Here is a 72089-nt window from a genome sequence, read left to right as displayed (position 1 = left end):
ATCTTTGCAGCAATTAAATGAATGTTTCATAGCATAAACAAATGTAACACATCTTCAACTAGTATTCCACAACAATGTTTGTCTTTCTGTGTCTGAGATACCTCACTCAGGATAAATATTTTTCTAATTCTATCCATTCACCAGCAAATTTCCTGTTGTCATTGTTTTTAAAAGCCGAGTAATACTTCACTGTGTAAATGTACCATTTTTTATCCATTCTTCAGTTGAGAGACATCTAGATTGTCTCCAGTTCCTAGCTACTATGAATAAAGCTGCTATGACCATAGTTGAGCAAGTGTCCTTGTGATGTGGTGGAGCGTCCTTTTGCCCAGGAGTTGTGTGGGTAGGTCTTGAGGTAGATAGATTCCTAACGTTGTGAGAAAACTCCAGGTTGATTTCTAAAGTAGCTGTATGAGTTTGCACTCCCACCAGAAGTAGAGGAGTGTTCCTCTTGCTCTACATCCTCTTCAACATGAGCTGTCACTTGTTTTTTTTATCTTAGCCATTCTGACAAGTGTAAGATGGAATCTCAGTGTCATTTTGATTTGCATTTCATGATAGCTAAGGATACTGAACATTGCTTCAATTCTCAGCCATTTGAGTTTCTTCTGTTGAGAATTCTGTTTAGATCTATACATCATTTTTAATTTGGTTATTTGTTGGGTTTTATGTCTAGTTTATTGAGTTTTTTATATATTTTGGATACTAGTCCTCTGTCAGATGTGGGTTTGGTGAAGATCTTTTTCATTCTGTGGGATGCCATTTTGTCCTTTTGACAGTGTCCATTGCCTTAAAGAAGCCTTTCAGTTTTATGAAGTCCTCCCATTTGCTAATTGATGATCTTAGTGCCTGCATGATTGGTGTTATGTTCAGGAAGTTGTCTTCTGTAACACTGTGTTCAAGTCTATTCCCCACTTTCTCATCTTTCAGGTTCATTGTACCTGGTTTAATATTAAGGTCTTTGATCCACATGGACTTGAGTTTTGTGCAGGGTAATAGATATGGATCTACTTGTGTTCTTCTACATGCTGACGTCCAGTTAGACCAGCACCATTTGTTGAAGATTCTTTCTTTTTTTCTGTTGTATAATTTTAGCTTCCATATCAAAGTATCCAATGGTGAGTAGATTTACTTCTGTGTCTTTGATTTGATTATATTTATCAACCTGTCTGTTTTTGTGTGCCAATATCATGCATTAATTTATTACTATTTCTCTGTATTACAGTTTGAAATCAGGGATGGTGATACTTCCAGAAGTTCTTTGATTGTACAGTATTGTTTTAGTTATCCTGGGACTTTTGTTTTTCCATATGAAGTTAAGTATTGTTCTTTCAAGTTCTCTAAAGAATTGTGATAGAATTTTGATAGGCATTGCATTAAATCTGTCAATTGCTTTTGGTAAGATTGCCATTTTTACTATGTTGATCCTACTCATCCATGAGCATGGAAGATCTTTCATTTTCTGATATCTCCTCTAATTTCTTTCTCCAAACACTTGAAGTTCTTGTCATTCAGGTCTTTCACTTTCTTGGTTAGAGTTACACCAAGATATTTTATATTATTTGTGGCTATTCTGAAGGATGTTGTTTCCCTGATTTCTTTCTCAACCCACTTATCATTTGTATATTGAAGGACAACTGATTTTTTTTTTTTGGTTTATTTTGTGTCCAGCCACATCGCTGAAGGTGTTTATCAGCTGTAGGAGTTCTCTGGCAGAATTTTTGTGGTTGCATATATATATATATATATATATATATATATATATATATATATATATATATATATATATTATCATCTGCAAATAGTGATCATTTGACTTCTCCAATTTGTATCCCATTGATTTCATTCAGCTGTCTTATATCTGTAGCTAAAACTTGAGTACAATATTAAATAAATATGGAAAGAGTGGATAGTCTTGTCTTTTCCCTGATTTTAGTAGAATTGTCTTAAGTTTCTTTCCATTTAATTTGATATTGGCTATAGGATTGCTGCATATTACCTTTATTATGTTTAGGTATGTCCCTTGTATCCCTGATCTCTCCAAGACTTTGATCATGAGGAGATGTTGTATTTTGTCAAAGACTTTTTTCAGCATATAGACAGAGGATCATGTGCTTTTTTTTTCTTTCAGTTTGTTTATATGATGGATCACTATTGTTGGTATTTTTTTACTCTTTTGGATCTTTGGGGAGGGGCTGCCACCCAGGTCCCAAATAAATCACACACAGAGGCTTATTCTTGGTTGTGAATGCCTGGCATTAGCTTGACTTGGTTTCTTGCCAGCTTTTCTTAACTTTAAATTATCTTGTCTATCTTTTGCCTCTGGGCTTTTCCTTTTCTATTCCTGCATAGCTTTCTTTTTTTTTTCTCCATGGCTTGCTGTGTAGCTGGGTGGATGGCCCCTGGAGTCCTCCTCCTCCCTCCTTCCAGTTTTCTCCTTCTGTATATACTCTCTGCCTGTCAATCCCAACTATCCTTTCTGCTGCCTTGCTTGGCCTTTCAGTTCTTTTTATACCATCAGGTGTATAAGACAAGCAAAATAACACAAGTTTACAGAGTTTAGCACATGTAACATAAAGAAAAGTAACACATTAAAATGATATTCTACTAGAGATTACATTAAGAGTTTTTGTTTTTTTAACTATCCCTGCATCTCTTGGATGAAGCCTACTTGATCATGGTGGTCTTTTTGATGTGCTCTTGGATTTGGTTTTTGAGTATTTTACTGAATATTTTTGTATCAATGTTTATGAGGGAAATTGGTCTGTAATTTTCTTTCTTTGTTGAGTCTGTGTGGTAGGCATATCAGGGTACCTGTAACCTCATAAAATGAATTTAGCAATCTTCCTTCTGTTTCTGGTTTGTGGAAGGGTTTAAGAAGTGTTGGTATTCACTCTACTTTGAAGATCTGGTAGAATTCTGTACTGAAACCGTCTGGCCCTGGGCTTTTATTGGTTGGGAGGCTTTTAATGACTGATTCTATTTCCTTAGCAGTTATAGGTCTATTTATATCATTTATATTATCTTCATTTAACTTTGATAAGTGGTATCTATGGAGAAAATTGCCCATTTCTTTTAGATTTTCTAGGTTTGTAGTGTACTGGTTGTTGAAGTGTTACCTAATAATTCTTTGTATTTCCTCAGTGTCTTTTTTTTAATCTTCCTGTTTGTTTCTGATTTTGTTACTTTTGATATCCACTCTCTGCCTTTTATTTGGTTTGAATAAGGGCTTATCTAAATTGTTTATTTTTTCCAAGAAACAACACTTTGTTGCATTGATTCTTTGTATTGTCTTTATTTGATTCTATTTTATTGATTTCAGCTATCAGTTTGATTGTTTCATGCCATCTAATCCTCTTGGTTGTGCTTGCTTCTTTTTGTTCTAGAGTTTCAGGTGTGCTGTTAGGTCACTGCTATGAAATCTCTCCACATTCTTTTATTATTATTATTATTATTATTATTATTATTATATTTGTGTTTTAATTTTACATATCAGCCATGGGTTCTGCTGTCCTTCCACCTCCTGCCACCACCCCCACATTGCCCCATCACCTCCCCTCCATTCCCATCTCCTCCAGGGCCAAGACCCCCCTGGGGATTCATTTAAACCTGGTGGATTCAGTACAGGCAGGTCCAGTCCCCTCCTTCCAGGCTGAGCAAAGTGTCCCTGTGTAAGCACAAGGTTACAAACAGCCAGCTCATGCACTAAGGACAGGTCCAGGTCCCACAGACTGGATGCCTCCCAAACAGTCCAAGCCACTCAGAAGGAATGCTAGAAATAGAAAATCTGAGTAAACAAACAGGAACTTCAGATGCAAGTATAACCAACAGAATGCAAGAGATGGAAGAGAGGATCGCTGGTGTTGAAGATACGGTAGAAGAAATAGATTCATCAGTCAAAGGAAACACTAAAACCAACAAAGTCATGACCCAAAATATCCAAGAAATTTGGGACACCATGAAAAGGCCAAACCTACAAATAATAGGGATAGAGGAAGGAGAAGAATAACAACTCAAAGGCATAGGAAATGTATTTAACAAGATCATAGAAGAAAACTTTCCCAACTTAAAGAACGAAATGCCTATGAAGATACAAGAAGACAATAGAACACCAAACAGACTAGACCCCCCAAAAAAGTCCCCTTGCCACATAATAATTAAACAACTAAACATACAGAATAAAGAAAGAATATTAAGGGCAGCTAAGGAAAAAGGCCAAGTGACTTATAAAGGCAAACCCATCAGAATAACACCTGATTTCTCAATGGAGACTTTGAAAGCCAGAAGGACCTAGATAGATATAACGCAGACACTAAGAGACAATGGATGCCAGCCTAGACTAATATACCCAGAAAAACTTTCCACCATCATAGATGGAGGGAACAAGACCTTCCAAGACAAAACCAGATTTAAACAATAGTTATCCACAAACCCAGCCATACAGAAAGCACTAGAAGGAAGGAAGGCAGATACACCCATGAAAACACAGGCAATAGATAACACCACAGCAGTACACCCGAAAGAAGAGAAGTACACACACATTACCACCAAAACATAAAAATAATAACAGGAACGAACAATCACTGGTCATTAATATTCCTTATTATCAATGGACTTAATTCACCTATAAAAAGACACAGACGAACAGAATGGATACGAAAACAGGATCCATCTTTCTGCTGCATACAAGAAACACACCTCAAATTCAAAGACAGACACCTCCTAAGAATAAAAGGCTGGGAAAAGACTTTCCAATCAAATGGTCTTAAGAAGCAAGCTGGTGTAACCATCCTAATATCCAGCAAAATAGACTTCAAACTAAAATCAATCAAAAGAGATGATGAAGGACATTACATACTCAAGGCAGGAAAGATCCACCAAAATGAAGTCTCACTTCTGAACATTTATGTCCTAAACACAAGGGCACCCACATATGTAAAAGAAACATTACTAAAGCTTAAATCACATATAAAACCCCACACGTTAATAGTGGGAGACTTCAACACCCCACTTTCACCTCTGGACAGATCAGCCAAATTGAAACTTAACAGAGACATAATGGACTTAACTGATGTTATGGCACAAATGGACTTAATCGATATCTACAGAACATTCCACCCAAACAAAAAAGAATATACCTTCTTCTCAGCACCCCATGGAACCTTCTCTAAAATCAACCACATACTTGGCCACAAAGCAATCTCAACAGATACAAAACAATTTGAATAACCTCCTGTATTCTGTTGGACCACCATGGTTTAAAGTTAGATTTCAACAACATAAAAAACTATAGAAATCCTACAATCTCATGGAAACTGAATAATGCTCAACTGAATCACCAATGGGTTAAGGAAGAAACAAAGAAAAAAATTAAAGACTTCCTAGAGATCAATGAAAATGAATACACCACATACCCAAACTTATGGGACACTATGAAAGGAGTGCTAAGAGGGAAATTCATAGCACTGAATGCACACATAAAGAAGCTGGAGAAATCTCACGCTAGTGACTTGACAGCACACCTGAAAGGCCTTGAACAGGAAGAAGCAAAGTCTCCCAGGAGGAACAGACACCAGGAAATTATCAAATTGGGAGCTGAAATCAATAAAATAGAAATAAAGAGAACAATACAAAGAATTAATAAAACAAAGAGTTGGTTCTTTGAGAAGATCAACAAGATAGACAAGCCCTTATCCAAACTAACCAAAAGACAAAGAGGGAGCATCCCAATTAACAAAATCAGAAATGAAAAGGAGGACATAAAAACAGACAATGAGGAAATCCAGAGGATCATCAGGTCATACTTCAAAAACCTCTACTCCACAAAACTGGAAAATCTAAAAGAAATGGATACTTTTCTGGATAGGTACCACATACCTAAGTTAAATCAAGACCAGATTAACTATTTACATAGTCCAATAACCCCTAAGGAAATAGAATCAGTCATTAAAAGTCTCCCAACCAAAAAAAAGCCCAGGACCAGATGGTTTCACTGCAGAATTCTACCAGATCTTCAGAAACTTAATACCAATACTCTTTAAATTGTTCCACACAATAGAAGCAGAAGGAATATTACCTAACTCCTTCTATGAGGTTACAATTACCCTGATTCCTAAACCAAACAAAGATACAACAAAGAAAGAGAACTACAGACCGATCTCCCTCATGAACATTGATGTAAAAATACTCAATAAAATACTGGCAAACAGACTCCAAGAACACATCAAAACAATTCACCATGATCAAATAGGCTTCATCCCAGGGATGCAAGGGTGGTTCAACATACGAAAGTCCGTCAAGGTAATACACCATATAAACAAACTCAAAGAAAAAAACCACATGATCATCTCACTAGATGCAGAAAAGGCATTTGACAAAATCCAACACCCCTTCATGATAAAGGTCTTGGAGCGATCAGGAATACAGGGAACATACCTAATCATAATCAAGGCAATCTACAGCAAGCCAACAGCCAACATCAAATTAAATGGAGAGAAACTCAAAGCAATACCACTAAAATCAGGAACAAGGCAAGGCTGTGCCCTATCCCCCTACTTATTCAATATAGTATTTGAAGTTCTAGCCAGAGCTATAAGACAACATAAAGAGATTAAGGGGATACAAATTGGAAAGGAACAAGTCAAGCTTTCCCTATTTGCAGATGACATGATAGTATATTAGTGACCCCAAAAATTCAACTGATACAGCTAATAAAAACCTTCAGCAACATAGCAGGATACAAGATCAACTCAAACAAATCAGTAGCCCTCCTATATACAATAGACAAACAGGCTGAGAAGGAAATCAGAGATACATCACCCTTTACAATAGCCACAAATGATATAAAATACCTTGGGGTTACTCTAACTAAGCATGTGAAGGACCTATATGACAAGAACTTTAAGTCCCTGAAAAAAGAAATCGAAGAAGATGTCAGAAAATGGAAAGACCTCCCATGCTCATGGATAGGCAGGATTAACATAGTAAAAACAGCGATTTTACCAAAAGCAATCTACAGATTCAAAACAATCCCCATCAAATTACCAACACAATTCTTCACAGATATGGAAAGAATAATACTCCATATGGAAAAACAAAAAACCCAGGATAGCCAAAAGAATCCTGTACAATAAAACAACCTCTAGAGGCATCATGATCCCTAACTTCAAGCTCTACTATAGAGCTACAGTAATAAAAACAGCTTGGTACTGGCATTAAAAACCAACATGTGGACCAATGGAATCGAATTGAAGACCCTGACATTAACCCACATACCTATGAACATATAATTTTTGACAAAAAAGCCAAAAATGTACAATGGAAAAAAAGAAAGCATCTTCAACAAATGGTGCTGGTATAACTGGATGTCAATGTGTAGAAGGCTGCAAATAGATCCATATCTGTCACCGTGCACAAAACTTAAGTTCAAGTGGATCAAAGACCTCAACATAAATCTAGTTACTCTGAACCTGAAAGAAGAGAAATTAGGAAGTAGTCTTGAATGCATTGGCACCAGAGATCACTTTCTAAATAAAACACCAGTACCACAGACACTGAGAGAAACAATCAATCAATGGGACCTGTTGAAACTGAGAAGCTTTTGTAGAACAAAGGACACCGTCAACAAAACAAAGCCACGGCCTACAGAATGGGAAAAGGTCTTTACCAACCCCGCATCTGACAGAGGGCTGATATCCAGAATATATAAAGAACTCAAGAAATTAGACATCAAAATGCCCAACTGAGAAATGGGCTATAGAACGAAATGGAGAATTCTCAACAGAGGAAGTTCAAATGGCTGAAAGACATTTAAGGAATTGCTTAACATCCCTAATTATCTGGGAAATGCAAATCAAAATGACTCTGACATACCACCTGTCAGAATGGCTAAGATCAAAAACACAGAAGACAGCTTATGCTGGAGAAGATGTGGAGCAAGGAGAACTCTCCTCCACTGCTGGTGGGAATTCAAGCTTGTACAGACACTTTGGAAATCAATATGGCACTTCCTTAGAAAATTGGGAATCCATCTCCCCCAAGACCCAGCTATAGCACTCTTGGGCATATACCCAAGGAATGCTCAATCATACCACAAGGGCATTTGCTCAGCTATGTTCATATCAGCATTGTTTGTAATAACCAGAACCTGGAAACAACCTAGATGCCCTTCCACTGAAGAATGGATAAAGAAAATATGGTACATATACACAATGGAGTACTACTCAGCAGAGAAAAACAATCACATCATGAGGTTTGCAGGCAAATGGATGGATCTAGAAAAAAATCATCCTGAGTGAGGTAACCCAGACTCAAAAGGAAAAACACAGTATGTACTCACTCATAGGAGGATACTAGATGTAAAACAAAGATGACTAGACTGCTACACAACTCTAGGGAGGCTACCTAGAAAACAGGACCCTAGGAAAGACACAGGGATCACCCAATGACAGAGAAATGGATGAGATCTACATGAACAACCTGGACGAGAGTGGGAGAAATGAAGGACAAGGTTTGAGGGAAAGAAAGCTTAGGGGAGCAGGAGATCCCAGCTGGATCAGAAACAGAAAGGGAGAACGAGGAATGGTAGACCATGATGGATGAGGACCACATGAGAATAGGAGTGGGCAGAGTGCTGGAGAGGTCCCCTGAGGTCCACAGTGATTCATCCTCTGTAGACTGCTGGCAATGGTCGAGAGAAAGCCTGATCTGACCTACTCTGGTGATCAGATGGCCAAACACCCTGTAGGTCGGGCCAGAACTCTCATCCAGTGATTGATGGAAGTGGATGCAGAAATCCTCAGCCAAGCTCCAGGTGGAGCTCTGTGTGTCCAATTTTAGAGAAGGAGGAGGTACAGTGGGAGCATGAATTGTTGAGCCCAGGATTGGAATAATCACGGGGACGAAAGGCCAGACGAATGGAAGTACATGAATGATGAACCAAAGGCTGTGGAGCCCCCAGCTGGATCAGGCCCTCTGGATAAGTGAGACAATTGAATAGCTTGAACTGCTTGGGAGGCATCCAGGCTGTGGGACCTGGACCTGTCCTTAGTGCATGAGCTGGCTGTTTGGAACCTTGGCCTTATGCAGGGACACTTTGCTCAGCCTGGAAGGAGGGGACTGGACCTGCCTGTACTGAATCCACCAAGTTTAAATGAATCCCCAGGGGAGTCTTGGCCCTGGAGAAGATGGGAATGGAAGGGATGGGATGGGGGGAAGGTGGGGGTGGGGGCAGGAGGGTGGAGGACAGGGGAACCCATGGCTGATGTGTAAAATTAAAACACAAATATAATTTAAAATAATAGTTTTTAAAAATATGTAAGGTAGGTTGGCAGGAATCAAAAGACAGTTGCCTAAATGAAGCAGATTCACTCTGAAAAAAAACAAAAACAAAAACAAAAACAAAAACTGGACACCATGGCACATGCTTGTGATCCCAGTATTCCTATAAAGACTGGGAGGTAGAGACATGAGAAGCCCATAAACCTTAGAGGCTAGGTAGTCTGCAATAGGAAGGAAGCATGGCAAAACAAGAGAGATCCTACCTTAACAACATAGAAAAAGAGGACCAACTCCCAGAAGCTGTCCTCTGACCTATACATGGATACTGTGGCACAGAACATGTAACATTGTATGTACATATACACAAAAATAAGTGAACACATTTTTTAAATCAACAATAAATAACAAACATGATCAAACATTTCACCAAAAACACAAAGATAAGTACTTGTTTAATCCCTAGAGAGCTGCCCTTAGCCTGCTTTAACTGTTTAACCAGACTGATCACTTCCCTGACACCATCCCCAATGCCTTCACATTCCTTTTCCCCTCCCCCAGTCCTGTCCTCCTACACACATTAGCCTAGCAAAGTACTCCCAACCCCTGTGCAAAGTCAGGCAACCTGATTTGGTCCTCATAGACTATTCCCATCTACTCCATGCTGTGAACCTCATCATAGTATCCAGAGGAAGCCAATCCTGGACACTTAAATTGTCCCAAGTCAGGCAGCAGCTGAGAAATGAGGCAAGGTGGTAAAGAAAAGAAGGGCTTTCAGCCCTACAAAGAGGGCTGAACACAGCTGGGTACAGCAGGGTTCTTTCCACTACTGCCTTCATCAAGCTACAGAGGCCACAGGCTTCTTCCCCTCTCTTGTTCTTAAATCAGCAAGAAATGGACTAATCTGGGGTTTTCTATTCCGTAAGCAGCAAAAGGCTTTCAAATCAGTGTTAAATGTGCTGCTTAATGGCCAGCAAACTAACCTCTAGTTACTTCACTATGGAATTTGGTAAAAGTCAGGGAGTATGGCTGGTTAAGTGCAGAACAAATTATCCACTTCAGAGAAGGGAAAAGTTAGTGTGGGGGGGGGTGGTGGTGGTGGTGGTGGTGGTGGTGGTGGTGGTGGTGGTGTGTGTGTGTGTGTGTGTGTTAAACTCTGTGTATGTATGTGTTACGAAGTTTGTGTTGTGGGGTGTATGTATATGTGGTATGAAGTTATGAGGGGGTTATGTATGAGGGGGGAGAGATGTGGGGTTGTGTGTGTATGTATGTGTGTTGTGAAGGATGGAAGTAGGGGTGTGGTGTGTGTGCTAAACTCTGTGTGCATGTTATGGAGTTTGTTGTGAAGTATATGTGCTGTGAGACATGTATGTGTGTTTGATGTGGGTGGTATCTGTATGAGAATTGGGAAAAGGAGTGTGATGTGTATGTATCTGTGTGTGTGTGTGTGTGTGTGTGTGTGTGTGTGTTGTTGAGTGTTTGTTGTGTGTGTGTTCTGTGGTTATATGTATATGTGATGTAAGGTGTGTGTGAGATGGGGAGTGGTGTACATGTATGTGTTGTGGGGGTTGTGGGATAGGGATTTGGGATACAATGAGTGTGTTTATGTGTGTGTAGTTAGAGTTTTCCTGCCTGGCCCACAGTCAGGACAAATCTCTCTTACCTGCCAGTTCCACAGTCGCTCAGACCCAATCAAGAAAGCACACAGAAACTTACATTGCTTAGAAACTGTATGGCCATGGCAGGCTTCTTGTTATCTGCTTCTTCTATCTTAAATTAACCCATTTCTGTTAATCTATTCTTTGCCACGTGGCTTGTGGCTTACCAGTGTCTTTACACGTTGCTTCTCATGGCGGTGGCTGGCAGTGTCTCCCCCAGCCTTCTACTTCCCAGAATTCTCTTCTCTCTTGTCCCGCCTATACTTCCTGCCTGGCCACTGGCCAATCAGAACTTTATTTACACAGAGCGATATCCACAGCACTTCCCCTTTTCTTTTTTTTTTTTTTAAGGAAGGTTTTAACTTTTACATAGTACAATTACATATAAAAAAACAATTATCAAGCAAGAATTACAGTTACAATATTAACTATCTATTATATTTGTGAGTCTAAGGTTTTTATATCTAACTTATTTTTATCATAACTGAGGAAATTATAACTATCTATTCTTCAACCACATCAAAGACCTCAGAAGGATATAATATTACCTAAGAACCGGGAGAAGGATGTAAGCATTTTTCAGGAGTTTTGCAAGAGTAGACAGAGACAGCTGGCAGCCTGGACAGTCACCTAATGTTCCTTTGTAAAGTTGGGGCATTTGTCTTCAGCCCACAGGGATAGAGTCTCTCGGTCACTTCTCTCAGTGTCCTGTAGAATGTCTGGCAGTTTCCTCTGCGAAGCAGGAACCTGAGGGACCATTTTGTCAAGCAAAGTTTAGTGGTCACCTTTCTATGGGTCCTGCATGTCCAGGTGATCGAGCAGTCCAGGCAAGAACAGTTTCTTGCCAAAATGGCTATTTTTGCCAAGGTGAAGATAAACTCCATATGAAGTGTCTTCAATGCCCATCCTCCTCTCTGAAGTAAATCAGTGCTGCCAGGAGCAGACATGTCTCACTGTCCAGAAAGTCTAAATTTTAAAAGTATTTTAAATGCCATATTCTGTAGGTCTTTGAAGTATTTGAAGATTACCTATCTATCTGAAATATGTCTATGTATATCTAGAAGACTTAACTAACATGGCTATGAGTATGATTATCATAGATGACTAATTATTAATCTATTTTTAGTTATCCATTACAATTTAAATGAGCTATACAAACATAATACCTTAAACATGAGTAGAAATATGCACACAGTATAACAAAATTAATTTTAAGTTTGTATCAATAGACTAAAGTCTATACCAATGTAAAACATTTTAAACAAGTTGTTGCTCTTTAGAAGTAAGTTCCCTAATCTACCCTTTCATCCTATTATATCTATATCATATTCCCCTTTCTTCTTTAGAAAGAGATCTCATTTATAATCAACTTGCTTTAAAGAAAAATATTGGTTTTTCTCTGTCCCACACCAGAGGGCTCTTCTGATTTGGGACACAAGAATCTCTTAACCTTTTCTTTTAGCAATATGTCTGGGTTTAGAGAAGGAGTGAGCCAATTCCATCTCCAAAGCCAGCTTGATAATTTTGGGAATGTGGGCGTAGTTTCTCTTACTACTTCCTGCTGGAGGGGGGCGCTGTATCTTATGGAGACATAAAGAAAATTTTAGGATTATGGAGTAGTCCATTAGGGTGAACCTCTGAGACAGTTGCCTTGAAACCATTCTGGATGTTGAATCATCTGGGCCATGGTGTCATTGGAGACCTTTCAGGTGGTCTTGGCTGATCAAACCTGATATATCTTAATCTGGAACAAATCCACAGCCTCTGGCTTTCTGTGGAAACAAAAGCAGAGACTCTTTTCCAAAGCAACATATCCTTATATCCAAACTTTGAAGTCAAGGTGTCTTTAAAATTTACATATTTGTTTAACTCAACAGCTTCTATGCTCAAATCTTTTTTTGTAGTTAAAAATCCCAAAGACAATATAAACCAGATTCTCTGTGTAATATCCATCTTTGTAAGACTGAAATGCTGCTGTGGCTGCTGGCTCCGCCCACCTCAGCTTCCCAACATGGCGGTGGTACAGTTTACCAACAGCTCTGGGTTTTGAGCCATGTGTACCATCAACTATCAGAAGCAGTTCTATCAAAGCAGTGCATAGCCCAGAAACTTTTTTTTTTTTTTAACTAGCAAAGGCTAAATCCACCACACAGCAGAGTAAAGTGCTGCTTGTAGATTCCTCATTCCCGCCACACTGCAGGTCAGATGAACCCGCCAGGAACCCGCCATAGTAGCTCAAACTGGCAGGCTGCCGCTAACTTCAGAGAGACAACTAGGAAGCTGTTTTTAGCTCCATCTTAGAATCTTTCTTTCAGGTTTTAGGTGGAAAGTCTTGCCAACACGTTGGACGCCATTTGTAGTTAGAGTTTTCCTGCCTGGCCCACAGTCAGGACAAATCTCTCTTACCTGCCAGTCCCACATGTGTGTGTGGCATTTATTTTGTAAGATGTTATATGTGTGTGTTGAGTGCATATATATGTGGTATGAAGTATGTATGTATGATTGTGATGGAGTAGGGTGGAATGGAATATATGTGTGTGTATGTTGATGGCGGTATGTAAGGGGTGTGTGTGTGTGTGTGTGTGTGTGTGTGTGTGTGTGTGTGTGTGTTTCACAGGGACAGATGTACCCAGAATGAAAACTGGAGGGTGGAGGCCTTCAGGATTCTTTGAAACTCCCAGGTGGAACCTAGGTCCTACACACATCCTGCATGGACTTTTCCTGCCCAGCTGGGATATCCTGTGTTTGTTGAAAGGACTACACAGGGAAGCCATAATCATTGTCCTTCCTGAAATCTGCTAGTGTACACCTCCCCAGACTGAGGCAGCCGCCCCAAGCAGAGGAAGAGTGACTTTGGAAATGCGTTATCAGCATCCTCCATGGATTTCCTCATCTCCTGCCCAGCCCCATTAGCTGCTAGCTCCTCAGCATCCTCAGACAGAAACCTCAGAGACTGGGATAGGGTCAGCATCCTGAGGCCAGTTGCTTTTGACAGTTTCCTTTCTATTCAGGCCTGGCCTCTTTCTGTGCGCTCTGAGTGTACCGCTGCACACTACAGCTGCAGCACAGAGAGCAGGATGGAGTTCTTAGCTGGAGTGGAGACTGCCGCCCTCCACCAGCGCTGTCCAGTCCAGCTGCTGCTGTGGGTCTCAACCCTAAGCTGTTCTTTCTCCTCGCCAGCTTCTCTCCCTCCTTCTCTGGTACCCCGAGTCGGAAGCAGCTACACTCTGGGAAGGACGTTCCTCGGTCTTGATAAATGCAATGCCTGCATCGGGACATCCATTTGTAAGAAGTTCTTTAAAGAAGAAATAAGGTCAGAATTGCCATCAAGTAACTCGGAGGAGCAAATTGAGCTTCTCTTAGTGTGAAGATATCTAATTTATGGGTTGGAACTAGGGGAAGGCATTTGCAGTGGCAATGGCTTGATATAGGAGGGTAAGGGTGAAAGCCAAATTCCAGCCTTTAAATGCTAAAGTCGAAGTTTCCTTTTGAAATTAAAAGCTGAACATTCTTTTCTATGACTGGAGTAGCCTGAGACTGTTGAGTTTTCCTACTCAATCTTGATGATGGGAAGAATGAAATATATAGAAAGGAGACATTTTTTTTCCAATAAGCACTTTTCGTTTTATTTTTTCTTTTTCTTTTTTTCTTTATTATTATGTGTTTTAATTTTATACATCAGCCATTGGTTCCCCTGTCCTCCCCTCTCCCGTCCCTGCCCTCACCTTCCCCCCAGCCCCTCCCCTCCATTCCCATGTCCTCCAGGACCAAGACACTCTTGGGGATTCATTTAAACCTGGTGGATTCAGTACAGGCCGGTCCTGTCACCTCCTTCCAGACTGAGCAAAGTGTCCCTGTGTAAGCCCAAGGTTCCAAACAGCCAGCTCATGCACTAAGGACAGGTACTGGTCCCACAGCCTGGATGCCTCCCAAACAGATCAAGCTATTCAATTGTCTCACTTATCCAAAGGGCCTGATACAGCTGGGGGCTCCACAGCCTTTGATTCATAATTCATGTGCTTCCATTCGTTTGGCTATTTGTCCCTGTGGAAAGCAGACATTTTAAACCATCTCAATCCCGGGTGTTGATAGTTTGTACCCATTATTCAGATATTAAGCAGATATGGCAGAATTAAGGGACTTACCCCAAGGCAAACCTGGGATACAAACAAAGACAGTTCACTCCAACATTTCAGAGCCTGTTTTCTGTTGTGTGATACTGATTTGAGGAAAATCAGTTTAGTTCACTGTGATGAATGTGGCTCTCACCAAAAAAAATGGCATTCATGCCTATCAGCACATAGTCGTGGAGCATTTAACAAGGCTAGGAACCAGCAGAGAGCAAGTAGGAACAGCCAGCACAACTTTGCTCTTTTCTTCTAGGTGGTCAGAAGAAAGGACATTACAAATAATAGTGAGGTTTGGTCTGATGCAGACCAGAGTATAGGAGTGCCAGACAAGGGACACTGATTACAGAGAGAGATTTTCTGGAGAGAGGATTCTGAGCAAGGTCTGACAGGATAAACTGGAGGTTTGGGGAAGGGGAAGGCAGAAGAAGCTTTGTAAACAAAGGTGGAAGTGTGGGAAGAAATGAAAGGTGCTGTGACTGAAACCCTGGGTATAGGTGGATATGAACAGAGGTGCCTGGAATGACATGTGAGGTACAGTCCCTTGAACACTAGGCCAAGAAATGGGGAACTTAGCCTGGGAAGCAGTGGCTCCCAGTATTATCAGCACCAAAGACCTTTTGTCCTACACTCTTTCTGCCCCCCCCCCAAACCTGAACTTCTGCCTGTAAGATTCTGTGACCAAGCAAAAGACATAAGCAAGGATGCAAGGATATGCAACCTCTCTATTAGCCAAATATATCTGCAATTGTTACACTGAATTACAAAAAGAGACAGTAAACAGAAAAGTCCAATCAAAAATATTTAATTTCTTTTTTCTATTTTTTGTTTTTTTATTACTACATATTTATTGTACAAAATTATGGGCTTCCTTTATTATGTGCCTTGATGGTGTTTACCCCATTACTTTTTCTTGCTCCCCCTTTTCCCAATACCTTTCCTCTTCTCAAATAGTCCCTCTTTATTTTCATTTTATATATTCAAAATAATGTAGCTTCTACATATGAGAAAAATGTGACATTTGTTTTCTGAGTCTACATTATTTCATTTAATATGATGATCTTCAATTCTATCCATTTTCCTAAAGATGATATCATTTTGTTATTCTTTATGGATGAATAAATGATAAAACTCTGTGTGTGTGTGTGTGTGTGTGTGTGTGTGTGTGTGTGTGTGTGTGTATGAAACAGAAAACATTAAACTTCATTTTTATTTTATTTTGTTTCATGTATATGAATGTTTTGCCTGCATGTGTGTCTGTGCATCAAATGCATGGCTGGTACTTGAGGAAGCCAAAGCATGGTGTCAGATGCCCTGGGACTGGAGTTACAAACAGTTGTGAGCCACCATTTAGCTGTTGGACTCTAACCTGGGTCTGCTGGCAAAGTGTTCTTAAGCCCTGAGATATTAAAATCTCTAGATCTATTAAACTTCTTTTTAAGATTTTAGAAGTTTTAGGGAGTTTATGTGAACATTTGCTATTAAGAATTTTTGGTTTCTCTTTTGTTCTTCCTGGTGATTAAATCCCAGGGCCTTTCAAATGTCAGCCAAGTACTCTACCACTAAATTATTTTTCCAGCCCTCTCTATCAAGCCTTTTGTAAACACTTTGTGAAGGTTGCAAACTTGAATGATCCCTAATTAAGACTTCTCTGTTGCAGACAACAGGGAAGATATTGAGCTGGGAGATAAAAACCCATGTTTCAGGGGGATCTCACAGGAAGCCACAGGCAGGGTGGCCTGGGGTTGCTCTGGGGGACTAAAGAACCAGAAGAGAGGTCACTTCAGACAAAAGAGGGAGGAAAGGAGACATTTGGATTCAGCTCTGTGTTCATTTTGCTAACTGATACAATGTGAAAGGAAGTAATATAAATATGGAGATGTTGAATTTGAACCTAGAAATTCTCACCTAGGAAGCGGGGTGCAGAGAACCAGGAATATAGTTAAGTATGCTGATTACTCAGAGAAAGGAACGGCGAGGACATGGATCTAGTTTAAGCTGGAAAAGAAAGAAACTGCAGCATTCCAATAAAGAGCTCTAGGCTCCCATCCCCCTTCATCAAGTTCAAGATGTTTTTCTTGCAATGCGGTTTCACACAGGAAAACATCAAACAGGGCAGGTCTGTGGGGTTACAGAACTCTATGCTGAGAATGCTTAACCTCAACATAAAGGGGCAGAGAGGACCTAAGGTTATAGACCTGCTTTTCATCTGTCTCACTACCTTAGAAATAATTTTCTTTTATTATAAGCACAGTAGTTACTTATTTCAGAAATATTAAGAAAAATTCAAAATAAAAATCATATAGAATTCATTCTCAAGTAGGTTAGAGAGATGGATCCATGGGTAAAGTGCTTGCTGTGAACTTGGATCCCCAGCATCCACACAAAAACTGGACATGGTTATGTGGGCTTGTAACTCCAGAACTGGGAAGTGGTAACAGATGGATCCCTAGAGGCCCTATTAAAAAATAAATAAAATTAAAGAAAAAAAACGTAATCTTAGTATTGGGAAGGCAGAGACAGGCAGGATCCTGAAGCTCATTGACCAGCTAGCCTAGCTGAACCAGAAAGCTCCAGGTTCTGTGAGAGATGCTGTCTCAAAAAACAAAATGAGGAGTGATTAAAAAAGGCACCTGACATCAACCTCTGACCTTTACACATACATATAAACAGGAGCATCTGCACCCAAATATGCATTTGCACACACACACACATACACACACATACACACACACATACACACATACACACACACACACACACACACACACACACACACACACACATCCAATCATTTTTATATATTCTTTAGGGACTTTAATAGTATGTGAAGAACATTTGTTCACATGATTAATATTCTCCATAATCTGATTTTTAATCACTTCATGATATTGAGTTACATCAAAAAACTATAACATATTTAACTAATCAACAACCATGAGACAACAGGATTTTTTTCACTTTTCATCATTATAAACAGTGATGTGTCAAACATTACTGCACAAGATTTTATGCATCTCTCTTATTAATTCTCTGTGACAAACTCTTAAAAATGGTATATTTGGATGAAAAAAAGCTAGTTTTTAGGGTTATATGTGTGTATATACATGTATATATCTTCAAATGAGTACTTATAACTACAAAGATCATTTCCTACACACTCACAAATATTTGATTTGATATTACTAATAATCAATAATAAATTATATATTATTACATATATTAATACTACATAATAATGTACTCAAGAAAATAATATCTGTATATTGTATAAGCTAGATCTATTAATATTTGTCCATATTATGTATGCAAGGGGAAGGGTACTTAGTGGCAGTGTTTTAGAAGTATTGACAGAGACCCAAAAAATGTGGTTTGTGCAAGGGTCAACAGTGACTCGGTAAGACCAAAGCAAGTTTATAAGGGGAACAGCAGACAGTGGGCCTAGAAAGATCATTGTGAACTGTGTCAAGTAACATAATTATATCCTAAGAGTTTTGGAAATTTAATTTTGTATGGTCTATTTATTTGTGGAATATATTTATTAATATCAGTCTTTCTTTAGCTTGCATTTCCTCCAAGCTTTCTTTTTCCAATCTGATTTATTTTTCAGGTTTATTGGCCCTTTGTGTTAAGCAGCAAGTTCATGCCCTTTCTCTCTCTCTCTCTCTCTCTCTCTCTCTCTCTCTCTCTCTCTCTCTCTCCACTCTCTCTATCTCCCTCCCTCTTTTGCTTGCTTGCTTTGGTGCTGAGGTCATGGCATGCCCAGCACATGTTCCATCTCCAAATATTATGGCCAGTCCTTTTGCCTCCCTCTAATGGGGCAGTTGTTCATCTTGGTCTTGTTTATCTCCTCTCCAAACATTCTTCTGTTTTTAAAAATAATTCTCATTGTGCCTCAGGAGAAATCCCATCTCAGACTCTCAGAAACCTGACTGCAGTTCTCTATCCTGGACTTTGTATGTTCCTGATCCTCATTCAGGACTGCACAATGCTGGGATGCAAATGACAGACAAGCTTTCCAGGCTAGCTGAGTAAACTCAAGATCCACAACTGACAAATGAATATACTTTGCCATCTTTGTCTTATCTGTCCTTTGTAAGGATGCTAGTGATACACCAGGGACTTCTCATACTATTGAAAATTGGAATGTGGCCCAGCAGTGGTAGCACACACCTTCAATCCCAACATTTGGGAGGTAGAGGCAGGTGGAGTTCTGAGTTTGAGGCCAGCCTGGTCTACAGAGTGAGTTCCAGGACAGCCAGGGCTACACAGGGAAACCCTGTCTCAAAAAAAAAAAAAAAAAATTGGAATGTGTTCTGACCAGTTTTGCTGTTTAGTCTGTGTTGAATTTTGCATTCTACATTTTAAAAAAATATGTTGTAGGAAACTAGAAAATTAAGTGGGCCTGACAGACATGCTCCTTCTACTGAAAATATACTTAGACAAGAAACTCTGCATGATCCCACCAACCAGGAGGATCCACTAGGATCTGCTTGGCACATATTGTATATGCAAGGGGAAGGAGTACTTAGTGGCAGTATTTTAGAAATATTAACAGAGGACCCCCCAAAAATGTGGTTTACACAAGAGTCAACAGTGACTTGATAAGACCAAAGCAAGTTTATAAGGGCAACTGCAGACAGTGGGCCTAGAAAGATCATAGTGAACTGTTTTAAGTAACATGACTATATCCTAAAAGCTTTGGAAAGGTGCTGGATGGTTTAAGCGTTCAGTGTGGTGCAGAGATGTGTAAAAGAGAGAAGAGAGGCAAGACGTATTCTGGGAGGCATGTGTGACCAGGACCCCTCCTAGGGGTTCTTGGGCCCTTACCAGGACTGATTCATTATGTCATCCTCCTGACTACATGTAAGTGACATAACATCCTTAATCCTTAGTCCCAAACCCTTAAAGAATGTTCAGACAACTCTTACTGACTAGTGATGGGCTTGCCAGAAAACAAATGATAAGTTAGGTTTTGTTTGTTTTATTTTTTGCCTTCCCTTCTCCCTTGCCTTTTCTTTGTCCCCTTCACAGAAGATTTGGTAGTTACTTTGCTTGTCTTTGTGACCAAAACAGTATATTAATAGAGGGAGGGTTTATTGTGCCTTAAGATTGAGAGTAATCCAATCCATCATAGCAAGGAAGGTATGCCAGGGAAGACTTGGCAGCTCTGTGGCCACAGGAGGGGGTCGACAGCTGGCTGCATAGCATTAGCAGTCAGGAAGCAGAAAGAAGTGTGTGCTGGTGTTCAGTTGGCTTCCCCCTTTTTACCCTTTGACTCAAGTGGGAGCCCCGGTATATGGGGTGGTGCTACCCACATTCAGGGTGCATCTTCCTGCCTCAGTCCAACCTCTCTAGAAACCTTCTCAAGGACATGCCCAGAGGTACATCTCAGGTAATTTGAAATCCACTCAAGATGGCAGTAAACACTGACTATTACCAAAGAGGATAGTAATTATTGACTTAATTCATTTCCTGACCCCAATTCCAAAGTCTTGCCAACTCTAGGACCTATACAATCTGTCATTCATCCATTTATTCATGTGCCCATTCATCTATTGTCCAACTGGTTATTCATCCAGGCAGTCCTCCATGCATTCTTCCACCCCACCATCATTTTATGCCGTCTATGATCCTGTCCTTTGAGCATCTCTCTCCTCACATATGCATCTTACATCCAAATATCCACCATGGTCCATCTATACATCCAAACATTCATTCATTCAACTATAAGGTATTGAGTACCAACTTGATAGGAAGCACTCTGCTAAACCCTTGAGTTATAAAATTGAAAGAGGATACCATATATTTACCCTGGAAGATCTTGTTATTGAGAAAATAGCAAAGCAAAGTAATGGCTAAAGTACAATATATAACACGTCCAATGTGGAGTGTCATGGGAACTTGTAGAAAAAAAGCCATCTCAAATAGAAGCGAAACAAATGAAGATCAGGAGTGGTACTTATCAGGTATTTAAAAGGTTGAGTGACTGTCATCCAGAAAAGAAAGAGAAGGAAAGTGTTTCAGACAAAGAGAAGGACATGTCCACAGCCTGAAAAGATGTAGTTATCCAAGGATAACCAGTAGATTAGTGAGACCAAAGAAAGCTTGTAAGGAGAATGAACAGCAGGTGATAAGCCTTGAAAGATCCTTGTGGACTGTGCTAAAGACTATGACTGTATTCTGAAGTGTTAGAAAGAAGATGCACATTTTTAGGGTTCAGTATAGAGCTGGGGCATGAAAAGAGAAGAGAAACAAAAAATACTTTAAAAGGCATGTGTGAATACAGTAGAAGAGAATATTCCATTCTAATTCTAATTAAGTCTTCCCTTGCACCACCACCACCACTACCAAACACATATTTGCCCTATTCACCTTGTTGTTTCTCTCCAGTTCTGAGAAGGTATGGTCTTGCTGGTCTACCTTTCATGCAGTAAGAAACTCAGCCAGCCTTACCTCAATCATGACCATGATCTCAATTCAAAAGAAAAAGTACAAAGTTGCCTGCTTTTTGTTTTATTTTTGTTGTTGTTGTTTTGTTTTGTTTTGTTTTGTTTTCCAAACTCCAGGATATTGACATTTTAGTGAATATAGATCAGGGCCCACGTTTTCACCAACATTCTTCTAGTCAGTGAAGTAGGCAGTCAATACTGTGAGATACATACTTTCCCTTTGCAGCAATAAATATCACACCATTTTGTCACTCCTGTCTGTTTTTCCTCAAATTCATTATGAAATTCCTTTGGTCATCACTGAACCTGCAGATCACCTACAAAGACACACTGTCATCTCACCAGGGCCTCCTCAGAAAATGACAACAGAAAAAAAGGATTATGACCTTGTCCCACAGAGTAGGAAGTCTCTCTCCCCTCAACTCTATCAACTGGTTGAACAGAATCCCTGGGAGCTGCTTCCCTTTATCACTAATTGCCTTTGATTCTTCAGACAAGTCACATATATTCTGTCTTCAGTTTTCTCATCATCAAAACAAGATGGAAAGGGGGACAAGAACAGAGTAAGCTTTCAGGACTTGCCAGTACTAGCCTTTAATAATATCAATGGGTTCCCATGAGCTAATTCATAAAATGGACTATATAGGAATAAACAACAGTAACATGGTGAGGATTGCAAGCTCTGCAGCCTGTGGAGGTTTCCTAGTGAGATCTGAGCTTGCCTTACCCAAGAGAGCTGCACTAGAGTATTGCTTGACCATGTGCATGGTTAACAGGTATTTGGAAGGGTCTGCCCTTCGAGGTGCTAGGGGGAGATCTTTTGCTCCACCCTTTGGCATTATTTTAAAAAACCCTTTAGAAGAGACAGAAGGGGCGAGCGGATAAGGATCCAGGCCCTCCCAAGACTATCTTGTGTTTCTATCTGTCTCTCTTCCCTCTATCCTTCTATCTAAATATTTCTCACTTCTCCCCCTCAAGAGTACCCTGGAGTAAAAGTGGGAGTGAGTCTCCCACAAGCCTTGAATGCTATTTATTCTAATTCCTGGTCAAATATCTTTGGAAACATTATGTAACCATCCTATACCTTGGGGTCCTCATCTGTACAATTCATAATAGTAACAACCTCATAGGTATAGAAAGAATTAGGTTCTGGGGTAGAGTATTTGCTTAGTATGTTTGATACTCTGTGTGTAACATGAAAAGATTAAATGAATTAACATACACAAAGAGTTTAGCAAAGAAGATGGAATATTTAGAGGTTTCATAAATTTAAGTTACAATCGTTATTACCTTATTCTAAATCCTAATTTTCAGGACCTTTGTGGGGTTGGAATTTCATGAGTAAGAGAAGCCAATGGAAGCAGGACTATCTCTGGGCCCTGAGCTCTTTCTAATCTTTCTTAGAGGGAAAATGGTTCTCCATAGTTGTCCTGAAACTTCTGGTGAAACTGACCCTTTTCAAATTCATTTCAAATTCATTTTCTTCAATATCCTTGTGGCAATATTCTTAAACAAAACCACTTGGGCCTGCATCCATTGCAATTTGCATCCTTGCACTGCAGAAGGGGCTTGCTGGCAGCACTTTCCCAACTCTGAGAAGCTGGAGATCTAATGCAGAAAGGACTCGGAAACCTGGGATCTCTGGCTATTGTTCCTTGACCTTGACCTTTTGTCCTTGAAATTTTTCTGTGGCTTGCCTTGCTATCAAAATACTAAAAATGAACTGATGGTGTGGTTCAGTTGTAGCACATTTAGGTAGCATACACAAGGCCCTGAGATTCCTCCCAGGCACTACAATTAACAAACAAACAAATAATAAATAAATCAGTGGAAAACTTGTAATCTCTTTGAGCAAAGATGAATTATATGAGTAAGAAAACAAAACAATATACAGTTTGGGGCTCATCAAAATGCTAATTCATAGAAAATATACCTGCTAAAACTCATTACCATGGGCTATCCAATAGTGCTCAATAACAAGAATATAAAACTCCCACTTAAGTTCAGTATTTGATATAGTCTGGTTTTCACTTGTAATATGACCTTCAGTTAATAATAATGAAGGCAAACTTTTTCTGAGTAATTTTTCAGACATAAATCAAAAGCAATTTCAACATTCTTCCCTAATGGAAATGTCAGCACACAGCTGGAGAGGTGACTCTGCTAGAAAGGGTAACCATGGAGCCTGTTCACTGAAGAGGATTCAAAGTGGATTGAGCCACAGTGCACTGTCACCCACCTACTAGAGCCAGATGGCTTCAGATTTGATGGACATGAAGTAGCCATGGGTGCCTGAAATTTGCTTGATGCTGATGGCTTAAATCAATGTTGATGGGGCTCCTTGACGGTGGAGATGGGGGTGGAGTAGTCTCTCAAATTCAGGCCCTAGAGCCTCTTGGAGAACTGTGTTTCCAGGACCCAGGCATTGGTCAAAGGATGAGTGGTTTGGACAACTAGAGTATTTACAGGGTGGATTTGGGGTTTGACTCCTCTGATTGTCAACACTGCATTCGATTTTGAGCAAGATACTTAAGCTCTATAAGCCTCAGTTTCCACACCAGTAAGGTGAGAGTGGGGCATGAAAAGAAGCAAAAGTGTAAAGCTGTTGTCTTTAAATGGGGTTGAATTTCAAAGAGCCACAGTTGGCCCTTCTATACATTGTGGGGAAAGGACAGTTTCTATGTGACTTCTTTTGACATCACATATACACTTTGGAGTTTGGCCAAATACAGATAATCCTCTTGTAAAAGGAGTTTGGAATAAATCAAAGGAAATGATCAGACAGGGTGTGGTTCCATCTCCCTGTCCCTCTACCCTGCTGGCTTCTGGTTCACAGGCTTATATCCTATGCTTCCCACAGGTTTGACAACTCAATGGCTTCCCACTTGGGACTTCCTCCTCAGGACTTGCCTTCTTATGCTGCCAATTACTCAGATGATTCTAAAACCTGGCGCCCTGTGGAGATTTCTCGACTGGTCAGCAAGTACCAAAGTGATATCTCTGACAGGAGAATCTGTGCCTCTGCATCAGCTCCAAAGACCTGCAGCATTGAGCGCATCCTGCGGAAAACAGGAAGGTTCCAGAAGTGGCTGCAGGCCAAGCGACTCACACCTGACCTGGTGCAAGTGAGTGTGGGCCTTGGGTAGATGAGAGGTGACAGGAGAGATCCACTCATACCTCGCAGGTCAGTCCAACACAGTAGTTTTCAATCTGTAGGTCACAACCACTTTGGGGTTGAATGACTTTTTCGTAGGAGTCACCTAAGGCAATCAGAAAACCCAGATATTTACATTATGATTCTTAACAGTAGCAAAATTACAGTTATGAAATAGCAACAAAGTAATCTTATGGTTGTGGGACACCACAACATGAGGAACATTACAGGGTTGCAGCATTAGGAAGGTTGAGAACCACTGGTCTAAGAAAAAGTTGTGACAAAACAATCATAAAACAGAGTGGCTTGTGAAAAGACAGGAACATGAAGATTTGCTTGTAAGGCTCTGTCCTATTGTTATCCACCACTCCCTTCTGTGATCCTCAGTGATTATTTGATAAATAGTCCCTAGCTGTCACCTTTGAGCTGAAGGATGGCCCTTATCAGTGCACTCCCCTGACAGGCTTAAAATAATCTACATCTTTCCCCCTGGATACCTTACCAACCTCCAGGTGCTGTGAACCTCTGTCTATATAAGCTCCCATATAAAGGCCAGACGGTGGTGGTATGTGCCAGTAATCCCATTACTCAAGAGGAAAAGGCAGAAGGAGCATGCCACAAGTTGGAGGCCAGTCTAGGCAACATAGTGAGCTTGTCTCACACACACACTCACACACACACACACACACACACACACACACACACACACACACACACACACACCATTGACTCTGCTCTGCTCTTTTAGGAACCCTGACTAGCACATGTAGAAATTGTTTTGAAATCAGGTGTCAGGAAGAGCACAGTGTTGATCTTAAAGCCACCATCTGACACTGGATAAAGCTGAGCTTTCCAAGGTTGTACTTCTCCCCTACCTTCAACAAATCTGATCCCAGGTAAGCAAGAAAGTAGTTTGGTTCAACACTCAACCCATGTGCACAAGAAAGCTTATGATATGGCTACATTGATAGATACTCTTTGTAAAGTACATGACATCTTCCAGAAAGATATTTCTTATAGATTGACAAGCTCACGTCTTGGCCACATAGTAGAAAAGTCACCACACTATTAATCATGTCTGCTCTCAGCCTTCTGGGTAGAAAACAGGTTATGTATCTCTCGATTTGAAGAGACAACCCTGTGTTGACCCGTCCAGCAGGTCCGGTTATTCAAGGGTCTCGAGGAGGGAACCACCTGAAAGCCAATGGGGGCAAGAGGAGAAGGAGACCAGGCGCATAAAGAAAGACAGAGTCAGTCTGAGTCGCATCAAGGTCTCATTTATTGGCAGGATGCTACAGCTTATAAGCAGGATTTCAGGCAGGGAGGGGGAGCAGGAAAAGGAGAGTGGAAAATTTTGAAAAAAATCAGGATGGTCAGGATGGGGGATGTTTTTGGTCCCAGGCTCTTGCAACTAGCTGATTTACAGTTTATTCCAGATGGCCTATCTAAACATTTTTATGGTTAGGCCAAGGACGCTCTGCTTTTGCAAGACTCCAAGAAGCAAAAAAACTCAAGATATAACAGTCCTGGGTCAAACAGTCCTGGGTCAGTCTCCAACACTGTGTGTTTAACATTCCTGGTTCCTCTAGTGCTTATTTGTGAGCACAAGAACCTCCATACCTTCCACAAAAGTCATTATAATGTGGCTAGTAGATGGGCCTTGGACTCTAGATCAATGTGGTTCTCAACCTCCCTAATGCTGCGACTCTTTAATACAGTTCCTCATGTTGTAGTGACCCCCAAACATAAAAGTATTTCATTGCTACTTCATAACTATAATTTTGCTACTGTTATGAATTGTAATGTAAATATCTGATATATGACTTCAATGGGGTCATAACCTACGTGTTGAAAACCACTGCTCTAGACTAAGGTAAACTCTTTTCCCCTTGTGTTCTAGACACTTCCATAAAAACAAGACTGTGAGTTATCCCTTGGGTCCTGACAAGCTCAAAGCACCCTTCTGACACATCTAGAGTCACTAGTGTTGATGTATGTGGACACCATGGTATAGGCCAGAGACCCATGGGACATGAAAACTGCTTGAATCTCAGATCTGCCACTAAAAGATGTGGTAAAATGAGAAGAAACATAGTTCCAGGAAAAATTGTGTGCTTCTGGTTCCCATTCACATAGCCAACAAGTTTCAACAACTGTGCTGCAGCTTCAGATTTGGAGATGAATGACAAACCACCTCCTCTCCTAGGAGTGTTTGGCTCAGTGGCGGAGACAGATAAGACCACAAACTACCAACTCTTTCATGTTGTGATGACACCTTCTATGGGGGAGTCTTTCATTCACTGACCAGTGGCCTTGAATTTAAGTCTTAGACTTGTACCACTCCACTTTGACATTCCTGCTGAAAAGTGGGGTAGAAGGAGGGCTTCTAGATAAACTCAAAATCCCTCCAGGCTCTGACATTCTTTAATTTTTATGGCTCTGCTGTGTTTACTTCACAAACAGACCTGACATCTACTGTCATCAAGTGCTGATCTGGGCTTGGATTTTCTAGTTTCTAAAATGGCAGTACATGCTCCTTGTTCTGCCTGATTTCTTCATCCTAATGTTTAGAGATAGGAGATGTTTTAGAAAAAGCCCATCACTATAGAAATACATGTGGCAAGAAGTGAGCCCCTTCCTTTTATTTATTATGAAAAATTCTTCTCCATCTGCTCTTTTTTTTTCATTTTGTATTTGACATGTAGCTTACAAGTTTCTCTTCTTCCTACCCAAATAGCATTTCTTACCAACACTCAATATGACAGCCCAAACCATAACCATATTCACTTTTCCTCAGCCCTCCCCTAACCCATCTTTTCATCCCCACCAGACTTTCTCCTTCCCTATTATGAAACAGAAAAAACATCAACAACCACTATAAATTCAGGGCAAACCCCATTGTTTTTCTAGTCACAAAGATCAAAGTCCTCTTTTCTGGCAGCATCTTCTCCCCTCCTTGCCATACTTTCTCCCCAGAGACTCTTTGCTCTTGGAGTCTACAAGCCATCTGCCCTTGGATTTTTTGCTACTCTTTTCTACTCCCAGGACTCATCTGACTATCACCCACAGGCCTGTTCTTTGCTTTAGCAAAGCTTAGTTTCAAATAGATCCTTCTCTGCTAACACTGGAGGAAAAAACCCTCACCTAGCCTAACCCAGGAGAACTGAAAACCAGTCTTTAAATCAGTATCATAGTAAATATTCTTAACAGTGCTACTTATCATAACCAAATGGTGAGAACAGCCCAAATGTTCATCAACTGATGGACAGCTAAGTAAAATATGTTGTATCCAAACCATGAACTATTTATCAGTCAGCCTTAACAAGGGAAAAAGTACCAATTCACACCACCACACAGATAAACCTTGAAAACATGCTCCAGAAAATAGGCCAAACACCAGAGGGCAAGTGTGATTCTATTTATAGGAAATGGGCTCAGCAGGCAAATGAAAAGAGACAAAAAAAAGTTAGTGGTTGATAAGATCCAAGAATAGGAGAGAATTCAGAGTGAGTATTGTTGGGATAGAGTTCCTTTGGGGATGAACAGATTCTAGAACGAGGTATTGATGATGTTTTCATAGCTTTGTGAAGGTACTTAAAACCCATCAAATTGTATAGTTTAAAAATGACTAAAGTGGCCAGGCACTGTGGTACATGCCTGTAGTCCCAGTACTTGGGAAGGTGAGGCAGGAGGCTGGCAAGTTTGAAACCATTCTGCCCTACATAGTGAGACCTTTTTCTGCTCTACATAGTGAGACTTTTTATCAAAAGAATCAATAGTTAAAGTGTTGAACTTCATGTTATATGATTTTTCCCCCTCTGTGTGTGGTTTTTCGAGACAGGATTTCTCTGTGTAACATCGGGCTAATGAAAAGCTCCTGCAAACTGCGGTTAAATATGATTCTCTCTTCATTGGATGCCCCTGCCCTCAGGGTCCTATCTCTGTCTTTTATGCTCATTGAACTCCCTTAGAACTGGATGAGAAAACATATCTTTAAGTGGAAATGGCAGGTCACTGCCCTCTGTTTTGTTTCATTCTTTAAAAAAAGATTTATGGCCTGGTGGTGGTCATTAATCTGAGCACTTGGGATGCAGAGGCAGGTGAATCTCTGTGTCTTCCAGGCCAACCAGGTCTACAGTGTGAGTTCCAGGACAGCGAAAACTACACAGAGAAACCCTGTCTCGAAAAATAATAAAAATAAATAATAAAAACATTTATGTTATTTATTTTATGTATATGAGCACTCTATCTCAGTGTACAACCTGTTATCAGAAGAGGGCACCAGATCCTACCATGTGATTTCTGGAAATTTCAGAAATTCCATCTCTCCAGGCCTGAGTCTTTTAATTTTTTCCCCCGCATGCATATATCAGTGGGAGATTGGGTACCTGTATATTAGTGTGTGATACTGCAGGCATGGGGTGGTTGGTAGTGGCATGTGGCATCCAAATCCTGTGTGTCTGTGGGTCCAGCAACAGAAGCTCCATGCCATTCAGGTCCCTTTTATTTCATTTTGTATTTTATTTAAAAAGAAAAGGAGCCAGGCAGCGTTGGCACACACCTTTAATCCCAGCACTCACATGGGATGCAGAGGCAGGTAGATCTGTATGTTTTCCAGGCCAGCCTGGTTTACAGAGTGAGTTCCAGAACAGCCAAGACTACACAGAGAAACCCTGTCTTGAAGAAGAAAGAAAGAAAGAAAGAAAGAAAGAAAGAAAGAAAGAAAGAAAGAAAGAAAGAAAGAAAGGAAGAAAGAGGGAGGGAGGGAGGGAGGGAGGGAGGGAGGGAGGGAGGGAGGGAGGGAAAGACTCATTTTGCCATCAGCATCTGGACTTCTCATACTACTCCAAATCCCAACACCACCAGAACTTGCTCTGTTCTGTACACAGTAATGAATCCCAGTGTACACACACACTGCTGAGATCAGAACCCTAGAGTAGCTCAGGTTCCCAAACCAACATCTGTAGCTTCATCTCATCCCCAGGTCAGATTCCCTTTGCTTTTATTCATTTTTGTCTTTATTAATGCCAGGTTAGCTAATTATTTTAATTTTAATTTTTTTTAATTGTGTAGGGAAGCTAGAGGCTTTGGATTCTATGGAAAAGAAAGAAAGAAAGAAAGAAAGAAAGAAAGAAAGAAAGAAAGAAAGAAAGAAAGAAAGAAAGAAAAAAAGAAAGAAAGAAAGAAAGAAAGGAAGGAAGGAAGGAAGGAAGGAAGGAAGGGAGAAAGAAAGAAAGAAAGAAAGAAAGAAAGAAAGAAAGAAAGAAAGAAAAAGAAAGGCAAAAAGAATAGTAAAAATTAACTGGGCTTAGCTGTTCTGAAACTTGCTTTGTAGACTAGACTGGCCTGGAACTCACAGAGATCTGCCTGCCTCTGCCTCCCAAGTGCTGGGATTAAAGGTGTGTGCCACCACACCTGGCTGTGAACTTTTTTTTAGTGTTATGTGAACTTTAGCTCAGTAATAAATGGAAGTATGACGGGAACAAGCATGATCAAAGAACATTGTGTCCAAGTATTAATATGTCCTTGTTAAACTCAGTGCTAGGTACACTGAATGTATGCCAATAAAAAAATGAAGGAGTCATTAAAATACTAGCCTATCTTGTGACTCCATTCTTTTAGAGCCATGTGATGGACAGCTAACCTCCTAGGCCAAAATGATAATAGCAAAAGCATTTCACTATTAGCACTGCAGGAAACAATTTGAGTACAAAGCCAATAGTGTAATTCTCTGGCATAACAATAACAATAGTGTTTTGTTAACTGTCTCAGATGTTCCTAATGTTGCCAACCTTCATTATTAGTGTACTCCATTTCTGTGGATTCTACCAATCACAGATGCAAAATAATCTGCGTTACTCATTTGTAGTCCTAGCTACTTTGCAGGCTGAAGCAGAATCCCTGCAATTCAAACCAGTCTATGCAACATAGTGAGAAACCACCTAAAAACAATCTAAAATGAAAGTGTCTGTATTAACATTAGGCATACTTTTTTTCTTTTTGTCTTTCCCTAAGCAATATACTGTAACAATTTGTATATGATTTAGGTTATTGTAAGTCATCTAGAGATGATTAAAATGTTGGAGTAGATGAGCCTATACTCTACACAAATGCTCCAGCATTTTCTATAAATGATCAAGTATTGTGGAAGATCATAAACCCAACCACATACCCATCCATTCTTATTCTATAGGCCAGATATAGCTGTGGTGGTATTGTGTTCCCCAAAATATTGTGCATGCTAATAAACTTATCTGGGGTCAGAGAACAGGATGGCCACAATATTAAACATAGAGGATAGGCAGTGGTAGCACACGCCTTTAATCCTAGCATTCCAGAGACAGAGATTTACCTGAATAAATACAGGATACAGCCAAGCATGGTGACTCACGCCTTTTATACCAGGGAGTGATGGCACAAAGCTGAAAGATATATAAGGCATGGAGACCAGAAACTAGCAGCATTTGGCTGGTTAAGCTTTTAGGCTTTGGAGCAGCAGTTCAGCTGAGACACCTTTGGATAAGGACTCAGAGGCTTCCAGTCTGAGGAAACAGGATCAGCTGAGGAACTGGCAAGGTGAGGAAGCTGTGGCTTGTTCTGCTTCTCTGACCTTCCAGCATTCACCCCAATAACTGGCCTCAGGTTTGATTTTATTAACAAGAACTTTTAAGATTCCTGCTACATATAGCCCCAGAATCCTCACCAGCATTCCAGTCAAACAGCCTCTGTCCCTAATCTCATCCAGAATAAGATTTGACTGAACATCTCTTCCCTGATTTTCTGACAATACATCAAGTGTAAAGTCCTCACTTTTGGTTAGGAAATCCTGTCTATACTAATGTGGGACATCTATGGACCAAATGGGGAGCCATTAAGGGATGGATTGGAAGGAGATATACCTCATCTTTCAATTTACACCAAATAGCCCAGAGCCAGCTCAGCCTACCTGGCAAACTAGTCCTGGCATTCTGTCAGTGTTAAGCTGCCCACACCAACTCCCATTTCCTCAAGAGCCACTTTCTAACAGTGACCTAGACCAGATGCCTTAAATGTGTGTGTGTGTGTGTGTGTAAGAGAAAGACAGAGAGACAGGGACACAGAGAAAGAGAGAATGTATATTAGTGTGGGTTGGTATGTTTGGGGAAGATAGAAAAAGACCACAATAAACTAACAGGCCTTATTCAGAGAACTGGCAAGGCAAAAGAAAGAGGGGAAGAAAAATTACAGAAATGGAAGTGAATTGAGCCAAGGAGTGATCCAGCTGGCCATTGGGCCTTAGATCTGTACACTGTGTCTTGTTTATTAATAAAGTCGGCATGGGTGAAAGGCGCAGTGGTCATGATCACAGGCAGAGTCTGGAGTCTGGGGCTCCCCTCCTGCAGGGCCAAGGACAGCTCTGTCATAAGGACACTCCCTGGAGCCCCAGAATATTTACAGCAGAAGCTGCCAAAGATGGTGGCAGGACCAAGAATCAAAAGGAAGTTGAAAATCAAGGGTATGTGTGGCTGTACGTGCCCAGCGCTTACAGTAATTAAACCGTGGCTTTTCTGCATTGTTCTGATGGAAATATCCCACAGCCTAAATTGCTAGTCCCGGAACAGCAACGTAGCCAAGAACACCACACTGTTTTTCACAATTCGCTTGTTTGTAAAACTACAAAGAAGGCTTCGTCTGTTGTTATGCCAAGTGCAAAGAAGCAAGCACCCCAGCCAGCCAGGGGTTGGAAAAGGAAAAGCACATACTCCATCGCGTCTGCCTTCCTTCAAGAACCATCTAATCTGCCTGGGATATAGTCCTAAACGCGGGTTGGGAAAGCTCCAAGGAGAATGGGCTAGATGGAAGAGGGGCTTTTTGACCACTAGATGGCAATATAGAGTCTTTCAACCGCTTTGTTTAAACCAGGACTGCTGGCGATTTTATTTCCTAGTTTCCATTATTTCTTTGAATAGATAAAATCGGGGAAATAAGCAAACTCACCAAAATGCAGTTTAATCATTAAATCAAAATCATAGGCTTATATGTAACTGATGAACAAGGTAAATTCATTTTTGCTTAAATTTAGCTCAAAAATACCTAAGGGGTGTTTACAGGAACTGGAAGGACAATGGGAGGGAACTAGGTCCCTGAACTCTAGCCGATGACACCTCAGTGTGGTGACAGACTGCACTACCTGTATTCTGATACCAGTCAGGGAATGACAAAATGCTCTCGTGGAGATGCAATTTTATATTAGATTCACAGCTATCTTTCAAAATATAAATTTTTAGTTCCTCACAAGCTACCAGGTCAAGGACCCTTCCAGACATTTGAACAGGTTTTTGTTCGTTTCTTTCTTTGTTTAAATATTAGCATGACTATACTGATGCTGCAAAATAAAAGTAGCTTGCTGCTGGCTGTATCATTTTCACACTTGTCTAACGCTGGAGTCAAAATTAAAATGACCAGCCTAGCACAATGGGGTGTGTCTGTAATCCCAGCATTTGGGAGGCTGAGGGCAAGTGGAGAGCCAGCCTGGGCTATGTTGTGAGACACTGTGTCTAAAACAAACAAACAAACAAACAAAGGGAATGACCATTAGTGGACAAGAACAGTCAAGCAACCAAAAGTATCTTGCCAGTAGTGCCAAATGGGACAGTTTTGTTTCATGCATGCCCTTTGCTGAAGTCTTTCAGATCAGAGTCCCATTAGAGGCACATCAGAGGCATCATGAGATTTTGCTTCTGTGGCCCCTTGAGAAGTAATGACTGTACTGTTTGTTGCCCACAGAAATTTTGAAGGTACACTGGATAGGTGCTATGAGATGGATGTAAGTATCTCCACAGCATGATTTCTCTTGCCAACCATGGAACTGCTGAGAGTTGAAACATCTAAGATTTTAAATAATGGGATCTGTTTGGTATTAGAATCACTGAGGCTTAGCCACTCACATTTGTGACAAAGAAGTTGTTTGGAATAGAACTCAGACTCTGTGTGGTGGTTTGAATGAAAAGGACCCTGTAGGCTCATATTTTGCTGGTAGAACTGTTTGAGAAAGATTGGGGGGCTTGTTGGAGGAGCTGTTTTACTGGGGCTGAAATGAGGAGATTTGAGGTTTCAAAAGACTCCTGCTATTCTCAGTCTCCTATCTATCTATCTATCTATCTATCTATCTATCTATCTATCTATCTATCTTCCTCACTCTCTTACCCTCCCTCTCTCTGCTTCCTTCTTGCAGATCTAGATGTAAGCTCTCAGCTATTCCTGCCTCTATGCCTTTGGTCTACCATCAAGAACTCTCTCTGAAATCATAAACCCAAGTCAAACATTTTCCTTTGTAAGTTACCTTGGTCATAGTGTCTTATCACAGCAATAGAAAAATAATTAATCTGGGAGGTAGTGGTACATGCCTTAAATCCTAGCACTCAAAAGGCAGAGGCAGGTGGATCTCTGAGTTCCAGGACAGTCAGGGCTGTTACACAGAGAAACCCTGTCTCCAAAAACAAAACAACAACAACAAAACAGAAACAAAATTAAGACACTTGACATACTCATTTCCAGGCCCTCTTGGCATTATGGATTCTCAAAAAAAGAACAAGTGAGTCACCCACTTGGTCTGATAAAATGACTCCCAAATCATTCTTCATGGACCTCATGAATTAAAACAAAGCAAAACATGCTGAATGACTTTCCCAGGCTTCACATGGTCAAGTTTAAGAAGAAAAAGGAGGCAAGAGAAGACTAGGTTAAGAGGAAGCATAAGAAAGGCCATGGGCCTGCCCACATGGTACTCAAATGTAGAAAAGAGGAGGCCACAGTTGAGGCAGAACTGAAGTCTGGACAGTCAAAACAGATCATGCAAGAGGGCCTGCCTTCACAGGGCTTTAAACTTTCCCAGCATTTACACATTAGTGAACCAAGCCCCCTCAAAAGACATCAATCCATCCTCCAGTTTTGCTATGAAATCCTTCGAGATCTCACTACCCCTCTTTTGATATACAGTAGCCCTTCCCTTTATTTGCAGTTCCATTTTATAGTTCCAATTACCCACAGTCAACCATTTTTTTAAATATTAAATGGGAAATTCCAGAAACAAGAAATTCATAGTTTCAAAATAAGTCTTATTATAGTACATTGTTACAATTATTATATTTTTATTTAATTGGAATCAGGATTTCCCTAAAGCAAGTTTCTATTTTTTTATGAGACAGGGTTTCTTATTTAACCTAGAGCTTAACACTTTGGCTAGACTGACTGACCAGGTATCCCCCAGGATCCACCTGTCTCCATGCCCCAACTCTCAGGTTACAGATGTATGTCACCATCCCCAGGTTTTATATGGACAATGGTAATCCAAACTCAGGTCCTCATGCTTCCACAGAAATCACTTTATGCATGGAGCCAACTCCATAAGCCCCACAATTATTGTATTTTAGCATTAGTTATCATTAACCTTTTACTGTGACTAATTTATAAATTAAACTTTTTCAGAGTTCTTTGGATATTGGGAGAAGCATAGTTCATTTAGAATTACTTTATCTAGAATTGGTGCTATATATGGTTTTTCTCACACACAGAATAGCTTAGATCAACCTATCTGCAAATAAGAAACAAATGCTTTTCCTGTAAATGTGGCTTGGCTCAGAGGCCTCTGGACTAGCTGTTTCTGTATGTATGTTCACATATCATAAAGAAAGCAGAGGCTAAACATTGTAATTACAGAATACTTTCTATATATAAAGGAAGTTACATAGGAGAAAAAAAATTGCAGAACCAGTTTATGTATTATGTTTAAAAAGTATTTATTAGGCCATAAAACCTCTCAATAAATTTTTTGGAACTAGAAATATTAAAGACAATTTTCTCACATCAAAATGCAGTAACATCAGATAAAAATGAAAAGATAAGAAAAACAAGGATTTAACAGCATTATCTTTAGATCACAGAGCAAATTACTGAAATTGTAATATGGAGAATATAACAATGAGGAAAATTCCACATTACCACTATGTATATGATTTATTAGTCTTTACAAAATCACTGTTGAGAGGAAAATCAGAAAACAGTGCAGCGTTGTGTTGGGCAGCTGTCAAAAGAGTTTGGTCATTCATATGGAAGACTAATACAAAAAGATACAAAGTGCATGTTAGTCCAGTCCCAAATCAAGGCCACTTACAGTAGACATAATTTTTCCAACTCTCCTCTCCAAATATTATCTAGACTTCTACAGAAGGCATAATTCCTAAACCTTTCCTGTCTGTTAAGGAGCAAATTTACTCTCAGTTTATAAATGACAACAGGCCACAGAGCAAGATCAAAATAGATTTCTGAGGCCAATAAGATAGCTCAGTGGATAAAGGCACTTGCCACCAAGCCTAATGACCTGAATTCAATCGCAGGAATCCACATACTGGGAGAGAACTGACTCCCACAAGGTATCCTCTGACCTCCACATAAGTGCCGTGTCATGTGCTCCTATTATATACACACTAATTAAATAATTCAAGTTTTTGAGAGAGGAAGGAGGATTTCTTAGGGTGGCACAGTTTTAGGGTCCATCACACTGGGGATGGAATAACTACAGGAGTAGGAAGCAGCTAGATTTCTGTCATACATGTCATAGGTTCTTGAAACATCACCAATTGAAGAAAGTAAGGTAAAAACAACAACAACAACAAAAGGGTTGTCTACCTTACCATACAATGACAGAAAATGCCTTCTTTCAGGAAAAAAAAAAAAAAACTGTTTTCTTGGGACAGAAGTCCCCTAAAAATTCACTGTCAACCTATCTTCTTGTAACTTTCATGAATATAAATTATTTCTACTCAATTCCCCTAAAGCCTTCCTCCTAAATTGTATCTCTAGTCTAAACATCCCCAGTTCTATTTCCCATCTGCCCATTGCCCTCATATTGAAGTGTATTAATCTTTATATCAACTAAAAATTCTGTGGCTAGATTTTAGTTTATAAAAACAGAACATTTCATTTATCCCACTAAATATTATCCTAGATTAAATCCATTACTCTAGTCTATCAGCTTAATCCTGATTCAAAAAAGAATCTTATTTATTTATTTTTATTTTATGCGTGTGTGTTTTGCCTCTGTGTGTGTGTGTGTGTGTGTCTGTGTGTGTGTGTGTGTGTGTGTGTGTGTGTGCACGCACTACATGTGTACTAGTGCCTGCAGAAACCAGAGGCAAGTTTTTGTGTCCCTGAAATCCATATGGTTGTGAGACAGCATATGAGTACTGGAAAACAAACCTAGGTCCTCTGGAAAAGCAGCCAGTGCTCTTAACTGCTGAACCATCTCTCCAAACTCCCAATTCTGATTCTGTCTCATACTACTATCATCCCAAGTACACATCATCTTCAGTTTTAATTAACAAAACTTTAGTTTTAATTGTTAAAATTTTTATACAGGACAGAGCCAGAGAAAGCCTTATTGTTCCATGGAAATTTATCTATCATTTTTTAGGCAAACCCAGCTAGACAATTATCTTTGTTTTGTTGTAGCCAAAATGTTTAGTGTTATACTAAGAATCACTGTTCAGTATCTCACTAAGTACATATATTCTAAGTTCTTTGCATTTCTGAGATTTAAAAAAATCAAATCACCAGGTTAAAAAAGGAAGTCAGTCAGGAAATAATTTACTAACAGAATTCTCAGTGTCTCCATAATATCAAGTCTCCTCCCAGAAGTTGCTAAATCATCCCACTAAAATCTTATTTTAGAGATATTTACCATGATCCATGATGAGCATATTAGTCACCAATTTCTCTAATCCACCGCTGGCTCCTTTGTAATATCAAAAATGAGTTTTTTGAGTCTTTTCTGATATTTGCATCCACTGCCCATAGTTCAGAAATACTGTTGCAAAGTTTCTGAGGGTCTTTGTGCCAGGGAATTGGTGCAGAATAATAGAAGCTTGTTTGGTGCAGCTGCCTTTCCATTCCTGCTCACTATACTTTGTCCCACCCTTTTCAGATAAAAGCTTCATCATCAAGCAGAGAAGGCAGTCAAACATTAAACAAAAGCAGAGCCTTCAGTTTGTTGGCCACCAAAATTCTTCCCATGACCCTATTCAACAAGTTTTTGCTGTTTTGTTTTGTTTTGATTTGATTTGATTTGATTTGATTTGATTTGATTTGATTTGATTTTTAACCTCTGTACAATGCCAAGTATTGAGATTGTTTGGTTTTGGATCTGCTTTTTTTGTTTGTTTGTTTGGTTGGTTGGTTGGTTGGTTGGTTGGTTGCTTTGGCTTGGTGTTGTTGGAACAAGGTCTTGCTATTTATCTCAGACTAGCCTTAAACTCATGATCTTCCTACTTCAGCCTCCTCAGTGCTGGAATTTCAGGCATGTGTCACCATACTCAGCTCAAATAGCTATTTTTAAAGACTTATAATTAAAGTATAAAGTGTCATCACGTCATGGTATGTATCCATGTTATCAATAGTTTGTTTTCTTTTTTCTAGAAGTATAATAATTTGCTTTTGATGATACAAGTTACATATTCTGCCACTGATGAACACTGGAGTTACATTTACTTTGGGCTATTGCCAATTGAAATTGATGTCAACATTCTTTTTTAAATATATTTACATACATAAATACAGAAATTTTAAGTATATTGGGTAAAATTTAACATGTGGGTTCATTCAGAGACATCAATCACAATAAGATCCTGGATGTTTCTGGCTCCTCAGAAGGCTTTTTCATGTTCCTTTCCCAAAAAGGTCCCTTCTAGAATGATAAACCATCCCAACGTGCTCAGAAGTACTTGATTTTAGCAATGAAAGTACAATATCCCAGGCAACTTCTCAAACCCAGTTCAACTGAAGCAGTAGTTCATGCTGAAAGTAGTCACTATTCTGGGCTGAACCACCTTAAGTAATTTTTGCTTGTTTTTGAACTTCATTTAAATGAAATAATACAGTATTAGAATATTATCAAGTCATGGTATATATCCATACTATCAATAGTTTGTTTTCTTTTTCTGGAAGTGTAATAGTTTACTTTTGATGATACAAGTTACATATTCAGCCATTGATTGAGTCGCATTTACTTTGGGCTATTGTCAATTGAAACTGATGTCAACATTTTTATCTATCTATCTATCTATCTATTTATTTTACATCCCAGTAAAAATTATTTGTTTGTTTGTTTGTTTGTTTTACATCCCAGCTGCAGTTTCCCCTCCCTCCTCTCCTCCCAGTCCCTCTTCCCTGTCCCCACTCTGTTCCCACCCCCCACCCCAATCCACTCCTCCAGTTTCTGTCCCATGAATATCAACAAAACATGGTATATCAAGTCGCAGTAAGACTAAGAACCTCTCCATATATTAAGGCTGGGCAAGGTGACCCAGTTTGAGGAGTAGGCTTCGAAAAGCCTGTAAAAGAGTCAGAGACAGCCCCTGTTTCCACTGTTAGGAGTCCTACAAAAGGACCAAGCTACAGAACTGTAACATATATGCAGAGTGCCTAGATCAGTCCCATGCAGGCTCCCTGGTTGTCGGTGAGTCCTTATGAGTCCCAGGCTAGTTAATTCTGTGAGTTTTCTTTGGTGTCCTTGACCCCTCTGGCTCCTACAATCCTTTCTCCTCCTCTTCTGCTTGATTCCCAGAACTCTGCCTAATGTTTGGCTGTGGGTCCGTATCTGTTTCCATCAGTTGCTTGATTCCTCTCTGATGACAATTGGACTAGGCACAAATCTGGTTACAGGAGATGGCCAGTTCAGACTATGTATCTACTTTTGCTAGGAGTTTAAGCTGGGGTCTTCCTTGTAGATTCCTGGGAGATTCCCTTGCACCAGATTTTTATCTGACCCTGAAATGCCCCCCTTTCCAGTATTCTTTTTCAGTACTCTCCCCCTCTGTACCATCCCCCCAACCTGATTGCTCATGTTCCCATCCCAACCAGCCCTCAGTCCACTCACGAAATCTCTTCCATTTCTCCTTTACAGGGAGATCTGGGTGTCCCCCGCCCCTTGAACTCTCCTTGTTACCTAGCCTCTCTTGTGCTGTGGATAGCAGCATGGTTATCCTTTATTTTACAGCTAATATATCTGTTTATGAGTGAGTACATACCATGTTTGTCTTTCTCAGTCTGGGTTATCTCACTCAGAATGATGGATATCAACATTCTTGTATGCGCCTACAGTTGAACTTAAGCATGTCAAAGTGAATTTCCTGGGTCATAACATAGCATATGGACAGATCTTAAGGGACTGCCAAACAGTTTTCCTATATGCAGTATGCAATATATGCTTCTGCCTATATGTAATGAAAGAGAGGGTACTGGCTGCTCTTTCCTGTCTTCATCAGCTCACTATTGTTAATTTTGAACTTCAAGAATTTTAGTGGGTGTCTAGCAGTATCTCACATGGTCTCACTTGCATTTTCTGATAACTTATGATGTAGGGCCTGTTTTCATGTATTTATTGGCTTCTTTGATCTTTGATAAGGTACTTAAACTTGTCCATTTTGTAAGGTTTTCTGTGTTTGTTATTGATTTTCACAAGTTACATAAATTATATTTATGTTTTGAATACAATTCCTTTATCAGATATGTGTATTATAAGTAGCTTCTTAAAGATCTCTTTATTTCTGCATAGACCTGCCAGTATGAAGAAGATTCTTCCAACCAAGTGATCCTTCTTCACAGCACCCTCAGTCTCTTCACTGGGAGATAGAAAGGCAGGCTAGTCTCTGTTCATTAGGAGGCAGAAAGGCAGGCCAGGTCTCATAATCTGAGACTAGAACCAGGAAACATATTAAACTTTCAATGACCTACCCACGGTGACCTACCAGCTAGGTCTCTACCTCTTAAAAGTTTCACAATCCCACACCTAGGTAACAAATGTTCAAAACATGAGCCTGTGGAGAACATTTTCAATCCAAACTAATAACAGTATTAGAAATGATTTATAGATGGGTTAGCATCTATAGAAGGATGAAAGCCTAGGTTTTCTGTAAATACTTTGATATTTTACACAAGTGACTTGTAATACCTATAGGGTAGTACTGGCCCTAATCCCCCTTGGATACTGAGGAAACACTATAGTCATAAAAATTCATAGTCTTATCCAGCATTGTGGTGCATGCCTTTATTCCTAGCACTCAGGAGGCAGAGGCAGGTGGCTCTCTGAGTTTGTGACCAGCCTGGTCTACAGAGCTAGTTCCAGGACAGGCATGGCTATTACACAGAGAAACCCTGTTTTGAAAAAAATTATATATATATATATATATATATATATATATATATATATATGTGTGTGTGTGTGTGTGTGTGTGTGTGTGTGTGTGTGTGTGTTGGAGTTGTAGATCAGTTGTAGAGTACTTGCTTAGCATGTGCAAAGCCGTGAGTTTTATACCCAGCACTATAAAATAATAAAACAAAATATTGGGAAATTAAGGAGGTGAAAATCACCTATAACAGAGGCAACAACTATGAACATATTTCAGTTCTTCCTTCTAGACTTTTTCTAGTCATATTTAACTTGGCTACAGATGAGTTCTACATGTAATGTTCCCCTATGGCTTTATTGAATATCCCATACTAGTCCCCTTGCTATTGGAATGATAAGCAGCATTTCATCATGTTGATACAACACAGTTCAATTTACTATTGTTGAATGTTGTTAGTGCTTGATTTTTTTTTCACTTATCAAAAGACTTTGTCTGAATCTTTTTTTTTTTTTTTTTTTTTAGCTGAGGATCGAACACAGGGCCTTGCGCTTGCTAAGCAAGTGCTCTACCACTGAGCTAAATCCCCAACCCAACTTTGTCTGAATCTTATTATGTCCTTGAAGCATTTTCAAAGCTTCCACATACTGACTACTTTCTCTGGGCCAAGCACACTTCATACACATTGGTAATGGTTGATCTTTGGTGCCTGAGACATTCTTGTTCCCATTTTATAGATGCGGAATCTAAGACATGTGTTCAAAGTTTACAGAGCTAGTAAGTTTCGGAACTTGGATTTGAACACAGGCCTTTCTCCTGACTCCAGAAATTACAACCTTAAACACTGCCTACTCTCTGTTGCTTCATTATGTTACTGTAGTAGAACTACTGAGCACAAGGATGTGAGCATTTTTATACTAGAGGGTGTGTGTGTGTGTGTGTGTGTGTGTGTGTGTGTGTGTGTGTGTGTTGCCATATCAGAGGACAATTTGCAGGTATTGATTCTCTCCTTCCACCATGTGGGTCCCAGGCATCAAACTTGGAAAGTGTTGAACCATCTTGCCACCTGCCCCTCCTACTAAAACTTTTAAAGTGTGCTCATAGCATCTTCATGAACCATAACCTTTGCCTCTAAGATTATGTACACTAACTACAAAATCTAAAGTCTTAAACATAGCATTCAAGAGACTCACTGTTTGTTTCCAGCTTGCTTTTCCAGTCTTCTCCTTGGGTAACTCCATGTCTGTATCTTCCAGGCCAGAGATACCCTTGAACTCTATTCCTTTTTTCTTTTATTCTTTGTTTAGTTCTGACCCTTAATCCTGAAATGCATTGACATGAGAATCCACCTACCCAAATCCTGATTTACACCTCCCATAGCATTTGTCACAGTAAATTTTGTGACAGACATTTTACTCTGGCTCACAAGAATACCAAATCCTTAGAAATAGGGACCTTCTTTTATGTATCTGTATGACTCCTACTTTATATAAGATACTTCACATAAATTTTGACAAAGTTTTGTTGAATGAATGACTAGCTGCACCCTCAGTGTGAGCTTTTTTCCTTACATATGTGCATGACTGGAGTGGTCTGTTTGGGTTGGAGGAAGAGTTTCCCAATTCTTTCTGATTGTATGTGAAATGCAATGGCAGGAGCTGAACCTAGATATAACCACAGTGAGTTTGGACTGCTAACGCTTCCTTCTGGAGGGCAGGGGGCTTTGTGACCTCTCTTTCTCCTTTGCTTCTGAGACTACTATCTCACGCTCAGGAAGCTCCTTACTTTTTTTCTGCCCTCAGTCCTTCATTCCACCATTAAAAAAAAAAGACAAAGAAGATGGTACTCCATGAAGCCACACAGGGCGCACAGGAGCGAGGATACTAACAAGAAGGAATATAGGGTTAAGATAGAAAGTGGTAAGAAGATGCAAAGGCTGGGGCTATAGCTCAAAAAAAGATCACTTGCTTAGGAGGTGCAAGGCCCTGAGGTCCATCCCCAGCACTAAAGGAAAAGTCCCATGATTCTACCTCTCTGTTTGAACCTCCTGTGTAGCACAGTCTCACCTGAAGGGATCAAGGAGGCTTGGAGAAAACCTAGCAGCACCCTCCCACTATTAGGCCAATAAAAGTGCTTTTCTGACAATCAGAATTCTCAGGGCCTCCTGGGCCTGAGTTGCCAGCCACATGTAACTTCCTATTTTTTTTTTTTTAATTATAAGAAGAAAAGAGAAAATTCCATAGAAAGAAATGGCCCAGTAGAGAATTATGATCCACATTAGCATACCTGAATCAAAATGACAGATCATTAAATAATGTTTTACTCTGCACCAACTGCCCTGCCTACCCCAGCTGTCAGCTGCTTAGCCTGCCACAGTGATGATTTCATCTGGCACAGTGAAAATCTTTGAGCAATCCACAGATGCTTCAGTGGCAAAGCCCCAGGGCCATTGGGATAGAGGAGGTGCAAGACACACCAAGAGGTGGGAGGAAATAAAGAAGAGTCCCCAGCAGGAGAGGAAATGCAGCTGAGACTTTCACCTGCCAGCTAGTCTAAGATGTTGACCACCCTGTGAGCACAACCAGGTGAGCTTCTGGATACCAATGGCTTGCCAACAAGAGACATGGAAACACAAAGGAGAAGGAGCCTGACTAGAGCTGTGGCTACACAGATACAAAGCATGACAGTATAGGATGTTGAGCTAAGATGGTCCTCTACTTCAACATGACAAGGCAAATCTGCTAAGCAACCGTTTGTTTGCTGGTGGTGCTGATGATGGTTTTTTGGTCTTTTTTTTTTTTTTTTAAACAGGACTCACTCTGCAGCCCAGGCTGGCCTGGGACTTGGTCTTCCTACTTTAGCCTCCCCCATGCTGGGATTAGAAGAGAGTGACACTACATTAAGTTTTGTTTGTGTCTTAATCAGGATTAAGGTTAGGGTTAGGTTAGTTACAGGATCAAAAAGTGTGCTCAAATCAATTAAAGTCAAAAAGGGAGTTAGTATGATCATTAGTCACAATTGTTAATTTGACTGAATTTAGTATAATGTAATTATACTCTGGTAATGACTGTAAGGGTATTTCTAGAGAAGTTTCAGAGGAAGGAAGATCCACCCTGGATGTGGTAGCACCATCCCATGGGCTAGAGACCTAGACTAAATTGTAAAAAAAAAAAAAAAAAAAAAGGAGGAAAGTGAGCTGGACATTCATCTGTCTCTCATTCCTGGCTGCAGATGTGAGATAGTCAAATGTCTTGTGATCCTGCTCTCATGCCTTTGCTGCTATGATGAACTGTTCCTTCAAGCTGAGGCGAAATAAACCTTCCTTTAGTTGTCTCTGTCAGGTAATGAGAAAAGTAACTAATACAATTAATGTGTCGGAAATGCATCCACCTCTGCCTCCTCCAGAGAACTAGAAAGTTGCAAGACATTTCCCTCCATCCACTTATGTCTGTTTCATGGCCCATTTATTTCTTGTATATGTTCATTTCTGGAAGTCCATGCCATGACCTGTGGTGTCAACTGGATCCTTCCATGTTACTTGTGCTTCCTATTTCTCCAATATCACCTGAGGTCACAGTTCCAGAACCAACTACCAGCTGACTTACTCAGCCTCTCAGGATTTGAAGGTTGGGGCAGACACCCCAAGTAAGTACCCTGCATCAGATCAGTCTGTGGACAAAGATTTACTTCTTAAGATTTCATAGCTGTCTACACACTACTAGGTTACAGAAGTATGAAGATCCAAAGTCCTGGCCACAAGGCACCAAATAGCTAAAGAGAGATGTGATGAGCACATAGCCTAAGACCTATGAGGCACAGGCATAGGTGTGCTGTAAGAAAAGGAGTGCCGTAAAGGCCAGGAAACTGCTTGGAGGAGGTGTGGCCTGAAGAGGAAGGATGAGGCAGAGAAAAGGTTGTGTATCTCCTGAAAGCAGCACAAAGGGGATAGAAATAAGGTGGGATTATGGAAAGTTGGAAGTGGCATGACCTGCTGTCATTGTGTTGGAGTTGCAAACATGTGTTGACCAGGCTGGGGCTGGGAACAGGCAGCTAAACATCATTGGTGGCCTACAGGTTGGACAGGAAAGGACCCAGAAAAGGATTAGAAAGGCTTCATGGCAAAAGTAGGTCAAGATGTACCCACATAGAGTGTGGTTCACACAAACTGATGGAGAAAGTAGGGAAGGAATAGTAGATCCTAGTGGTATGGCATGTGCCATAGGAATACAATACCTAGGAGGGGTGTTTCTGGAGAAATGAGGGCACATGAGCTCCAGTTCCTGCATCTAGACTCCCAGACAGTACTGGAGAGAAAAGGCCCAACAAAGACACTAAAGATTCAATACAAAGAGGGAATATGGCCTGGCACTCAGACAAGCCTCGATTAGAATTCTGGCTCTATCACTATATACAAAATTCTGAATCTGTCTTTCAACTCCCTGGCAAACAAATCCCCACTGTGAGCTACCACCAAGTGTGTTCTCCTAAAAGTATAAAAATTAACACAGCAACATATACCCAGCACAGAACAAGCATTCAATAGTATTAGCTACTGTTTCATTCTCACAAAGCCAGCAGGCATAATATCTATTAGCTTTCCATGCTGTTTGACCCATTCAACACACTCATAAGCATGTATCATAATTAATAGGGTTGTTCAGGCTTATCTCAAGTGGCCTCAGTGCATGCTTACTGTACTGATTTCATTGTTAAAATCACCTTTTTGAGTGTGGTGAGAGGAGGAAGACTAAATGAGAAGCAAGTAAAAATGTGGAAGTAAAAGGGGAAAATCCTTGGATAGGGAAGGTTTCAAGGAAAAAGGGAGGAAGCAGATAAAAGAAAGGTTGGGGTTGGGGAGAGGGTCAACCAAAGCTAAGGATGTATGGAAAAGCCACAAAGAAACTTACCACTTTATGAGCTAACTGTGATGACTTGATGAGAAATATATAGGCTCATGTATTTGAACACTTGGTCCACAGTTGGTGGGATGTTTGGAGAGGCTATGAAAGGTGGAGCACTGCTGGAGGAAGCTTATCACTTGGACTTTGAGGGTTTATATCCTGGCCCCACTTCCTGCTGGCTCTCTCTGTTGCCTGTGTGTGTATGAAGATGTGATCTCTCAGCTTCCTATTCTTGTTGCCATACATCATTTCCCACCATTATGGACATATGTCCCTCCAGAACCTTAACCCAAAATAAACCCTTTCTTGTATAAATTGTGTATGTGTATATGTGTGTGCAGATTATATTTATTAGTTATTTTTATATTGCTATGATAAAACACCATGACCAAGGCAATTTATAAAAGAAAGTATTTAATTGGGCTTAGAGCTTCAGAGGGTTAGAGTCCATGATGGTGAAGTAAAGACATGGCAATAGGAACAACTGAGATCTCAAATCTTAAACTGCAATCTGGAAGCAGAGATCACATTGAAAACAGCATGAGCCTTTTGAAACCTCAAGCTCACCTCCAGTGACACACCTTCTATAATAAGGCCACATTTCCTAATCCTTCCCAACCAGTTCTACCAACCAGAGACTACATATTTAAACAGAGCCTATGGGGCATCTGTTCTCACTGAAACTACCACACAGTTTAACATGGATCCCAGAAGCCCAAAGTTTTTCCTTTCTTTTCTTTAATCCTTTCTTTCATTTCTCCCCATTTTTTTTTTTTTTTTGGTTTTTCAAGACAAGATTTTGCTGTATAGCCCTAGCTGTCCTAGAACTTCCTCTGTAAACCAGGCTGGCCTCGAACTCAGGGACCCACCTGCCTCTGCCTCTCAAGTGCTAGGATTAAAGGCATGTGCCATCATGCCTAGCTCTAGAAGCCATAGTTTTTCAAACCAAAATATGAGTAGCCAGTGGAGGATAGCTCCCTATGAATTTTTAGCCAGCTAGTTAATCTCTTGAGCATCCCAAAACAATAGAGGCTATGTCATTGTTCTTGGTTGTTCACTAGAGCTAGACAGTAAGACTCAATTGCTGAAGACACCACACATTCCATATACCAAACTGAAACAGAACTAGAAGCTTCTTCCCTGTTGGCTAATATTCATAGTACTGGAGAGTACTGTGTAGGCCGTTGGGTGATAAAAGTCATAAATAATCTAACCTGTCTGTGGACCCTGCATGCTAAAATGATGAATTGCCTGGCAAGACATTCCCAGTGGGGCAACAGTGACATGGATGCTCTGGGAGTAACCAATCACTTCTTGATCATATCTTGATCATAATCATTTTTAGGAAGAAATACATGCCCAACACTTGGCCAAAAGTCTTGGACTAGGGAGGCCTTATGGTGGAATCTACTACTGATGTTTTTCTAAGTGCCTTCCGAATATTGATGTTTATATCCACATGCTAGCACAGTTCTCAGATTTGGTCAGAAAAGCCTCTTTTGGCAGTGGGTGATGGTCAAAGCAGGGACCCATAACTGGTCAAAGTGTTGAGAATAAGTAACTTCTGAGTGCTTAGATCAAGATGGGACACCTGTGTGACCCTTCCCCCTTTAAAATGCAGAGAGTGTTGAGGAAGAGGGGGTGGAAGTATTGTGAGACCTAACCAGGAGGAGTGCAGTAGAGTACTGTCTTCTGGATATGACCCAGCTATGCAATCAGGAATACACAGAGGCTGTGACTGCCTGTGTGGGCAGGGGAAGGGAAGGAAGGACACAAGGGTAGGAGGGAGACTAATTGGAAAGAAGGGGTCAAGAGAAGTAGAGGAGAGGTGAGAGAGGGTAGCGGGGTGAATATAATCACAATGCATTGTATACAAGTATGATTATCTTTTTAATTAATTAAAATTTTGAAATCACTTCTTTCACTCTCAAAAACAATCAGGTTCAGAAGATAAGAAAAATCACCCCCTTAACAATTATCTCTCAGTTACATGTAAGATAAAGAACTCCCAGGCCAAATAGTCATTAAGTGACAGATCTGTAATTCAAACCTGCCAGCTTGACTGTAAAGGATGTGCTTGTAACTATTTCATCATACTGCATTATGGAGGTCTGTGAAATCCAAACTTGGGGTGAGTGTTGTCTAACCATCCAAGCAGAAATCCCTTCTCAGGTCAGTGGAATACAAGGCTGAATAAAGAGAAATATGCAGTCAGTTTGGAGAAGAAAGACAGAAATGTGTTGGAAGGCTCTGGTCGAGGCAGGAATAAGGATAAAGCCACCTATACAACTTCACACACTCAGGTGGCTCCTCATTACTCATCTCCTGGGAACTTTACCCAGCAACCAAAATGGAACAAAAATCTCAACCCCTCTGCTCCTCAGAGAACAACTTAGAGTCTCTGCAAAGTACCAAGGATCTATACAAACAGAAATCCTGCCTAAGAAAAATGTCACTGGAAGTGAGAGGAGCTGTCTTCCATAGAAACTAAGTCTTTGAGAGAATGAACTTGTGATGTGAGGAATACTTTCCATATTATTTACCCATCCCAGCAAGTCATTCAGGTAATTGAATATGGCTTTAATGTCTGCTCTAGTGTCCTAGACATGCTATCCACTCTAACATGATCTAAGACAAACTACAAATTCGACACTCTCCCTGGGCTCATTTCCTCCTCTACTTCTACCCTTTGCTAGTGACTTTGCACCAGTGACTTAATTTCAAGGAATCTGGGTTGATCAGCCTGTATAGCAGAGAGCAACTTCCTAACAGGGAAGAGACCAATCATAAACCTGCTCTAGCTTATGGATTTCAAAGAAAAACTGAAATAATTTAGGGACCATCTACTTTCAGTTTCCTCTCCCCCATCTAGTACATGCAACAGTGAGCTAAGAAGATGAACTCTGCCTGTAATGTCACCTGTCTGAGAGTAACAAGGTTATTACTGGATTTCTAGATCATCCATGTGGTTATCTCAAAACCATTACCATGCCAGCAGATACTTATAGAATTGTATCTGACACACCAAAACACTCACTGTTGTGTTGGCACTTCAGAGAGAAAAAAACAAAAGAACTTTATTAAAAGAACAAAATTAGAGTAGGCATAGAACTGTCAGTTGTTTATCCTAATAAAGCAAAACAGGAGTTTCCCATTTTGAAGGGAGATTTAACTATCCATAACAATTGAGACAATTATTAAATTTCATTGTCTTAATGGTAGCCCACTGATTAACTGTGATGCATGATTAACCTCAGCTCTGTTTTACAAGCATACTTAACAGCAAAATCATGTAAAAGGTGTTTAGGTGTATAACTGAAAGTAGGTTTATTCAAATTAAAGTTTTCTTTTCTCTTAGAGGCTAGGAGAGCTTGTGAACAGCTAATTCATTCAAAGTAAAACTTCATTTGTTGGACATATTTTTCAACATTCTAAAGCCAGTTGTTGGAGGTAACTTTACTTAAGAAAAGCCAACTTCTAGTCTTAGGGTAAAAAGCCATACTTCTGGTCCTAAATTTTCTTTCTCAAAATAATCAATGTTCTTTTCTTTCATACATTTATATTTCCATCAGAACAAATATTCAGCAGTGATAAATCTTCTTGTTTAGAGCAATATTTGCTTTTGGAAACATGAAGTCACTCAGAACAACCTTGGGTGATTAATATACTAATTAGCTTGAATATGATGTGGTTTTTAGGAACCCAGAATGCTGAATACTTAAAAGAATTTTTTGAAGGTTCATTCTTGTGAGGTGAGAGAAAAGGCATCGCTATCTTCCTGAGGCAAAGGTTAAGTTTTAGTAGGTTCAGGACTTCCTACCTTAACCCACTGCCTTTGCTTCACTGCCTCAGTAAAGCCACAGTTCCCTTAACTGGTAAAGCTGCTTGGCTTCCCTGGAGCAATGAACAAAGACTCAGTGAGCCCACTCTCTGGAAAAGGAATTTGTGGCAATGCTGTCTTAGTCTGTTTTCTATTGCTATACATGAACACCACCTCCCAATTTTTAAAGAATAGCTGTTTGTTTCACTAATAGTTTTAAGGTTATAAAAGTTCAAAAATTTGATATTAGCATCTAGTGTGGGCTTTCATGCTGTATCATGACCTGGCAGAGGCATCACATCATGAGACAGAGCAAGCATGCTAGCTTAGGTCTCTCTTCCTCTTCTTAAAAATCCACTAATGCCATTATTAGGACTACCCTCTTGACTTTATCCAATCCTAATTACCACTCAAAGATCCTGCCTCCAAATACCATTAACGTATGACTTTGGGAATTAAAGTTCTGATCATGAAATTTGAGGGACAAAGTCAAATCACAGCACCATCTCTGACTTAGAATTTAATATGGCAGTTTAAAGCCCCAGGCTTTAGAATGAAACAATGTTGTATTTTTTTATTCTAAATTTTTCTTTCATAAGTCCCCAATCACTTTGGCTCACAGCATCTCTTACTTTCTCCATAGTTCTATCATAAACCATCTTTGTCAGATGGGTCTCCAAATCTAAATCTTCAAAGGGAGTCTGGGTAATGAAATAACTTTACCAACTGCCCCCACTAGGAAGAGTCCTTACATTGGACCTTCTGTATCCATCAAAGACAGCCTTATCCTCCTTCTCTAAGCAGATAGCCATGGGAAAGGAGCTTCCACTAGAAGTACATAGACAGCACATACAGCTGGTACTGTTCATTCTCTTTTTAAGCTATCCTTGCTGTGTGGGAGCAGAGAGAGAGAGAGAGAGAAAGCAAGCTTCAAACTTTCAGAGAGGCAGAGCTGGCCTCCACGCCCCCAGTGCCCCAATTTCTGCATAGCCCACTGTGCCCTCTCCTACCCCAAACTGCAGGAGTGTTCTATCCTCTGTGCTCCACCCAGGAGTCTCTATCTTTTTTCTCAGGATCTTCCTCAACTACCCATGGATCTTTCCTCCACCATCCATCTGGACTCCTAATCTGATGTCCATGTCCCTTACAAGAGTCCAGCAACTCAGCTTTTTGGAACCTGCTTCCTATGGTGGCATGCCTCACTCAGCCTTGATGCAGTGGGGAGGAGCTTGGTACTGCCTCAACTTGATATGCCATGCTTTGTTGGCTCCCATGGGAGGCCTTACCCTTTCTGAAGAGTGGATGGGGGGTAGAAAGGAGATGAGTGGGGAGGGGAAACTGTGATTAGTATGGAAAAGGAAGGAAGGAAGGAAGGAAGGAAGGAAGGAAGGAAGGAAGGAAGGAAGGAAGGAAGGAAGGAAAAAAAAACTCCTCCCCATCCTGGGTCTCTCTCATGTGTCTGCAGGGCCTGCCCAGTCCCTTCCTGCGCTGCCCTTCACAAAGACTCTTGGATCGTGTGGTTCGACGCTATGCTGAAGTGGCTGACGCTGGCAGCATCTTCATGGACCATTTCACCGACCGTGACAAGCTGCGGCTCCTCTACACACTGTCTGTCAATGCACACCCCATCATTCTTCAGGTACTCAGTGACCCCACACACACAAGCCCTCCATGTTATGTTACCATTGAACTTTCAGAGACCATCCTTGGGTTGTTGTTTTTTTTCTCCTCTTCTTTCTTCATGTCATGGGGCCACAAATCTGTATTAGTACATTTTGCAGTATCAGGTAAGTGTTTGACCGTCTTGGCAGCTAGTGAGGAAAGAGGTATGGGAATGCAGAGCTGGGGGTGTGAGTAGCAGGGAACAGCAGCCAACTTTATAAGTTGAGGCAGCCAGGAAGGGCTTTGTGAAGGGAGGCGAATTTAATCTCTGCCACTAAGTAGTGATAAATAAGATTTGAGTAAGCTCAGGGACTAGTGAAACAGCCACCCAGAGATGTACCTTGAAGCTGTGTTTGGAAAAGAGAAAAAAAAACTATAAGTGACATAATTGAAAAATGGTCAAAAAATGAGGATGTATTGGGACCTGGGGACAGACTTAGTCAAAAAGATAGAGACACTTATTATGTTAACAGACATCCATAGAATTTGTGGAGCTAAATCCCCTAGACCAAGGGTCAGGACAAGGACACCTAAGTCACATAATGAAGTCGGAGGGGAGGAGAAGACTAAAAGGTGGAGGAATGGGTCAGAGACGAGGAGGGAGAGAGAATAGTAAGGAGAAGGGAGGAAAGGGAGAGAGAAAGCTGGACATGGTGGTATAGACTGTATAATGAAATCATCTTTTAAAATACCATGATATAAAAACACGGGTAGAGAAAAAAAGAGCCACAACAAAGACAGTTCCTAAATATTTGCCAAAAAGCTAATGGTTGACTACACAAGGAAGACTGTTGAAAGTTATTGGATTCTTGCTGCATGCCAGGTGTTGTGCTGAAGATTTGCTCTATTGTCAGTTCCCACTACAAGCCCCCCAGAATGATATTATGATTCCCACTGGGGCTCAGAAAAAAAGAAGTGTCTTAGCCACCATTAGCCATGAAACCTAAACCCAAAGATGTCTGACATCAGAGACAACAGACACTGTACTCTACCCACTAAACCCTGCCCAGTGTCTGCTCAGGGGTCTTCTTGGAGATCTGTTACTCACAATTCTAACTTTTGTTGGCATCTTGATTACCCCAAGGTCTGGCTCCTGAGAGATTTGACCTGGGACTGAGACACTCCACTCAACCCTGGGCTTTACACAGAAAGAGTGTGGTATGAGACTAAGGAGTGGCTTTGTACATTTAAACAAGGTCCAGGTTGTCCCTTGGAGACACATAATATGTAAGGTTCCCCAGTTATGGGAAGCTCATAGAGCAAAGAGCATGATTCTTTATAATGTGACTTATAAGGGGTAGAAGATACCAGAAAATTAAGAGAGAGAGAGAGAGAACTTTGAAGTCTACTTTTTGTTTTATTTTCTGTAGTTCTGGGGATGGGACCCAGAGCCTTGTGTGTGCCAGATAAGCAGTCTGCTACTAAGATGTACCACCCAGACTTACTTTGTTTTATTAAAAAGGTAAACAAAGGGGAAAGAGGTGTTCATAGTTTTTGTTATCAGTTCTAGACACAGCTTCAATGAAAAAATGATCAACAGTTGAGATTCTAGCATGGGCAGGGAATATTTCACATGGTCGTACCAATAGATGAATATAGGTGGTCAATGGTTACTGAGAGAAAGAGAATCAGTCTTTTCAATGGACAAAAAAACCCACATAGATTGTCCAATTCCAAATGGTCAGCTCTGGTCACATATACATATGAGTAACACTAAATGGACTCGTGTGATTATATATGTATCTATGAGTAGCAGTAATAAAGAACAGATCATGAATTTTCAAAAAGGAAGGGGAACACGGGAGTTAGAAGGGGAGGGATGGGAGTGATAGAGATGCAGGGTTCATTTATGAAGTACTAAAACAAAAAAAATGCAAAAGACCTATTTATTTTTTAAAAAAAAATGGTCAAGAAAAATCCAGCTAGGATTCCCTCCTCACTTTCCACCTGCCAAATCCACAAGTTGAGAGCTTTTACAAAGAAACAGGCTTGCTGTGCTTCCCACAAGTGTAGAAGAGTCTTTGCGTGTGTAGTTACCTGAGCCACACAGATTTGCTCAACCTAGCAGTGGGGACAACCACCTGAATTATTCTTGTCCTATCCCAGAACCAGACACTTGTATTGTTCTGTCTATTCATTCATTTATTCATGAGCTCTGTTGACCAAAACTGCTCTCAACCCTCCTGCATCCTCCTCCTCAACAGCTGGAACTATAGACACACATGATACCCTGTTTGTAATGTTTTTAATATTATTTTTTTATTTGTCTTTCAGTTGCCCTGAAGTTGATATTTTGTTATTTTTTTTCCATGGTCTCTTCCTAAGCAGTGGTACCTTGGAAAGTGTACACTAATCATATTGTTTAATGACATAACTTAAAAGATATTCCCTGAATCCTGGATACCACTGAAAATCACAAAAGGTTGGTTAGCATTCTCAGCTCCCACTTGGAGCAACTTGCAAAATCTGATACACTGCACTAATGAGAACAGCCTCCTTCCTAAATCCTTCCATTAGCAATACACTACAAAAGTGGGAGAAGGGCAGGGGCCTTACAATGTTCCAAAAGGTATAAAAAGATGGAGAAATGTTTTGCCAGAATGTTTTGAGAGCCAGGCTGGCAGTAAGACTTATTTGTGTGGGCTGTGGGCAAGAGGTAGAAAGCAAGCTGCCTATGTGAGATTTCTCTATGTGTCTAATGCCTGCTCCTTCCGGCTTGGCAGATCTTCCCTGGGGCAGAGGGCTGGCCACTGCCCAAGTACCTGGGCTCCTGTGGTAGATTCCTGATCAGTACAAGCACCAGACCACTGCAAGAATTTTACGATGCACCTCCAGAGCAAGCTGCTGACCTTGCCTACCAACTCCTTGGGGTCCTGGAGTCCCTGAGGAGCAATGATTTGAACTATTTCTTCTACTTCACCCATGTTGATGCAGACATGTTTGGCATCTTTGACAATGGGCATCTGTTCATCCGGGATGCCAGTGCACTAGGCATCATCGACAAGCAGGAAGGTACTCAGCATGGGCTTGACTAAGCATCTGTCAAGTGGATGTCAGGATGACCAAAGCTAAGGAGGGGTGACCTGGGCCTTTATACTCTCTGTATGTCACAGAGAAATCCAAGTTTTAGGAACAAAGAACAATGTCCCCTCATGCCCATCTGAATTTGTTTCATCTTCATTTCTGAAGGGAAAGTGAACTTGGCCTTGCCTATAAGGAGCATTGTCCATGGTGGTATGGATCCCCACGAGCCTTCCCAGGGCAATTCTAAATCGCAATCACATAGAAGTCACAGGCCCCTCTCCCCCTCAGAGCCTTCCTTGTCAGATGCTCTTAGCCTTGATCTCAGGGATAATTTCTGGCCTGATGCACTAGTACGCTTTGCAGTGAGTGTTGACATATTGACTCTGTAAAGTTTGAAAACAAGAAACCAAATGAGGTGTGTGAGAAAGTCAGCTAGTGTTCTAGAGACCATTAAGCCCCAGTTTCTCAAGGTTACCAAATTTGCTGAGCCCAATAACAGGACCAAAGATTTTCCCATTTCTGACACTTTTTTTTTTTTTTAACAAACTCTGCAAAGATAGAGAAAACAAACTTTTTCCTCACTTCCTGATTTGCCTTTATTAAGAAGAATAAAATTAGAAGAAAGGTTGGTTCCAGAATATTCAGGCTATTCAAACATCAGTCCCATTGCAACCTGATGAATGCATGTTCTGGATGACATGTTTTCCTCCCTGACTTTCTATCCTAAATGTGCAATAAGACCAATCCTAATACCATCCTCACCTCCCTAATTCAGTAATAACAGGAAAGTGACAGTGTGTTTATAATTTCTACAATTGTAGACCAGCTTCTAGTAGGGACAAGTGGATTTCCTACGCTTGGGCCTTAGCCTAATTGTAGGACATTGTTACTCAGTGCTGTTCTCCAAAGGGGCTGTTGTGTTCCTGAGTCCTAAATCTTCTGGTGACAGGGCAATGCTTGGAGATTAAAGCACTTCACTTAGCAGTTCTAATTGGCAGTCCTCCCTCCCCACCCCCTCTTCCCTCCCCATCCCCTCCCCTACAAGAGTAGGTTGTACAGTATCTGATATTTCCCATTTCTCTCCTAGGCAGTCAAGCAGCTGCCAGGACTGGAGAGAAGGAAGACATTTTTAGCTGCCTGGTTTCTGGCTGCCAGGTCCAGCTGTCCTCCTGTGACACTGTCCCTGAGAAGCAAAGCCTGGTGCTGGTGTGTCAACAGTTGCTGCCTCAACTTCTCCAGGGCAAGTTTCCCTCCCCTATACAAAAGGAAATAGACTCTGCTCTCAGCCTGTGTGGCAAAGATGCCAGCACAGACATGGAAGTGTTGGGGGCCACCAGCCAGCTGAAGGACATCTTGAGATCACTGAGAACCTGCGATCCTAGATTTGCCTACCGCTACCCAGACTGCAAGTATAATGACAGGTTCTGAGCGGCTGGGGCCTAACTATCCCGGGGGACAATCCACAAGCTCTTTCATGTCCCTGGTTGAATTGATGCCAAGTTGGAAGAAGCAATTTTAAACATTTAAGTATATTCCTTTCCTAAGAAACACTCGAAACTAGTGAAAAAACCTCTAACACTGCATAATTGACACCACTGGCTAGGACACCATGGCAGAATCAGGAGGTGAGCACAGGAAGACCCAGGTGTGAATGTGCCATGTCTTTGAACCTCTACTTTCTCTGTACTCTACCAGGCTTTCACAAGTTAAAGAAAACAGATGCGAGGGGCTCAGACATATAGTTGTGACCTACAAAACATGTGTTCCAGAAGCACATGTCAGGAGGCTGGTATAGGTAGAAGGCAGGGTGAAAGCAGGACTTTAGGCCACTGGAACTTAAGCCCTCATTCCTACTCTCTTGCATCTGTGAGAAGGGATGTGCTCACGCACCACTGGCTACCAAACCCTCTGAGTACCTGGGACTCTTTATGCATGTGTAGAAGTCACCTCAGGAAGTGGGAAGGAGCCAAGGATAAGAAGAGAAGGGGGGCCGGGCACATGCCTGTAATCCCAGCACTTGGGGGAGGCAGAGGCAGGTGGATCTTTGTGAGTCTACAGAGCTAGTCCAGGACAGGCTCCAAAGCTACAGAGAAACCCTGTCTCGAAAACCAAAAAATAAAAAGAAGGGGGACAGCTGAGGTCAATGTGTTTGCTCAGGTCCTCTAAAAGGCAAGTGTCAAAACATGATTACATGAGTTTTCTTAGAGCACGTGCTTATGGGAGAGGAAAGACAGAGGGAAACAGGCAAAGGCTGACCCCCAGCAGAAGGTAGGCAATGCAAGAAAAATTGTCCGGGTGTCTACAAGACCATACACCAAAGGAGCTCCATAGCTCCCATGAATAGATCCCTTTTATTATCCCTGTGTTCTGGAGAGCCAGTATAGGCTATGGTAAGTGTGACTTCCCCTTAGCTGCAGAGACAGATTTCAGAGCACAGCAGCCTAGGGTGAGTGGGTGGGTATCAGATAGGTTCCACTGGTCATTGTAGCTATAGCCTAGGACCAGGGCCTGCTGTCTTCTGCACCATGTACTTCAGTGCAAGGAATCCCAGAATTTTCATCCAAATGTGGCCTTACAAGTTATTATAAAGAAAAAAACAACATTTTTTCAAGGTCAACCAGTATAATACATTTTCCTTAACAGTGACTTTGCTGTACCTTTAAAATATTTGGAACTCTCATCCAATAACTGATGGAAGTGGATGCAGAGATCCTCAGCCAAGCCCCAGGTGGAGCTCTAGGTGTCCAGCTGTCGAGAAGGAGGAGGGACTGCAAGAGCGTGAATTGTTGAATCCAAGATTGCAAAAAGCACAGGGACAAATAGCCAATCAAATGGAAGCACATGAATTATGAACCAAAGGCTGTGGAGCCCCCAGCTGGATCAGGCCCTCTGGATAAGTGAGACAATTGAATAGCTTGATCTGTTTGGGAGGCTCCCATGCTGTGGGACTAGGACCTGTCCTTGGTGTATGAGCTGGCTGTTTGGAACCTTGAGCTTACACGGACACATGCTCAGCCTGGAAGGAGGGGACTGGACCTGCCTGTACTGAATCCACCAGTTTTAAAGAGTCCCCAGGGGTGTCTTGGTCCTGGAGGACATGGGAATGGAGGGGAGGGTCTGGGGGGAAGGTGGGGGCGGGAGGGGGGAGGACAGGGGAACCCATGGCTGATGTATAAAATTAAAACACATAATAATAAAAAAATAAATATAATTTAAAAAAATTTAAATACATGGCTTATGGGTTTCTGTACATGCCTCCTTAACAATCATAAAGGGCTCTTAGACCTTTGCCTAGTCTCTCTACTAGGCCTGTACTCCTGGGGACTAGTCAGTCTACCTCCTTTCTTCTACCTCTAGAAATCAGAACGTGGGAGGTCAGAATACCCAGCTAACAAGCCTCACTGCACACAGAGGCCCAGGGAGGAAGTGATTTGCTGGGATAATGCTGAAACACTCCCTACCAGTTCATTCCCCTGTTGCCTTTCCCATCATTCTCAGACTCCCATCTTGGACTATCAATTCTAATTTCATTCACATTTAAACACTATCTTATGGTATAGTGGGTGACTTTTTGATTTTGCCTTTTGACTGCTCCAGACACTGTCCCCTGGCAACCACAACAGTGAGGATGACAGGCCAAGCTGGTGCAAGAACTGGCTTGTCATGCCTGAGAATCTTTAAAACTGATATCCTCTGGCTGGCTGTTGAGAAGGAAGTCTGGTCACATCTCCTACCTGCAGTATCATGATCTGTTCTCCCTACTGACTCACTTGCAGTATGTGTTCCTAGCCAGTCTCCTGACCAGAACCCAGGAAAGGGGCTACAGCCTTAGACTCTCCAAAGACACACATGAACGTAAGACTGTCCCCAGGACTCTCCAGAACACATGCCAGGCCCAGCCTCTCTCAATAGAACCATTGTGTTTCCACTGGAGACTGTGAGTGACTTTGAGTGAAGCCTCAGGGGAGTTGAAAGATGGGGTTTACCATAACCCTCCTCTTACCCCTCCATGCCATATCAGTGGGAAAGGCAAGAAGGAGGGGACAAATGAAGACCTCTCCTGTGGACCAGTGACCTGAAGAGTGAATCTGCTGAGTCTCAGAAGGAAACAGAGCCCTAGACACCTCCCAGAGAAAGCAAAGAACAAAACTCCCTGAGCACCCCCAGGAGGATAGTGGGATATTTGTTTTTTGTACGAGCTAAAGCAAACTCTATGTGTTTATACAGCTGTGTGCACATCCATGGTGCAGGTCAACAGAGGAAAACTGTTAGGCAAGGCCTAACACTTTGGAGTGGCCTAGAAATGGCTCCCAAGCTAGTGGCTTTTTGCAAGATCAGGAGGTTGAGAAGTCCCTTTTCTCATACATTTTGAGGACAAAGCAGACTTGTTCTTATCATCATGAGTGAAGATCACAGACCCCTCCTAGGCGTTTTCTCCACTCCCTGCCATCTGTTTATTCTCTGCTGCTCCCTATCTGTGATAGACACAGAACAGAGATGCCAGGCCACTTTCTACAAGGAACGTTTCTCTCTCCAGTGCAGGAGTGCAGTTAGCAGGCAGCACTGAACTGACTGCCAGCCCTTTAAATTCTGCCTTGGTCATTCTGTGGCTTCACTCCAGGCCACACCCATCCTAAGGCGTATCCATACCTAGTCACTAGGCTTGGTGAGATGTGATGTCTCAGCCAATTTGGCCCACTTAGCTACAACTCTGATGGGTAATTTTTATTCTAAAACTCTGCGTGCATCAGACCAATATTTTACCGGGCCTGCATCATAGTCTAACTTCCACCACCCCACCTTTTCTTCTTAATTCTTTTCACATGTGTTGGCTAAACAGCTTGTGCCCATATGTGGCCTAAACGGTAGCTCCAGAAAAATATGTCCACATTTTAATCTCCAGAAACTGTGACAATTACCTTATATGGGAAGAGATATGGTTATGATTATCTAAGTAGGTCCTAAATGGCAGTCCTCATATGAGGGAGGCAGGCTTTTAAGAGAGAAGAAGCAGTAATATGAAGACAGGGGTTAAGATTGGAATGAGGGCACTGTAAGCCAAGGACCTCCAGCAGTCACCAGAAGTTGGAAGAGGCAAGGAATGGATCCTCCTCCAGAGGGGACATGGCTCTTATGCTACCCTAATTTCAACCCAGTGAGCCCCAAGTACTGTGAGAGAATGTATAATTCTATTGGTTTGTACCACCTCCTTCATAGTAATTTGTTTAAATACCTGCAGGAATTCAATAGACACTTGAAAGTCTATTTGATTATCAGCTTCCAGAGAGCTCCACCTGTAATACTCATCCACAGTCTACTGTGAACAAATGGGAAGTAATCCTTGGCTAATAGTGTAGTGCACTGAGAGAGTACTTGCTTTGCATGCTTGGGACCCTAGTTTTAGCCCCCAGTACAGCAAAAGCATGACCTGGCATGGGGAAGCATAGGATGTAACTCCATCCAGGGCTGAGGGCTTCCTTACTCCAAAGCTCTAGACATCGTTGAAGACCCTGCTTAGTCTAACATTTAATTTTTTTACTTTTTTTTTTTGAGACAGGGTTTCTTTGTGTAGATTTGCGCCTCACTCTGTAGACCAGGTTGGCCTCGAACTCACAAAGATCTGCCTGCCTCTGCCTCCCAAGTGCTGGGATTAAAGTCGTGCGCCACCACCACCTGGCTAGTCTTACATTTATGCAGAGCCTTTCTTGATAGGCCAGCCACCACAGATCACTTTCTGGAACTTGTCCCTGAAATTCTGGTCCACATGTTTGTGCCTCATTTGAGTGTGGTTTCAGGAAAATCTCTGTCCTGCTTGCCCATCCAACTGGGAGCTTCCCGAGTCTGGGGGTGATATGGGTAACTTTGTGTCCCTCATAACAAGGGAGGGCTGGACACAGAGCAGAGGCTGAGAACAATGAATGCCTTTTTCAGCCCTTCTCTACGTTGTTCATACATCATACTGGCTACCCACCAGATGGAACCACTTCTCAATAGGCAAGAGACAGATGAGTCAACAGTCAAGAGACTTCAATCAGAATATAATTACCACCAGCTACTCTCTACTCCCTGGGATTTGAGTGGAGACATTATTTTGCCAGCTTATATCAGCCACACCTGTTAGCCCGTAGGACTAGATGTATGATTTGTGGGACCCAAAGAAAAATGGAAATATGAGCTAGACCTATACAAAAACAACTAATAGTTGCAAGGTGACACAGCAAAGCTAAGCTGAAGCCCTCTATTGTGTAGGTTACAGGTTCACCAAGCTGGCCCAGAGGACAGAGTGCAGAAACGGATCCTCCTTACACTTGGCATTGAGTGCTGCTGGCATTTGCTGAGGGGTCATTTAATCTCCACACCCAAGGGGAGCAAGTGTAGGACAGGGGTGAAATATAATATATGCCAAAGGCCCTATGAGATCAGACTCAGCCAGCTGCAGTAATCAGGAGGGTATAACAACAGCCCAGCCCACAAGTCTGACTCAGCACAGGAGAACGCTGGCTTCAGGGTTTCGTTAAGTGTGGCAGTTTTTGAGACTCTTGCATGTGATCTTGCAACATCTGACTTCTGCCTATAAGTGTTTTCCCTAAGTCTGAACATTTTCTTTGGTGTTGACATAAATACTTTGTTGGAGCTGAGGTCTTTGAGGAAAGTCCTGATCTCTGGGAACAGACTGGCTTGCTATCAAATCATGATTGTCCTGTTACTGTGTAACTTTTGCCATGTTATTTACCTTTTCCAGGACTCACTTTCTGCGTGTATAAAATGGGGAGAAATAGCTTTACTCTTGCAGAAATATTGTCCCCTTTAAGTGATGTGGTCTCCTTTTGAAGGGAAAGAACAGAGTTATTCTTTATAGAGAATATAGTGACATCTTGAAGGAAATTCTGATTCCTACACAGGGAGCCCCTACAATAAATGCTTCTGGCTGCTGACAGTCTAACTGTGGCCATTTTTTGATGCTTCTCCCATCCAGACCCCGGGTTGGTTATGAAAGGCAGCTTAGCAACTTCCATCTCCACCTCCCTCCCTTGCCTGGCCCTCCAGCAGGCTCAGAACCTGGTACAGGGAGCCTTACCAAGTCCATCTGTGCTCATTATGTAAAGAGAAATGAGGACATGTTGGCCCAGTGAGCACCAGCCTCCTAGCTAGTTCCTGGTGATGTGGCTCCCCTATGCACTTTACCCCTGTTATTCACATACAATGGCCCAATTGAGATCACAAGAACATAGAATATTCTCTGATCAGCTTTCAGCTCTTGAAGGAATTTCCAACCATAAGAAAAGCTTGATACCCAAGCAGGGGACAACAGCATTAACGTGAACAGAGATTGGCTTCAGGCCTGGACTGTGACCCTAGAGTCAGCGTGGCAACCCCCAAGGGAAAATTGGCTCTGGGAGCAGACATGTACCCCTTTGAATCCTGCCACAGTCAGTGTTGAAAAAAATCAATATATCAAAGTTAATGTTTGCAGGAATGTTATTCATTGCAATTAAATAATAAACATATCATTTGTGATAAATAAACAATTATGCACTAGAATAGCAAAATGTTGGAAATACCATAAAGGTGGTTATACAGAACTACAGAATACACTACAGTGCATCCACACAATGGGGTGCCACACCCTGTACAGAAGGATGATGAAGGGCTCTATGAATTCACATGAGGAAAAGCACCATGGCCATTTATAAGAGGCTGATTTTGTGCAAGGAAGAAGAGATATAAGGTTCCATTTATATGCCTGCTCAGTTGAAATACTCTAAACTGCATGCTGTGAGGAATTGGAAGAAATTATATGATTGTATGTCTCAATACATCCACAGTACAGGCTGGGAAAGATGATGTGTGCCTAGAGCTCCATTAGGAAAATGGCAGCCTTCGTTTAGCTTCTTCATGGTAAAGGTCATTCTGTCTGAACAATGTTCATGTTGTTGTTTGTGTTCAGACATGAGTACAGAGTGGCCTAGTTTTGTCTTGATCCATCTTAGTCAAAGAGGGGTCTTGTTTGATGTTGGCAATCTGAGAAATTGTTTATGTCTAAGGAGAATACAAGGGCTGTGCTGTATTGGCCAAGCCAACTGTGGGTAACACTGAGACTAAGGCTTAACTGATCATGCCAATTCAACTCCACCCTCTAGGGGTGCACATCTCCTTCTCTGTAGACAATTGGTAGAATGCAATAAGGTCTATAATTGAATAAATAGGACTACTGTGAATATTAATTTCTGAGTATCAGTGAAGATGTTGGTTAAGTGATGTGTTAACATATGAGCAACCTGAATGGAGAGTATAAATGGATTCTGCATTCTGTTTTGTATCTTTATTAGAAGTATAAAAGTAGTTTAAAATGGTTTTTTTTTTGTTGTTGTTTTGGTTTTGGTTTTTGGTTTTTTGGTTTTTCAAGACAGGGTTTCTCTGTGTAGTTTTGGAGCCTGTCCTGGAGCTCTCTCTCTCTCTAATCCAGGCTGGCCTCAAACTCACACAGAGATCCACCTGGCTCTGCCTCCCAAGTGCTGGGATTAAAAGCATGTACCACTGTAGCCTGGCTAAATTAGTTTAAAATGTTTTTTAAAAACTATTTATTAGTTAACCCTGTGGTGTGGTGGTGGTGGTAGTGGTGGTGGTGGTGGTGGTGGTGGTGTGTGTGTGTGTGTGTGTGTGTGTGTGTGTGTGTGTGTACCACAGCACTTATGTTGATGTCGATTCTTTCCTTCTACCATGTAGATTCTTCAGGATCAAACTCAGATTGTCAGTCTCAGTAACAGGAACCTTTACCTTCTGAGTCATCTTGCTGGCTCAACGAGTTTTGATTTTATTTTATTATTTTACTTTATTTTATTTTATTTTTAAACCTTAGCTCATGGAGCAGAAATTAATTCAGCACCATGTAGAGAGGTTGGCTTACATGTCAGGGTTGTGCTGTGCAAAACAAAATAAACATCTCAAAATGCCAAAGCATTATCTGTGTGACAAAATGGCCCTAACTATGAGAAACATATGAAAACTGATCTGGCATCACCAGAGGATTCAGGTCTCCCACAGGATGGATAGTCGAGGACAGTATTAATTGAGTAGAAACATTACTATTCCATTTCCATTGTTACTGCCATTTCTCTCCATCTCTTCAGTCCAATATGTTTATGTGAATGTGTCCATCCTGGGACACAGAGACTCAGGGCCAAGATCCTTTCCTTGCTATACACCAACAATAGTGCCTTTGGAGAGCAGCTGCCAAATACAGTTTAATCTATCTCCCCACCCTGCCATCACCACTGTCATCCTTTAACCAAATCCCTTTGCATCTTGCCTGTACCTGTAACAACTCTCTGAAAAGAAAATCATTCTTTAAGGGAAATTGTGCCAAAAGTAAGTCAGTAGTATTTTGCTTGTCAAAATAACAAACAATTTAATACATTAATTTTTAATGATCCTACCGAGAACAGGCAAAATTTCAGAAAAAGAGGCAAATCATGGAAACTTTGTGAGAACATAATCCTATTGAAAAACAATTTGGCAAAGTTGATTAAGAGCCTTAAAAGGAGAGGAGTGGGGAGAGGTAGAAAAAAGGAGCATAAAAAGGGATGGCACATTCTACCCAGTAATTCCACTTCTGGGATGCAATCCAAAGGAAGTCATCCAGAATGCAGAGAGATGTGTATGCAGACTGGCTGCAAAAATCATGTATTGAACATTCATGACCTCCACTGAGTGAGAATAAGTGGTATTTTTAATAGGTCTAAACTATAAAACAGGATAACATGGAAGAGGAGAAAACAGAATGACAATTTTGGAAGCCCAAAAAGCCAATAATTTAGGACCAAAAGAACAGGATCCTAAATTGGCAGCAAAGAATGTGAGAACCAGCTCAATTCATACCACAAAACCCTTCCCTCCAAGAGTTTGAGACTGACAACATCAGATTGCATCAGAAATGAGGGCCAAGAGGTGGCTCAAGTCTGTATAAGGCTTCTTTTTAGAGGCAATTGGATCTCTGCCCTATTGTCCAGCTTTGAGATCCAAAGTCAAGGCCCTCGAAGATGAATAATAATAATAATAATAATAATAATAATAATAATAATAAGAAGAAGAAGAAGAAGAAGAAGAAGAAGAAGAAGAAGAAGACACTCCTTCTTTAGACAATGTGTGTGCAGAAAGGGCCTGAAAGCTTGTGTTCATGAAGACTGTAAATTACCCACCCTCTCCCATACCTCCAGGATGGAGAATAAATGAGTGATCCCTGCTTCTGGAACCTCATGGAAGAGATTGACATCAGAAGCTCCTTGAATAACCCACTCACCAGGTCCCCACCAGAAGGTCACTTCCTACAAACTCCATGTGCTTTCCAGAGTACTCAGTCATATTTTTCAGTTCCCTGCTCCTTCTTTTTTCTTTCTGGTTTTGAGTCCCAACATTATTTTGAAATGACTTCAAGCCTTCAGAAAAGCTGATAGAAAAGTCCAAATACCTCCCATGTACCCTGCATCGGCATTGCTGGCCATTGCTTTCTTCCCCATGCCTGCTTTATTGTGCCTCCCCACCTCTTCACCTGTCTCCCTCCCTGAATGGCCCTGATGCCTTTTGTATCCCTACTGTTTTCTAAGCTACCATACATGTGCCCCTACACGCTTGAGTCCATATCCTAAAAGCAAAGGCTTCTATAACCACAATTTCAGGACCCAGACCAAAACAGTATTACTGAAAAACTGCTAGCCAGCTCCAGCACTTCTTCAATTTTGTCAATTTTCCCAAAACTGTCCTTCAAACAAATTTGCTTTTTCCTGTCCCAGGACCCAATCTTAGAGCACACATTGCACATAGCTGTTGTATGACTCTGGTCTCCTTTAACTTGAAATGATTGCTCCACCTATGTGTGTTTCATCACTTTGATGCCTTTAAAGTGGAAAGGCTGCTTGTAGAACATCATTCAATTGGGATTGTTTGATTCAATTTGGAGTAAGAATGCCTCAGAAATGACACTGCAATTTCTTCACTGCTTCCTATCAGATAGCATATGAGGGCACTTTATCTTTTTTTTTCTTAATCATTTTTTATTATGAAAAATTTTTCATGCATTTTACTCACCAATCAAAGATCCCCCTCTTCCCTCTTCTGCCCCCCCCCAGCCTCCCCTCCCAACTCATCCCCCACTCCCTCCCACAAGAAGGCAAGGCCTCCCATGTGGATGCACATTCAGTAGAGTCAAGCCCTTCCCCCTCCCATCATAGGTAATAGGCTCCCCAAAGCCCGCTCATGCACCAGAGCTAGATTCTGATGCTACCGCCAGGAGGCCTCCCAAGCAGATCAAGCTACACAACTGTCTCACCATGAGAACAAGTTTATCTTATTATTGGCGATGTTGATGTGGTTAAGGTGATGTGTACTCACAAACATCTACTGTAACTGAAGAGGTAATAACTTGGAAATTATCAAAATATTCTCTATTCCTCAACCTTTCACCTACTAACTTTGGTATCCATTGATAATTCTTATCTGAGTCAACTGTGTTGACTTTAATGGTTGACTTTTCTAATTCTGTTATTCCTTCTACATTGATTAGTCACAATTCTAGTGTGAAAAGAACTTTTCATTTCCACCTACTTACTATTTCATTTATGTATATATATATATATATATATATATATATATATATATATATATGAATTAGTGGATTCATATTCAATGGGTTATAATTTGATTCCATTTGTTTTAATGCTTAAATTTTTCCCAGAGGTGGTAATCAGGTTGCCAGGAACACTAGACACAAGAAGATGATGACTTCAAGTTTCTAAAGGAAAATTATTTCCAACCTTGAAGAATCAGTTATATATCTATTCAAGCTATCCAAAATATTTCCAGATATTCAAGGTCTGAGTTTTTTTTCTTAAGTGCCCTGTCTTAGGAAACCATCAGAGGGTGTGTTTTGCTAGAAGAGCACATAATAGGTCATGATGAAGGAGATACAGGTTGTAGGAAACCAGAGAGCTGGCATGCAGATGGGCAAGGATCCCAAGACACTAGTAAGGTGGTTCCTAGAGTCTGCTCTGCATAAGGCATGGACACACCCAGAGGGCCAGGTCGAACTAATTCAAAAGATACTCCTTCAGACAGGAAACACAAACCCAGTGTGTCTGCTGATTCCAAGTAAACTTACTCTGGTAAAGAATTTAGATTTAAATTAAAAGTAAATATAGTTTAAAAATGCAAGCAAAGGCATTAACATCACAATTAACTTTTGAGCAAAAATTTATACAAAAAATTAAAAATAGATATTGCATACCTAATGGCTGAACTTCAAATGGTATTTTTGCAGCCATAAAGCTTCAGACACAAAATATTTATTTAACTGAGGTAACGGTATAATCTATATTGGGGATATAGGAAAGACCTTTATGAGAAGAGTGGGCCAAGGAGAAGATAATAAAATGAAATGAACCTTCATTTTCCATACTAGAATCTCAAAAAGAAAATGCTTACAGCAGAGAAAATCAACAAGTTTCCATTCAAAGCTGTTATTTAAAGAAATGCAGTAAGTAGGCAAAAGAACTAACTAAAAGCTGTTATTGCCTGTGTGGCAAGGCAAAGGGAGGAGGAGACAAGGCAGCAGCTGGTTTTCATAACCAACTCTGCAGTGCTACATAATTCCAGACATATACTGTTTTTAGAAATGCAACACTAACCATTTAACTGAAACTGAAAGAAATGGAACATGCGTGCATTAAAATGATGATCATGCCATTATATTTAGTTACCATATAAAGCAACAGGTTCCACATGGCATTTTCATACATACTCTGTTTTGGTTGATATCACATATTATTTTAAATAGCCAAGTTGTTTCAGCTCAAACGAGTAGGGAAATGGCTCAAGAATTTGGGTTGTATCCACACAATTATATATGCAACTAAACTGAAATGTTGCTTAGAGAGAGATTATGCCACAAGAAAACACTTCTGAACCAATGCTAAGTGAAACCAGCATGTTACAAAATACTCCATATCTGTTCAGTACTTTAGATTTTTCTGTCTTGAGTTGGAGTTTTTGTTTTTAAATAAAAATTTGCATAGAAAGAATAGAAACAGAGATAAAGTATTGCCAGTAGTTGCATTCAGAATATCCAAAATTATTTCTACTTTTCTGTCTTTAACATGCGTTGATTTGAAAACTTTAAAAATATTTCCAGGACTGTAAAGTGGTTAAGAACACTGGCAGCTCACAACCATCTGTAACTCCAGTTCCATGAGATCCGACACTCTCTCCTGGCTTCCTTGGGCACTGCATGCATCTAGCACAGACATACTTGAAGACAAAACATTCATACACATAAAATATAAATAAATAGTCGAGCATGGTGGTGAATGCCTTTGATCCTAGCATTTGAGAGGCAGAGGCAGGTTAGTCTTTGAATTCAAGGCCAGCCTGGTCTACAGAAAAGTTCCAGATGAACTCTAGGATGGCCAAAGCTATGTAAAGAGACCCTGTCTCAAAAAACCTAAATAAGTAAGTAAATATTTTTAAAATGTTCAATAATATTGATGTATTCGTCATTGTAGAAATTTTGAAAAGTATTAATACAGACTAAGCAAAAAATAAAAGTAATCCAGATGAAAACTGCAGATATTTTTTAAATATGGGATTGTCTCCTCGATAGCATGAAGAGTAGCCATGAGTGTCAGAGGTGCCAAGATAACCATTAACTTTAAACTGTTTCAACCAGATGTAACAGTTTTGCATGCCATCGTGGTGCTAAATGTATAACAAAGTATCTCAAGTATAGTTGCTGTAGCCTGCTTCTATAAATCCCAGGTTGAAGTTGAGGCAAGGATTACATTAAAATTACATCTTTAAAATCAGCTTGGAACACAGTGCAAGATCTGAAAACAAAACGAAGCCAAAAAGAGAGCCAATTTTCATGTTTATTCTCAAGCCTCAAGAATTAAAATACATATGGGGGCGCTGGAGAAAAGGCTAAGGAGCCAAGATCACTTGCTCTTGCAGAGGCCTGGCGTTCAGTTCTGAGCACCCATGCTCATAGCCACCTGTAACTCCAGCTCTGGGAGATCCAGTGTTCTTTTTCAGTCTCAGCACCAGCCAGCATGTGCACATACCCATACACAGACACAAATAGATAAATAAATAAAATAAAAATACCAATGCAAAATTAAAGAAAAGTTGGAAAAAATTGTTTTCCTGTTTCTCATTCCTTTTGTTTCAGTTCTAAATCTGGGGCATGATTTCCCTAAGTTTCTGCTTTTAACACTGTCTTGTGTGGAAAACCAAAGCTTACAGTTCCTTTATGTATTTTGAGGGGACAGACCTGATAATAGTCATATGTTTTATCTGGTTTGCATGTGCTTGATATTTGGTTTTTGTTATATTAAGGTTAATTGACCACCCAGATGTCACCTGCAGTAAGAGAGAAAGAAGCAAAGAAAGGGAGGGAAAACCCCCACTTGCCACTATACTACTAGGAACAGAGGAATCAAAGGCAACCCTGGGCTGAGAGAAAGAAATGGAATGAAGGAGCTGTGAAAAAACAACTCAGAGGACTTGAGGTACAGCTCCAGGGCAGAGCACTTCCTAGTGTGCATCACATCCAGAAAGGGGCAGGGAGTTGAGAGAGGTGGATAGAGGGGACACTTGAGGTAAGGCAACAGCGTTAGTAGGAATGAGGGGATGGAGACAGGAAGTAGGCTGAGAGAGCACGACCCTGCACTCCCAGTCATTTCTTTCCTGTTCTGTGGTTCAGAAAGTAAGAAGAGGCAAGTTCTGCCTCAGTGTGGAACTCAGCTAGGGCTTTCGGAGACACTCTCTTCATTAAAGCAGACTTTGGCCTCAAACTATTACTTCTTCATTGTTTTTGAAGTTGCCATTTTCTTTCCTGCTTGGCAGCCTGTCTGTGGGATTAATGCCCACTCTGTTGTGCTATGGAAATTGTTTCAGATCACTCTGCACTGCTCCTGAAGCAGTTGCCAGGAGGTTAAGAGGCTGAAATGGGACTGGCAAATGCTCATGTCATTTTTACAGAATTATCTGTCTTCCCAGAAAGGCTTTAATAACTGGTTCTGGAGGATGAGGAGCCTGTGTGCTGGTAGAGACAATCCCTGCCGCAAGAGCAAGCCATGGCTCCCTCCCCCAACCTTGGGCCAACTCTACAGTAGGCACCAGCAGGGAGCACCAGGCTGGGCCTCTGGGCTAGAACACTGATTCCCTTCCCAGGGTGCCACACAGCAGCTGCCTTCCTCCCCTCAGCTTAGCACACACTGCCTGCACAGCAGATCCTACTAGCATCCCTTTGTGCTTTGTTGGGCATATTGATGGCTTCATTTCCCACTTTCTGCTCCTGTTCTTTGGTTTTCTTTCCTTCTTTCTTCCTTTGAGCTGCAGTATAAGAGCATTTTTAAAAACATACATCTTCAGTGTATAGTCAGCCTGATGAAGTCCCCCCATCTCTCTGTTTCTGTCTCTGTCTCTCTGTCTCTCTGTGTGTGTCTATCTCTCTTTTTCTCTTCCGCGTGTGTGCGCACACGTATCATCAAGATGTAAAGCATTAAAGGCATACACCACCACCCAGCTTCTGCTATGGCTTGCTCTGACCCCAAGGCAACTTTATTAATATACAAATAAAATCACATTTCAGTACAAATAAAATATCACCATGTTTCCCCTTTTCTATTTTAATAAAAAGAAAAAAGGAAAAAAGTTATAACTAATATAAGAAAAACTATATACAAAAGTACAATAACTATATACCATATATACAAACAATAAATACCTAAAAAATGTCTCGTCCATTTGTATTTTACCTGGAGGTCTGTACAGACAGTCATTGACGAGGAGGTCATGTGGCTGGGTTTACAACCAATGAGAAGGCAGAACAGAAAGTCTATATAAAAGACAGGACACACAGGAAGTAGGCCTCTTGTGGAGAGGAAAGACAGCAGAAGCAGTGAAGGGTAAGGTTTTCAGCTCTCAGCTATTGCTCTGACCTCTTGGCTTTTAACTCTGGAAAAAAAAAAAAGATGTAAAGCATTTCCCTTTTTCAAGAAATGTCAGACAGACCTGGTAGCACAGACCTATAATCCTAGCTACTCACAAGGCTTGGGCAGAAGTTCAAAGCCTTCCAGGACTGCATAGCAAATTCAAGGTCAACTCTGGCAATTTAGTGAGACACTGACTCAAAATAAAATGTAAAAAAAAAAAAAAAAAAGTCCCTGGGGTGTAGCTCAGCAATAAAGTAGTTACCTAACATGTGGAAGACCCTACATTCAATCCTAAATATCACACACAAAACAGTTCTGTGTACAATTTCCAGTGGACACCATGCCTCACAACAAAAGCAATCATAACTTTGGATTCCCTCATCACAGATTACATTTTCCTGTTTATTGTTTGTTTTCTGGGTTTTTTTTTTTCAGACAAGATCTCAATATGTAGTGTAGACTGCCCTCCAACTTGCAATGTCTCACTCTTTCAAATGTTGATATTATAAATATAAGCCACCATAGCTAGACATTATTTTTACATGTTTCTGAGCTTCATGGAAATTACATTGTATAGTATGTCCTTTGAGGGCTCTAGCTCTTTGACTCAGAATGTTTATGAGTTGTTCCTCTCAAAAACTGCTTCCAGCTGATTTTTTGGATATTGGTTGGCTCTCGGGGGAATGGAAAAGGGGAGTCTTCTGAGGTAGACAGGCGTTGTGGGATACTGTCTGCCATCTGTTTGTTCTAGAGACATATATCCCTCTTGGCTGTGGCTGGAAACCTTCTGTCTGACAAGATGCTGGTGACATAGAAAAATGCTTAGAGAGAAAACAATCATTATTATTTTATGTTGGTAGATCTGGCCTGTCCAGATGGATTTTGAAACAGGTTAAGCTTTATCAGAGACAGATTATTTTAAAGCATCTCATAGTAATAGATGTTTACATTAAAGTTTTTTTTGTAGCGCCCAGACACTTTTGGTCTGGAGGTGTAAATACCTTTTAGCTGTTACAGTTTCTTACTTGATGTTCTTTGGACTCTGGTTCTGTGGTGGTCCTGTATCATTAGCTGAACAGTAACTTAGAACAGGGAACTGGGAAGAGAAAAGCTTGTGGTGCATGAGAACTTATTTTTTGGAATTAAGGACAAAGCCAAGATCATGGCCCTTTTTGTATGCACATGAGAAACACAGGCAGTAACTTTGAAGTGAGACAATGAGCTCTTATCTTAGTTGGAAATCTTTTTTATTATTATTAAGTAACTTTGAAAGCGCAATTAAATCTGGTGAGGTAAGTAAGGCTGTCCTCTGTACCCAACAATAGAAAGGAGAAGTGACATCCTAAAACTCCCAGGACAGAGCTCTGGTGTCCAGAAGGAAAGAAACGGATCACTTCCCTGCTGCGTTCTGGGTTCCCTGCCGTGTCCTGTAGACAAGCCTAGGTTTGTTGAAGGTCTTAGCTTGATGTACCTATGTGTATTGGCATCTGAGGGCAGTCAGCTGACTGGTTGTCTTTCTAGATAGCACTTTTAACAAGGCTGTTGATGGTCTGGCAGGGCATTCACTAGCCGGTGGCCTTTTTCACTTAAAACAGGGACCCAACAGCTTTCAGGAGTCAGCGAGTGCTAGCACTTGGCAATTTTGTTTTGGGGCTTTTATCTATTCCCTGGCACACCTTAAATGCCACAGATGACTCTTTTGCCCATGGGGTCAGGAGCCGTGCTCTCCAGATGCTTGAGTTTTAGTCGGGGAGGTTTGGGGAACAAGAGGCAGATTTTACTCCATGTCCTGGATTTTTTTCCCTGATGACTGGTGGCTTAAGATGATAGGGGCAAGTACAGGTAAACCTGGCCACATAACAGCATAAACCT

At 40.9% G+C, this 72089-nt stretch overlaps 1 protein-coding gene across 1 annotated transcript; it reads left to right on the top strand.

Moving 5' to 3' along the window:
* The first annotated feature begins 13893 nt into the window (after positions 1-13893).
* On the top strand, positions 13894-56277 carry Dipk2b (divergent protein kinase domain 2B). The gene is made up of 5 exons (XM_036174647.1): positions 13894-14247; positions 24374-24638; positions 51014-51187; positions 53934-54222; positions 55322-56277. The coding sequence occupies exons 1-5, from the start codon at positions 14012-14014 to the stop codon at positions 55660-55662; spliced, it is 1305 nt and encodes a 434-aa protein (XP_036030540.1). The 5' UTR covers positions 13894-14011; the 3' UTR covers positions 55663-56277.
* The last annotated feature ends 15812 nt before the right edge of the window (positions 56278-72089 follow it).

Source organism: Onychomys torridus, chromosome X (genome assembly GCF_903995425.1).
Source record: "Onychomys torridus chromosome X, mOncTor1.1, whole genome shotgun sequence".
NCBI classification, from domain to species: domain Eukaryota; kingdom Metazoa; phylum Chordata; class Mammalia; order Rodentia; family Cricetidae; genus Onychomys; species Onychomys torridus.
Note: the sequence above shows the minus strand (reverse complement) of the source record. Positions and strands in the feature narration are given on the sequence as shown.

Coding starts and splice junctions, on each gene's coding strand:
- Dipk2b (XM_036174647.1), top strand. CDS start 14,012: ATGGAGTTCTTAGCTGGAGTGGAGACTGCCGCCCTCCACCAGCGCTGT. Junction 14,248..24,373: donor TTCTTTAAAGAAGAAATAAG/GTCAGAATTGCC, acceptor TGCTTCCCACAG/GTTTGACAACTCAATGGCTT. Junction 24,639..51,013: donor TCACACCTGACCTGGTGCAA/GTGAGTGTGGGC, acceptor ATGTGTCTGCAG/GGCCTGCCCAGTCCCTTCCT.